This window comes from Grampus griseus, assembly GCF_964374135.1.
Source record: "Grampus griseus genome assembly, chromosome: 4".
Lineage (NCBI taxonomy): Eukaryota > Metazoa > Chordata > Mammalia > Artiodactyla > Delphinidae > Grampus > Grampus griseus.
Window position 1 is genome coordinate 48,084,543 of NC_138997.1, and position 72,089 is coordinate 48,156,631.

General features: G+C 36.1%; 2 protein-coding genes across 2 annotated transcripts; both read right to left on the reverse strand.

Annotated features, from left to right (window-relative positions):
* Window positions 1-4,210: 4,210 nt before the first annotated feature.
* LOC309821914 (alpha-fetoprotein) lies at window positions 4,211-24,237 on the reverse strand (the record flags this gene model as incomplete). The annotated part of the gene is made up of 15 exons (XM_082653479.1): window positions 4,211-4,316; window positions 4,693-4,747; window positions 6,277-6,409; window positions 7,537-7,760; window positions 9,372-9,510; window positions 10,092-10,189; window positions 10,726-10,858; window positions 12,445-12,662; window positions 14,480-14,609; window positions 17,899-17,996; window positions 19,140-19,272; window positions 20,365-20,576; window positions 22,540-22,672; window positions 23,617-23,668; window positions 24,153-24,237. 14 exons carry the CDS (start codon window positions 24,235-24,237, stop codon window positions 4,703-4,705), a joined length of 1,833 nt encoding a protein of 610 aa, XP_082509605.1. The 3' UTR covers window positions 4,211-4,316; window positions 4,693-4,702.
* Window positions 24,238-34,797: 10,560 nt separating this feature from the next.
* On the reverse strand, window positions 34,798-51,745 carry ALB (albumin). The gene is made up of 15 exons (XM_082653032.1): window positions 51,616-51,745; window positions 50,853-50,910; window positions 49,872-50,004; window positions 48,330-48,538; window positions 47,639-47,771; window positions 46,707-46,804; window positions 45,079-45,208; window positions 43,862-44,076; window positions 42,411-42,543; window positions 40,978-41,075; window positions 39,451-39,589; window positions 38,355-38,578; window positions 37,048-37,180; window positions 36,338-36,405; window positions 34,798-34,973 (listed from the first exon to the last, which is right to left on the reverse strand). Exons 1-14 carry the CDS (start codon window positions 51,692-51,694, stop codon window positions 36,364-36,366), a joined length of 1,824 nt encoding a protein of 607 aa, XP_082509158.1. The 5' UTR covers window positions 51,695-51,745; the 3' UTR covers window positions 34,798-34,973; window positions 36,338-36,363.
* Between the last annotated feature and the right edge of the window lie 20,344 nt (window positions 51,746-72,089).

A 72,089-nucleotide genomic window follows, 5' to 3' on the forward strand; every position in this document is an offset into this window, starting at 1 on the left:
CAGAGTGTTATAAATTATAAAACAGAGTGACTTTGGTGCTATAAATTTTCTTTAAGTACTGTTTTAATGGTACCCCACAAATTCTGATATGCTGTGTTTTCATTTTAATTCAATTTAAAATATTTTTTAAGTGTCCTTTTAATTTCTCCTTTGATTCATGAGTTCTTTAGAAGTGTGTTATTTAGTTCATGAACATTTGGGGATTTCCAGATATCTTACTATTATGTATTACCAATTTAATATTATACCATCAAGCAATTCTCTGGACTCTCCCTTAACTCTTCGAAAGTAGCATCATTGGGAGGAGACAAATTCTTTCTATGGTAATCTACCAGTCTGGGGGCAGTAGGGCATGGCAAGGGAGAGGTTGGAAGAGTAATTTTCAAGAGTGGCTGGACTATATTCACCTGCTTTCAACAGTTTGTTACCGCAGCAGGAGTTTAGTCCTGTCCTAATACTATCCTGTAGACACCAGGCTTTTTGGGTTTTGCAGATGTAATTAAGGATCTTGAGATGAGGATTATCCAGGCGGGCCCTTAATCCAATGATAAATGGATTTAAGAGAAGGGCAGGGGGAGATTTGAGACAGAGAAGAGGGAGGAGAAGATGCAGACACACAGAGAGAAGATGATGTGAATATGGAAGCAGAGACCAGAGTAAAGCAGCTCCAGGCCCAGGAATGCTGGGACAGCCACCAGAAACTGGAAGAGGCAGGGAATGGACTCTGCTAGAGCCCCAAGGGGAGCGATACCCTGGTAGATTTCAGACAGCTGGCCTCCAGAACTGTGAAAGAGAGAGAAAACTGTTGTTTTAAGCAACCAAGTTTGCAGTAGTTCGTTACAGTAGCCACAAGACCACAAGACACCAACACATACTCATTACACACACACATACACACACACACACACACACACACACCAAACCTGAAGTCTTGAACTTCCTCAGTGGTTTCTTACGTTTTTGATGTTAATTTCTCAGACCCATGCTTCTTCTCCCCAGTGTGGCTTTTAGAAGATGAAGCTAACAACCCCTCTAGATCACCAGCTTATAATAAAACACAGCCTGTGGCATGTGTATTCATTTACTTATCCGTCAAATATTCATATAATGCCTATTATGTTCCAGACACTGTTCTTATGTTGAGGATAACAGAAGTGAACAAAACAGAAAAAAAAATCCCTCTCCTCATGGGTTTTACAGTAGTGGAGGTAGACAGAAAATAAACAAAATCTACTATATAAGAGATGGTGATAACTGGTGGGGGGATAAGGATAGGTGTACGATTTAAAATAGGACAGTCGGGGCTTCCCTGGTGGCACTGTGGTTGAAAGTCTGCCTGCCAGTGCAGGAGACGCGAGTTCGAGCCGTGGTCTGGGAGGATCCCACATGCCGCGGAGCAACTGGGCCCATGAGCCACAACTACTGAGCCTGCGCGTCTGGAGCCTGTCCTCCGCAACAAGAGAGGCCGCGACAGTGAGAGGCCCGCGCACCGCGATGAAGAGTGGCCCCTGCTCGCCGCAACTAGAGAAAGCCCTCGCACAGAAACAAAGACCCAACACAGCCATAAATAAATTTAAAAAATAAAATAAAATAAGACAGTCAAGGAAGACTTTTCATTTAGCAAGTGATAACAAGTAGAAGCCTGAGGAGGTGATGGAGTGAGCCCCACACGTATCTGAGGGCACAATTTCCAAGCAAGAAGAATTGCAAAGGCAAAACTCTGAGCAGGAAATTAATTGGCAACTTGAAGAACAACAAGGAGGCCACTGTGCCTAAGCAAAGAGACCCAGTGGAAAAGAAGAAAGAGAAAAGGGCGGAAAGCTATCATCATGTAGAGTCAGTGTAGAGACTTTACTCTGAGTGAGATGTGGAAAAAGTAGTATAATGTACTTAGATGCAAAGGAGTGTCTCAATTACTGTGTTGAGCCTAGAGCAGGGGGTGAGGCAAGGGTACCTGTAAGGAGACCAGTTAAGCTATTGCAATAATCCCTATGTTGTATGATTGTGGCTTGTACTAGTGGTATTGGGAAAGAGTCAAATTCTGGATGTACACTGAAGGTAGAGCCAACAGGTTTTGCTCATAGATTGAATGTAGGGGTGATATGGAAGAGAAGAACCATAGATGACTCTAAGGTTTCTGGCTTGAGTAAGCAGAAGGAAGAACAAGACAGAGGGAGACACAAATTTGGGATGGGGTGGAGTTCAGTTTAAAATTTGCTAAGTTTGGATTGTCTCTGCATTATCAACATGGAGACGTCAGGGAGGAAGCTGACCCGAGAGCCTGGAAATTAAAGGGAAAAACATCCAGGCTGGAGATATAAATACGTGTTTTCAACATCTAGATGGTATTACTGCATCAAGTCTATATGAGATCACCTAGAGGTAAGTTTAGATTCAGGAAGAGCAGCTCTGGGACACTGCAACATTTAGTGGTCAAAGAATTGCAGAAAATGCAGTGAAGAAGATTGAGGAGATTCAGCCAATAAGGTTGGAGGAAAATCCAGAAGCCAAGTAGAAAAATACTTCAAGGAAAAGGGAGTGATCAATTGTGTCAAGTTCTCCCGAGAGAAATCAGGTAAACTAAACATTGAGAATTGACTACTGGATTTTGCAGCATAGAAGCCACTGGTAACTTTGAATAGAGAAGTTTCTACCTTGAGTTTTTGTTTATTGTTTGCTTAACTTATTTTTTCTGAGAAGTAGAAATGTTCTAAAATCTCCAATTTACTATTGTATTTGTGTCAATTTGTCCTAGTGTTTCCAATCATTTTTTCTTTATATATGTCAATGAAATATCATTTGGCTCATAAATTTTCCAAACAGTTTTATCTTACTTGAACTCTCCTCTTAACAGTAAAAGATTATTTTTCCTGTTAAATACTTTATGTTGAATTCTACTTTATCTTACTGTGATCTCTAAGTTAATACTTCTTAGCATTACACCACAATCAGGCAAAGTCCACAGATGTTCCATCAAAATTGAAAGAAAAATATAAAGGACAAAGTAACTGAGTTAGAACTGAAAGCCCATTTTATTGCTCTGAGCAAATGTTTTCTCCTGCAGCAGACGCCAAAGCATGAATGTGATTTTTAGATTTCTGTTCAAAGCTAATACAATAAACAGCCTCCCTACTGGTGGACTGATCTTTTTGTCACCACTTACTGACCTTGTCCCTCTCTATTCTTTCCCCTGCCCCTACTTCCCATCCTCCATATCTCATGAGTTATCTCCTTAAAAGCTAATCACTCTGCTTAGATATTACTCTGGTCCCCTGTTACCTATAAGACATCATCCAAACCCTTTGGAATAAAACCCATGAGAATCCACTCAATCCTATATAGCTTGAACGTCTTGCTTGATCTTCCATGTCTATAGCCTTCTTCCCCACTCTATACTCCCCTAAAATCATTCATCATCATTTGTCATAGGCCATGTTTTCCTCTTTCATGTGTTTGCCTTCTCCTTTACTTGAACGGATGAATGCCCACTCATCTTCTAAGATGCTTCTTAAATGTTTGTCTCTGCCAATGTGACTTTCCCCAGTCACAATTGGTCTCACCCACCCTTTGATTCTCTCAACATGTTGTTGCCTCTATAATGGCCATAATCTTGTTGCATTGCTCTTAGTTTCTTCCTTCTTTACTGGAGCAACTAGAGGACAGTGACTGCACCCAGAACAGGACCTGGGACACAGTGAATGCTCAATAAATACTTGCAGAACAAAAAATAATAATAATTGATGAAAATGTTAATTATATTCAATCAAAACAACTACAGTACAGTTAACATTTATGTTTTAAAAGGTTTATGAACAAGACTAAGAAAAAAGTAGATGTTAAATTTTGAGTAATATCATTCTTGATGGATCCTATAAAAACAATAATTTCTTTTCTCATCTCCAACTTATGTGTTAGAATACTTAAATGATCATTTAATGAACAGTGTGCCCTAGAAGCACCAAAAAGTGCTTCACTTGGGAACATGTTTTTAGTTCACCACGTCATATAGCCTTCAAGGTCGTAAATCCATCCTTGAGGGGCTTTAATCTCCTACAATGACCAATATTCAGTACTTTGTGACCAGAATCTGCTTCAGACAATGGTATACAGAACTCTTTGAAGAAATTATTTATAAGTGTTCATAAATAAGCAGGCTAGGAAAAAAGAAACATTTGGAGATACTTTATTTTTATGATAAGGAAATTTCACATAAAAGTCTTCATCGTTTCTTTAATTCACAAAAAGCACAAATCACTTAGAATTAAAGGGAAAAGTTCACACCAAACAATAAAGACTTTTGGTCTTTTCTCTTCCCCCTGTAACAAGAACAAAAATATAAGTACTAATTAAATTAATAGATGCAGGATGTAACTGGTTTTATTATTTTATATTATATATATACATATATTGGATCTATATCAGATAAACTGATAGGACGCCCTTCTAATGACATTCTCTGAAGCCTCTGAAATAACCTTAAAGAATTTTGAGTTAGTTGAATCACTAATTTAACATTGTGGGCATTATTTTGTTCCAGGGTTTTTAAAGAAGTTTTTTTTTTTTTTTTTTTTACTGAATTGCATTTATTTTTAAGAAAAGTATTTAATGTTAGCTCTTAGGATGTATTTAACTATGGATCAATATTTGGGGAGAATCAACATTATAGTTAGCCTTATCTGAATTTTTTGTTACCTGAAGTAATTTAAACTCCCAAAGCAGCACGAGTTTTTGAAATCAGTGCTGGACCCTGCAAATTAAAAAGAATCATCAACAAACTAGTGAATATATAAAAGAAAAAAGAAGCAGACTCACAGATATAGAGAACAAACTAGTGGCTACCAGTGGGGAGAGGGAAGGGGGGAGGGGTAATATAGAGGTAAGGGAGCAAGAGGTACAAACTATTAGGTATAAAATAAGCTACAAGGATATATTGTACAACAGAGAATGCAGGCCATATTTTATAACAACTATAAATGGAGTATAATCTTTAAAAATTTGTGAATCACTATATTATAGAGCTGTAACATATAATATTGTACACCCACTCTACTTCAATTAAAAAAAGAAATAAATAAAAATAAAATAAATCAGTCAATAAGAATCATCAGATAAAAAAGTAGACCACTGTGCCAGTTGTACAGTTAACTCTCCACTACCTATGGGTGAATTCATTGGTTTATAGATTAACCAAGTTAAAAATAAAGATATACAACTCTGATGTCAACAAGCTAGGAAAATAGAAGGCAGAAGGAAAACAACTCCACTCTTATCAACAGGAGGTATTGTTTTTCCTATACCAATCTCCCAACTTTTACAAAGCCTCATCCCATCTCTCCCCTTTCTCTACAAATGAGTCACAGAAATTAAAAGGTTTGCAGAGAAAATACTGCTATGCTACTATTTGTTAATGTTCTCTGCATGTAAATGAACGTGTTCTCAAAACAGAGGACATTAATCTTTTTGTATCATATTTATCAGAAATGGTTTACATAAAGTCTATTTTATCAGTTTTGTTTTATCTTATTTTATTATCTGTGTCCCACCCCCTCCTACCAAAAACAGACACATACTAATAAGTACACACACTCAAACCCATGTAATTACATTATCTATTGAAAAACTCAACATTTCTAAATATTATCAAATAACAAAATATCTAAACTTCTACATCATGAGCTAGTCAAATAAAATTGGCAAAAAGGCTGAATTATAGAATATCTTTTTAAAATATAGTGATGCTGTATTCAAATATATTTAGTAATACAAGCTAGAGGCTTACAAAATGTAGTCAATTTACAAATCCAGCTAAAATTGCTAAATAATTATATTAAGATAATACCTAATTACTACTCTGTTAATATTCAAAGGCTTGCTCCTGAGTTGAATATATTTCCTATAAATATTCCCCCAATATCCTATGTGCACAATTAATTTGCTATTAAATCCTTTTAATCCATTTAGCTCAATTGATAAATTTTAAGCCAGAAGCTGTCTAAATTATCAGCAGTTAATTATATATTCACTTTACAGTTTTCTCCACTAGAAAATAAATCAAAATTAATAATTCTCATAATACACTCTAAAATTACACTTCTCCTAATATTTAGTGAGAAAACTGTGATTATTTTTAAATATTATAAAGTCCTTCAATCTATTTCTAAATTAAATATCTCTGGCATTATTTTAAAATTATAAATTAGTGGGATACTCTTTTCATTATTCGTTACAAAAAATTCCATACCAAGTATTCTGAGTGTAAACATGAGCTGCACATACCTCTTCCTCAAAGCAGACTTCCTGCCCTTGGCCTTGGCAGCACTTTTCCAGGAGGCCAGAGAAATCTGCAATGACGGCCTCAAGTTGTTCCTCTGTGATTTGTGGCTTTTGCTTCACAAGGTTAATGAGAAACCTATGATTTAAAACAAAACAATATAAAAGAGAAGTCTGCTATGCAATGGTCTTTTTCTAAAGCCTTCCTAGGAGAGAACTTTCAGAGCTCTGGCAACCCTTACCCTAAACCCTCATTCCATTAACCCATCACCAGACTCACCACATATATCTTGGCTAATACTTTATTAGAAAGACTGAGGCGAGAAACATGCTAAATGTTCCATTGGTCTGGACCTGTGCAGGTTATAGATGAAACACTATTTCACAGTTCCACCTTACTTATATGTAGTGAAGTAGTCTTTTTCTTATTTGCCTAAAAAATTCTTTCCAGTTCTCTCTTCTAAAATATGTCTTATCCATACTCAAAGGCTCCAACTTCCAAACCCTTGTCATTCACATTATCACACCCCTAACCTGAGCACTGTCTGTCCTAATTGCCTGTAATACTCATTTGGTAATACATTCAGGCTGGAATTAATGTTGACCCAGGGAATAGGGGAGGCTTGCCAGGCGGCATTCTTACTGTACCTAGAAACATGCCTCAGATTGTGACAGAGAAAAAAGGGATGAACAAGTTTTCCAAAATGAAGGAAGACCTTTTACAAAGTATGGGAGTATGAAAATGCATGGGAATTTGGAGAACATGAGTTACATTGACTTGCATTACTATCATCCTTACAGAATGCCTCCCACAATGAACCGAAATGTGTATTCCACTTCATAACACCCATATTGCATGGCTGAATCAAATGTTATGATTATTCTCTTCAAAGAGTAAATAGTATGGAAAAAAATTCAGAAGTGTTTATTCAGTGCTTGGAATGGAAGTACCCAAGACTTACTGCAAAGATATATCCTAATTACCTGAAATAGATTGCCCCTTTTCCCTCGATCCCAAGATGCATCACAACAATAGTTTAAAAGGAGACTATTGTTACAAACAGGAAATTATCTGCCCCAGTGAATTTTTCCAGACTAGAGGCTATGAAGACTCTGAGACAAGACTATTCTGAAAGTCACTTTAAGTGCTTTGGCGTAATAATTTTCTCCTGGTGAGCCCAAGGGTGTTGGGTGTGTGAAGTAGAAGTCTCCACCACTATTTAGTGTTGTCAGTCTTCTCCATGCTAGCAAATACCCATTTCTTACTGTTGCTTCATTGTTTGCAGTGCTACACCCTGAGCTTGGCACAGATCCTTATGGAAGATGAACTTGTCATCAGAGAATGGCGGAGAAACGTATGTCTCATCCACCACCAAGCTGCTGAAACATGGCCTCCTGTTGGCGTATGAAGAGGTGCAGCACTGGCCAACCCCAGGGTTTACAGGAGTCTCTTCATGTCTGATACATAAAAGTCCAATGATAAGGTCAGCCTAATTAGGAGAATGAGAAAGAAAAAAGCAAGGAGAGGGAGCATCAGCCATAGAATTGATTCAGGAAAATTGTTGCAACAGTGTTTAATGTCCAGTAACTTATAATTAATTTACAGGAAAATTTGCTGTCTGTGTAGGGATCACGTGCTGCCATATTGTAGATTCTTATTTACCCATTTGTGTGGGATAAACTTCAGCATTTAGTGACCAATGTTCCACAAGTGATGTTGAAGAGAGCCACTTCAGCTATTTGTGTCAGCGATTTAAAACACATTTTCAGTTACATACAGACTTCTGAAGGGGAAAAGTCTCTGAAATCAATACATGGCCTACATTGTCCATGTATATTTAGTTGAGCTTTCCATTTTATTTTTGGGATTCAGAGAATCACTTTCTGAAGTAAGAATAGCACAAACCTAACCCTTTCACATATGTACATACATACAGCTAATATGTAGTTCTAATTGTAAAGAAATAAGATGTGTGTGTGTGTGTGAGTCTGTGTGTCCTTACGGCTTTCCTAATGTAGAATTGGCCTACCTTCCACACTTCAGAGATATTTCTTAAACACCTAACAATAACTTGTAACAAAGGCCAACATATTTTGTGGGCATACTATCTATCAGGCTAGTACTGAGTGAGTCACACGGATTACCTCGTTTAAGACAGCCATCCTAACTCTATTCTCAAATGTCAGATGAAAATTCTCAAGCTTAGTGAGATAACTAGCTTTCCCAGAGTGACAAGACTCACAAGTGGTGACAGTGGGATGGGAATGTAGGCAGGAGGCCGCCAGAACCTATACTCCTGAACCATTACACTGTCCCGTGCCCCTGCATCCTCCCAACATGTGGGATTCAATAAATGACAAAGATGATGCTTAATCACAGGAAAGTTTCTTTTCACTTCTAACTTTTGACAAAAAATTCCAGGACATGAAGACTGACTAGCAAGTGACTCCTCATCATCAAAAAGAGGAAAAGTGAAAAAAAAAAAAAAGATACACAATTTTATTCACAATTGTGACTTCAAGGGAAAAAAATAATAAAAAAAAATTCAACCTGGAATCATATGTATGACATTAAGAAGTAAAGATTATTGGCATTACCAACTGGAAAGTCATTTTACTATTCAGAATGTGGGACCTACCTCTTCTGTACGCTGCACCCTGTCAAGGGGAATAAATTGTCCCTAATATCATCATAAAAAATTAAACTATAAAAGACAAAAACATAGGTATGGCTAAAAACAAAATAGCATATTTTAATCTGTCAAAGTTGAAGCTTTTTCTGTTTTAACATTAAAGTAGGTATTTGGTGAAATTATGAACTGAGTGATGTGTCAGTCTTTCTGTCTCCCCTGTACATAAAGCTTGCTTGTTTGTTGAATAGACTCACTGCACTTCTACCAGCCATTCTAGAAGGACAGGAAGCTTGCCCACATGCCAACCATTCAGAGCCGGGTTCTTACACCCCTTCAACTGCAACTAATCCAACAAGTCCAGGAAAGCCATCTCCACATTGGTTTTTCCCATTTCCCCTAAATGGGAATTATAAGGCTATTTCAAGCCCAACAGGGCAGAAACAGGATGGGACTAAACAAAACACTCACCGCTCCCTCACCACAGGCCAATTGTTTGTCCTCACTGAGATGGCAACAAGTGGCTCCCGTGGTCGCCATTTTCCTGGTCAAGGTCATCAGCTCAGCTGAGGTCAGCTGAGGGGCCTTCTTGGTGTAAGCAACAAGAAACCTGAAAGAAGTATTTTTCACCAAATCTTGCTGAGTCCTTCAGGAGTCTCTGGACTCTCATTCCTTCTCAAAGACCCTCTTTTGGCATCAGGGGACATGAAATTAGCTCATTTGTTTCACCCACATGGTACCTGGACCGACGCTGGAGGTGCATTTACTCTGACAAGCATTCCCTACCCTCTTCTTACACCAACAGAGCACAACGGGAAAATAAACGCTGGGCAGCAGGCTGACTCCTATTCCCAACCTCAGAAGTTTCCTCCATATGCACTTTGATCTTTTGGTGCTTTAACTACGACAGGCTATGATACAATGGGTATCTTTACTGCAAAAATCTGCACGGTTTGGGGAACCCAAAGCCAGTACCACAGATCAGGCTTCACAGGCCATCTGTTGCTCCTAAAGAGAGAGAACTGGGGAAGGCCACCTTCTGGAACTGGAAACTGGGTGATCAGATTACAAGACCTCCAGTCCAACATAGGGGCTGGAATTAGGGTAGCCATGGGTGATTAATTTAGATGGGTCTTTCCCTCACTAGTTAATGATCTTAAATCACTCAAAATACTGTTTAAAAAAGCATACGCATTTTGTAAGTAATATTCTCCTAATTTCTGGAAGAGGCCGCAGCTTCGCTTTGCCAGCGCTTGGCTCTCCTGGATATATTTCTCTAACTCTTCTTCCTGAAAATACAAGCGTTATTACACACATTTTTTTCTCTTTCTTCACACATAACTTTGTATGTAAAAATTGGCCAGTAATAGTTTATTCTATTTTGATACCAATCTTAGAGAAACCACTTTTAGAGGGTTTTTTAATATTAAAGATGAATTGTGAGAATTAAGGCAAATGAACTTTAGGGAGAATAAGTTTAAAACTTTGTGAATCACCAAGTTATTTGATGGCAGAACTCAAACTTTGGGTAAAAAGTTACAATTCTTTCTGTACAAGATTCTTGCCTTTCTGGAGTGGAGCTATTCAAAAATGAATATTATTTTTATTCTGTGCATCAAAGAACTTTTGGTTAAAACATTCTTATTTCTAAAATAAGCCAATAGCTGTTGACTACTAGTTAATCACTACTTAACAGCTAGATAGCTAGTTAGTAGATATAACTAACTGCTCATTAGTAATTAGATGCTTTCAAACAAACAGCACTTTTAATGCATGATATCCATCTAGTTTTCCAGATTTTCCTTAAAAAGCTAGAGCATTTTACCCCTTTATCCTGGCATTCAGGAGGGTTTCCAGACTGTGAACATTTCTCCAATAACTCCTGATATCCTCTAGCAACTCTTAGAATTATTGGGACAGCAAGCTTAGTATGTCTTCTTGAATATTCATAAGTAAATCTGAAATATGGGTGAAAAAAATCATGTTATGGGAATTAAGAGACAAATTATTCCTGTGTTATATGGCATGCAGAAGTTAAAATGCAAATAAATAAACCTAGAAATCAAATATTATTTCAACTATACGCATGGCAAAGCTATTAATAAAAATTATAATCCCTCAAATTGTTCTAAAACGGTATTTTGTTTTCTTTTGCACTATTCACTTTCAATAATGGACGTGAAATCTATCCATACAACAAATATTTTTCCACTGCCAAGTCTGTGCAAACAATTTCTTTAAGCAGTATGGATTCAATAATGTATAAGATAAAATGTCTGACCTCTCAAAAGCAGGCATTATAGGGAGACAGAAACCAATAAGAAATAAGTCATCCAATCTTAGGTAGTGATAAATCAATGAAGAGAAATAAACCAAGGTAGACAAGAAGGAAAGGGGTGACAATTTAGAGTGTGTGGTCAAGAAAAGTCTCTTTGAGTAGCTCTTTCAGGAGAAAAACCTGGGTGAAGGAAGCCACACAAAGTGTCTGGGGGAAGATCATTTTCAGCTGAGAAAATTTCTACTGCAAAGAACCTTTCCAATTGAAGAACTGCTTCTATTAAATAAACAATTAGCTTCAGAATGTATGAATGGGTAAATTTAAAGAGAATTCTTGACTTTATTAATTGTATTCCCAGGTTGTAGAAATAGGTCATATTAGTTCTTCCTCCAATAATGTCAGTACGGGTTTCTGAAATCTGGACTTTGTTCTTGTTTGCATAATTTAATTTAGCGGTGCAAACAATGTGTGCATGTCTAATTTTAATCAACAATAGAGTAATATCCTCCAGGAATATTAAAAAGAAAATTGCACCATTCTTTTCATTACTACATTAAAAGCAGACTCAGATTTAGAAGGACCTTTGGAAATCATTAAGTATAGTGTCCTAAGAGCTGCACAAATCCCTCCTCTAATAGTGTCCACTGATACACACTGTACAATAAAGGAAAATGTGTGAACTGCTTGCTCCCCTTAAAGGCAAATAGAATGAGAACATGTCTTGTCAGTTATAACTACCATACTGCAAATGTCTCTAAATGTGTTTTCACTTCCTTAAAAAAATAAAACATGTATTCAATAAATAGCAAATAAACTGCTACAATGAAAGCCCTTCTATCTACCATTATCTATTAAGTTATATTTGGGGGAAAAAGTTTTTAAAATATGTACAGTGAAAAAGCACATTCTTAAGTATGAGCCCTTCTTATTACAAAAATATCCATATCCTATTCGGAAGTCCAATGGTGGTCTTTACATGAGTAATCCATACAGGGATGACAATGCTTCTGATGCCAGAGAAACTGATACAAAACAAAATGCATCCTCATAAGCAAGCCAGTTAATAACAGCAGTGGTGAAAGTCTCATCAGTATAAGATACACCCTATTCCTTATTTCCTAGTTATTTCCTCCTAACTATATTTTGGCTTAGAACATTCTAACATTATCCTCATATACTGAGTTCAGAAACCATTTCAACAACACAAAGCTGTCAGTCACATCATAATTTTTACTTGTGTGAACAGACATGTACAGAGTGTGTTACCTTGCCATGTAGAGATCTTTTTCCCTTGAAGAAAGTTGGTTGAAATCTGTCTCTCCTAAAAACCTATTCAGAGTTGGAGATAAGCCTTCAGGTTTGTCATCATTTTCTGCATGAATTATGCAATGACCAAGTTCAAGTGCGGTGGGTAATTTGCAGCATTCTGCTATTTTGCTTGACAGAATATCTTGCTGAGAACATATGTAGGACATAATTTTTTCCTGTAATAGAAAAATAAAGTCTAAGTTTTAAACATTTGTTCTTTAATTCAGGACCTCGTGGCCAGTCCTAGGAAGGAAAGAAGGAAGGAAGAAGACATTTACCTTGTCTCCCATTTTAGTGCTTTCTCCCTTCTCTACCTTTCCTCACTCCTTTCCACCTAGGCTTGTTTGTTCAACTCTTCTTTTCATAGTTGTCAGCTAAAATCTACTATTTTATTCTAATAGCAAGCTTTTAAAAACAAAAGACAAAGGTACTCCTCAAACGAAATGACATGCACGTTGATGCATATCTTTCTATTAGTACTGAAATTTGGTAGTAAACATTTGCTGTTTATACAACCCTGCAGTAACCGATTATGACCTCCAGAGGGCAGTCTATAGATAATGAAACGCATGTAAGTGGCCAGAAAGAAGCCGAGCTTACACGTAACTGTCAAAGGACTGAAAATTCTGTGCATTCTCACCAGGAACAATTAGAACCCATTATTCAGCCATTAAAAATCCAACTTATATACCATACTTTTAAATTATTTTTTTCACTTTAATGGAAAAGGGTGGTTTGAAGTCCAAAAATTGAAAAAACTAAACTTTAAAAAATGAGTATACAAATTAGTAAAATAGTCAACTGAAACTGATACAACTCACATCAAAGAAAAATAAAATCATTCTTATTACCATTTCTAATATGACGGTAAATGCTTCTAAAAGGAAAAATAAATGATATAGGAAAATTTGTCTTAGAGGCAGCCCCAACTACTGACAACAGGATTCTCTGCCTGGGCCCAAAGACTCACCCTCAGGTCTCCCCTACAGCCTTGGCTTCTTGCTGGTTTTCAAGTGTATCTCAGCCAAATTGCCGTGGACTGGCTGAAAGCAGCATTCTATCCTCACTTTCAACCTTCTGGAAACCATATTCCAGCCCTGGTTTCAAGCCACCGAAATATCTAGGAGCAATGATTCTAAGCCTCCTTGAAGAAGAAGGTGTATCACAGGGGACCAGAGAGGGAATAATTTGGGGATAGACAGGCCTCCAACATCTAGGAAGCCTAGGGTGGCCCGAAATAGACCAATGCCACACTGCTTAAATCGCAACTGACTATGGCATGCTTGAGGATTCTGTTTTGGGGGTATTTGTTTTTGGTTTTTAATTCCCCTAGAGCCCTTATTCACACCTCTCCACGATGGCTAGCTTTTTACCGTATAGAACAATATCTTGTGTTATTCTTTATGTTTCTTTTATTATTTTGTTGTATTCATGTAATAGCTCTATGTATATGATATAGAGTGCCTTCCACGTGCCGGGCATGGCGCTGATGGCCTATGGAAATAACGGTAAACCAAAGACAGTCTCTAACCCCATTGAGGTCACATGTCTTATCTCTCTTATCAAACTATACATTTCTTAAAACCAGCTTGTGCCTTCCTAACAGGTATGCCCCACAGTGGCTAGCACATAGAAAGTATTCAATATATATTTATCAAATGAAAGCACAAATGGGTGAAAAAACAAATATATTAAAAATAGAGTTTTCCCCAAAAAATTCTGTGTGGAGACCTCCAGAGAGGTTACCATCTCCTTTAGAAGTAAGAATGAATGGGCACTGGTCTAGGAAGAGGGGCGCATCCCTTAAGTGAAAAGCAGAGTCAACAAAAGAGATTCAAGTTTTACTGTTAAGAAGTCTGTAACTTCACTCAGTCAGCTAGTTTCCACATTCTATGACCAACTCATGGCAGACACCCTTCTCCCATTTAGAATGAGAGCAAAAGAAAGAAAAGGGAGTGGGAATATCTCTTTTATAGGAGGCAAGACTCTTCACCCCATCCTGCAGACACTCCAGCACATTTCCTCTGCAGCATTCCTCGTGTACGTGGGCCACATCCACGACCAGTCTCTGAATTTCAGTAAAATTAGCTTTGGGAAACTTTTGACTCAGTTTAGTAACAGTTCTAAGGGGAAAAAAAGAATTAGAATCAATCTTGGTTATCTATCAAAATTAAATAACGACAGGAATAAAGACGCAGACACAGGGAATGGACTTGTGGACGTGGGAGGGGGAAGGGTAAGCTGGGACGAAGTGAGAGAGTGGCATGGACATATATACACTACCAAATGTAAAATAGATAGCTAGTGGGAAGCAGCCGCATAGCACAGGGAGATCAGTTCTGTGCTTTGTGACCACCTAGAGGGGTGGGATAGGGAGAGTGGGAGGGAAACGCAAGAGGGAGGAAATATGGGGATATATGTATATGTATAGCTGATTCATTTTGTTATACAGCAGAAGCTAACACAACATTGTAAAGCAATTATACTCCACAATAAAGATGTTAAAAAAACTTAAATAACATTTATAGAGTATTAGTATAGTTACAGCTCCAAGGATAAAAGACCAATATGTTCTCGTTTAAAAAGAAAAGGAAAAGTGTTATGTCTTGTTAATTCTAGCCCAGTCTTTCAAGGCAGTGGCTCTATAAACTGTGATCTGGCCCTACAAAAGGTTTAGAAGTGATTTATCTTTTCCTAAAACCTTTCCTGTGAATTTTAATGATATCTATCTTTTTGCTGTTCAACCATGATGCTGAGTATTGGGGATCATTGCTGTGAGAGGGTGGGAAAAAATTAAAAAGGATAAACAATTAAGAAATGGAAAATTCTATGAGAATGATAATCATTCTTTTATTTGGGAGAAAAAATTACTTCTTAGAATATAGGAAAGGATGCATATGTGCATATCAACGGGACAGGAAAGTGGAGCAGACTAAGCACTCAAATGTGTCATCATGCCAAGACATGTAGTGTGACCCAAAAAGGAGGTAAGAAACAAAAATTCTTATTTCTTCTCCATAGTTCATATAAATTTTAAGAGATGTCTTGGTGAGACCACTGTGGCCTAGAGCAACTGGTATTTTTGCTGCTACTGATAAAGATGGATTTTCTTTTTAAATTGAGAACATTTAAATTTAACTACTTATGGATAGCAAATGATAAATAATGTCATTATAATAAAATCTTAACTTACATTGTATTACTAAGGTAAATTTAACTAAAGCAAATCAAGAATCAATCTTTAAGTTTCTAATAGAGTTGGAGGGTGATTAAAGCATAATGTGACCTCTTCCAAGAAGAATCAGTCAGTCTTGGAACTAAACCCACGACTAAAAACTTTAATCTGTCTTCACTATGTACAATATTTTTAAACGTGTCATTTAACAAGCAAACAAATAAATAAACTTTAAATGCATGCACTTAATATTCTTCAATTAGCAGGTCAGATGTTTTTCTAGGCTAGAAATGTCTCAGCATAAAAGTTGAAGAGTACTTTAATTACAGTTATGTAATTTAAAATTTCCTAGTAACCATATTAAAATGTAAAAAGGAACAGGTTAAATTTACTTTAATAATATGTTTTTTAACCTAATATATCAAAAATAATATCATTTCAATATGTAATCAACATTAAAACTTTTTTTAACCATTTTTTATTGAAGTATAGTTAATTTACAGTGTTGTGTTAGTTTCAGGTGTGCAGCAAAGTGATTCAGTTATATATATATATATATATATATATCTGAATATATATATTCTTTTTCAGATTCTTTTCCATTATAGGTTATTACAAGGTACTGAATATAGTTTCCTGTGTTATACAGCAGGTCCTTGTTTATAACATTCAAACCTATTAATGAGATATTGTACATTTTCTTTTTCATACTAAGTCTTTGAAATCAGGTTTTACACTTAGAACACAGTTCCTCATTTGCACTAGCCACATTTCAAATGCTCAGGAGCTTCGTGTGGCTAGTGGCTGCCATACTGGCTAGTGGGGCTCTAAACCACTGGTAATTCTGATTCCTATACTTGACCTCAAATTCTCAGTTGTCAGGACACAGACAATTAGAGATCACTGACATAGCAGACAAGTAGGTGTAATGGAAATAAATGATGACAAGGATCACCAGCTGTATAAAAATAAATAAATAAAATAAAATGAAAAAAAAAAAAGAAAGAAAAATCATGAAAAGGATCTAGAAAAACTTTGTTCTGATGACCAGTAGTGTGGTCTTGGGTAAACTGTTTTAATCTGTCTGGACCTCGGGTTACTCATGTGTAAAAATGAAGAGGTTGAACTACCTGATTCAATTGTTTGGGCTTTTTTTTTAATATTCCTCTCATCCTAACAACAAAGATAGATAGATGAGATAGGGATAAATTAGATAGATGAAAGATAGAAAGATGATAGATTAGATAGATAGATAGATAGATAGATAGAATCAAGGGAAAAGAGAAAAGGCAAATATGCTAAGTGTAAGAGTTAATGCAGTCAGCTGAAAAACTCCAAATTTGCCTCTGAGCGTTTTAGCAGCTGGGACAAGAAAACAGACTTCAGTGAGTTACATGCTTTCATCAGTTAGGAAAATACATGCCAGTTCTTCAGAAATGACTATTTTGTTTTACTCTGGACAATGGATTCTAATATTATTGCCTCAAGTGAATATTTTCATAAAAAGCAACAATTGACACAATGGACTTTTATAGGAAGATTAGGAAGCAGAGTTAATGTAAAGAATTTCTTGTTAAGCCAGAAATTTTAAATGATACTTAGAGAAGGCTAATCTACCTTGTAGAGAATCTAGGAAAATGTGGTATATCTGCTTAAGATCATTCCATCAACTTAAAAAAAAAACAGTTTAATAACATCTGGAGATCATAGATCAAAACCATTGTGTCGGGTACTGGGAAGAAAGCAAACCTGTTACCACAAGAACCTTAAAATCTCTTACAGATATAAAGCATACAAACAAGCACAAATGAAAAGAGAAACAACTGGAATTTTTGAGCACTTCTTTTAGACTATAACACACATCAAAAAGCATATATCTCAATGAACTAATGCATAAAAAATAATAAACGGTAATACTTCTCTAAAAAAAAAAAAGTGTAGTATAATTATGAGGTGTAAATTGATTGCAGTCCAGAACTTGAGTATCTAGAAGAATAGGTAAAAAGCATAAATCTCCAAAGTCTTCTCAAGTGTTATCTCATGTAGACTTTAATAAGTGTTAAACAGCAGACTGATCTGTTCCTCCCAATCCTAGGATTTCATGATTCTAATCACATTAGCTGTCATCAAAGGAGACTTCATTCTCTACAACAGTAACAATGTGAAAAATGGACTCAAACTGCAAAATGGGAGTTTTGCAGATCTCACCTTCTTCCCTAGATAGAGCTTAAACTTACATGGCTCGGAAGGTTCGGGGTCCAAACTTTCTCATTACTGCACAGATATGTTGATTTAACAAGCTGCTTTCTCTTAATTCTTTTGTAATTGATGCTGCCTAGATAGAAAAATGAGGTGTCAAGAAAGGATGTATTTTCCCTTATAGGCTCTAATAATTAGAAAAACAACAGATACAACTAAAACATGAAACTCTAAAAATTTTTGCTAAAACTTATAAATGCAATATATCTTTGCAGAACTTTATTCATTCTTTCTTTTAGATGGGTTTATATACATCTATGCCAGGTAGAATTATTAAAAATATCTTGAGGGCTTCCCTGGTGGTGCAGTGGTTGAGAGTCCACCTGCCGATGCAGGGGACATGGGTTCGTGCCCCGGTCTGGAAAGATCCCACATGCCGCGGAGCGGCTGGGCCCGTGAGCCATGGCCGCTGAGCTTGCGCGTCCGGAGCCTGTGCTCCGCAACGGGAGAGGCCACAACAGTGAGAGGCCCGCGTACCGCAAAAAAAAAACAAAAACAAAAAAAAATCTTGAAACAGAAACACTTGTAACTTTCATACTTGAGATAATGAATAAACAACTGTAATTTTGAACAAATCGAAGCCTGATAATTTCTTAAATGTCTTCTCAGTAACAAAACGTAAGATTGCATCACAGCCTGACATTCTGGGAATAGTCACAGTTCTTAGGAATTTTGTTATAGGACTTCAGGCAGCAAGTAATTCATCGTGGATGTTGTCCTAGCTCTCCAAAACCTAAGAAAACTATTTGCATCTCTAAACCTAAGTTTCCTTGTTTGTTAAATGACAATAACACTTACACCTCAAATTTGTTCTAAGGTTTAAAAGAAATAATAAATATAAAGCACTTATCATACTTCTCGTTCACCTTTTTTCTCTTCTGCTCTTTTTCCTTCTGCCCCATCTTCTTTCACTTGCTTCCTTCACCTCTTACTCTGTTCTCTTTCATTTATGTTATCACCTCTACCTCTGTCTTTATCGCACCAAATTCATTTCCTTAATAATAAAATGATTGTTGGCTGAATGAACGGATAAAGGAATGAATAAAAAAAGAGCAAACCCAGGGTTTTTACCCAAAGAATAACAGAGTGCTGAAATATGCTCTATTCTGAAAATGATACTCTGCCCACAAAGCATATTTCCATTTTTAACTTTGTTTGGTTTTAGTAAGTCATAGCCAGATTGAAGTTATTAGTTCAGATAGCCACACAAATACAACACCTTTGTTTGGAAGCATTCAACTGCATTTTCGGCTTTGCAGCAAGGTGGAATTACTTTGTCATATTGAGCAGCCAAAGAAAGAATTGTAGGTGCATATAGGAAGGGGTGCCTTCTTGCTATCTCATAGACGTATCTGTGAAATGAAAAGGATCAGTAAGATTTACAAACACATTAAAATAGGACTGCTACTGCTTGGAACTGGACTCTGGAATTGTTTAAAGATTCAGAAAATAGTCATATTTTTTTCCACTTGCTGTCAAAATTTTCCTCACTAAAGATCCTCCAAGAAAAGGAAAAATCTATTATGAGATTATAAGAGCAAACTAGGCAAAAACACTGACTATGATTCTTATGAAAGTATCCTTTTCAATAAGCCTACACAGATATGTTTCGGGGGTCAACAAGGCCAGACCTCCACTAAGTAAAAGAGAAAGGTGGAGTCTTTTTTCTCATCAGTGCAGAACGAGATTATCCACCCTGGCAGTCAACATAGCAGAGATGTTCTAAGGGCAGCTTCCATATTTCTCTGGATTAGGCAGCAACGTGGAAGGTAGAAGTGATTAAGAGTTAAACACAGGCTTCCCCAACAGAGAACCTGGGTTCAAATCCCAGCTTGGGAATGTACTAGTGGTCTGCCCTCATCCAATTGTCTTAACCATCTAAGCTTCAATTTCTTCATCTGCAAAGTAGGAAGAAGAAAGGGAATGAAGAGAAAGACGACAAGGAGATGATAGGCTGTTTGTGAGCATTAATATGCTCATACGTGCCAGGCACACATGTTCCTAAAACATCCTAAATGCTCAATAAATGTTAGACATGCTTATGTACCTTAAACATTCCTGGATCGCTAACATTTTCTATTTTCAGGCAATTTGGTGAACACAAAACACCAAATATTTGGCTCTAGAAGGAGTCATTTTGTGCCGCACTAATATATTCTTGGGCAAGCTAAAATTAGAGAGAAAAAACAAGGTGTATCTAAGAGACTAAAGGAAAAACTGGTGGGTCTCCTGTGTGGTCTATACCCATCTATCTACGTGCTGTGGAGACAAAGTTACACTTAATGTTTCTCACCTAATCTCGTAGGTCAGGAGCTCAGCAGATGCCACACCAAACATTACTTCTCCATGTTTTAGAATACAGCCACAAATTGCAGAATTTGTAGATTCTGCTCGGTACTGCACTCTTTCTGGGGTCTTATCTACCTTTAAAATCGGATCCTTACCGGTTCATAAATAGCTCCCTGTCTTCTTCATATGCTTTACAACTCGTGACAGGTTCTGGAACTTGGAAAGGTGGGATGGATGCTGGAACGGCCTTTTTGTGTGCTAGGAAACAGTCATGTCTTTCCTCTCCACTTTGGCTGCAGCAGTCTGAAAGCCCATACTTTCCAGGAATTTCCTTTTCATGGCAAATTTCTTCCAGAAAGGCAGATACCTATAAGATTTATTTTTAATGAAAGACAACTAACTTTACCTAAAAATGCTGTAAAACACATGAAAAGTTTTCTAATATTTGAAGTCAGAACGGTAGATTAGGAAAATAATTCCCCCTACAAATTCCAATATATTTAGTTTCAGCCTGATGGGATAGCTTTCTTTTATGTGTTTGGAAAACGGAATTTAGTTTTCAACCTTAAATAATACACATGCCTATTAGACAAAATTATTTTATCTTAAAAGGAGGACATAGATACTCCATCTGGCATTCTTATTATGAGACACTAATATAAAATTGGATATTATTTTCACATAAAAATCAAAATATTTTGAAACTGAATAAAAATAGCTTCCAATACTTTTAATGGGTCTAATTATGGATTTAGCTAAAATGTTTTAGGGAATTCCCTGGCAGTCCAGTGGTTAGGACTTGGAGCTTTCACTGCTGTGGCCTGGGTTCAATCCCTGGTTGGGGAACTAAGATCAAAAAAAAAAAAAAAGAGAGTTTTAAAATGTACATTGTAAATGCTTAAAATCTTTCTTGTTTGCCTTAGCTTTACCAAAATCAGGTGATGACACCACTAGTCTGATGAATGCCTCTGAGGAATACGTGTGTTTCATTCATCTCAGGAAACTTTTAATTTAGCTTTTATAACCGTTAATATTTAGAGAATCCTGGAAATCTTAACTAAGACTTCCAGTTCCCAATCCACCTAAAACATCATGCCTTTAAGTTTACAATGGTAAATCACTAATCTGTAACATCACCTTGGATGTCTCATTGGATGTAAAGTTGCAATATAAAATATATTTTGCTTATTTCACATGTCAAGCTAAAAATAGAGATGCCTATAAGGGATTTTTATTTAAGTCATCAATTTCAGAGTTGTAAAGTACTTTATATCGTTAAAAGGGCGTCTCCTTTGCAATATTGCAGATAGATCATTTTTTGGCTACTTCACGAGCTCCATCATGACAGAGGATTCTCTGGGCATTTTGTCCCAGAACTGGTAGCTCTAATCATTTTAAAGTTCTTAATTCTTTTCTATATTGAGATAATAATAAACACTAATAACTGTTATTTATTAATCTGTTACATTAGGATATCCTATAATAAAAAAAGTAGTCACTGTTTATCTGAAATTCAAATTTAAGAGGGCTTCATATTTTGTTGTCGTTTGTTTGTTAAATCCGTCAACCCTAATCTATGCTATGCACCTCACATTCACTATAGTGTATAGTATAATGAAGTCACTAAGGGTGTTAGTTCTGGAGCCAGATGACATAATTTAAATCCTGGTTCTGGACTCCCTTAAGAAAGTTGTTTAACCTCTCTGTGTCTCATCTTCTCCAACTGGAATATTAGCATCTATCTCCTAGGATTATGATAAAGATTTAATAAATTAATATTTGCAAGCAAAGCTGATATTCTACCAATGAGCCCCAGCCAGGGTCTCTTGGCTCACTGGACATTGATTCTGATTCATCAATGCTATGCTCCATGTCACAAAGTATTTTGATTATCAATGGATATGTAACACTCCTGAGAATAATGCCTGTCACATTGTGTGCTTAATAAAAATTAACCCCTGCTACCATTATCATATCAATCTCCATGACAACCCAGAAATGGAAGCTATTATTATTCCTCACTTTATATATAAGGAAACTAAATCTCAATGAAGTTAAGTAATACGCCCATGGCCACCCAGATACTCTGATTTCAGAACCTTAGCTCTTAGTCACCATGCTTATATTGTCTCTTTACAATAGACACCCACTGTTTTCTCCTCTGCTCTCTCCAGCAAATCAGAATTAACCTAAACCTCCTTTCATAAAACAGGTCTTGAGATATTTAAATGTATTTATTTCTTATGCAGTCCCTGCATCTTCTCTTCTGCATGCTGAGTTTTGGTCAAATATCACAGTGCTTTATAAAAAAATTATTATTATTCACTCACCTGGTTTTCTAAACACCCTGCAGGCTGCTCACTGCCAGTGGATTTCTCTATTACAGTCAATACATCTTTCACCATTTGACTTACTTCCTTGTAAGTGGCCTCTTGAACAAACTGGGCAAAAAACATGGTAGCTCTGAAACAAAAATACATATGAATGCTTAAGGAACAGACATATCAATCTTTTTCTCAAGGTTAGTTTTTGTTTGTTTTTATTGTCTGTTATGTTGTGACCTGTTTAGGGGATGACTTTTGCTAAAAAAGTATGTGAAATTTTAGTCGTCCAGGAAGAAATGTCTGTCTTCTTTTCCCCTTCCCCCATAAATATACATATATCTGTTAACAATGAAAATAAGTGGATTTCCCCTAAGAGTGGTTCCTCCTTTTGTGGTCATCCACCCACTGCAATGTCTCCATAATTGAAGGTATTTATATCCTTTGTAGTTTTTTGTTTTTTGTTTTTTTTAAGCAAAGAATTGGTCATTAGACCTCTACCTGTGTCTACTACCAGCATGATCAAGGTCTGATCATGGATTGACCCAAAGCAATGCTTCTGCAGGTTTCTGTGTGCAACCAGTATCTGTAACACACGACTTTAAATTCCTTATTAGAAACTTCAGAAGTGTGGGACAGAAAGATATCATTCAAGAGAACAACATACCTTCTACAAATAACCAAAAATAGAACATTTTACCTCCAACTATTTGCTACTAGAATTAAATAGTATTCAGAATAGAGAATATGGTAATGTCATCCTATTGGTATTGATGAGAAAAATTCCTGAATTCATACATAGTTGCCATCAATCAGACATTATTCTTCAGTTTCTAAAATCTGATTTTGTTTGTCCCATCTCTTTACAAGGAATCTAGAGTTTGGGGTTAACATCTAAGGCATGGAGTAACAGTCCAACTTCTTCAATATCAATTTGATATTCAACATAAATAACTTTTCTTAGCATTGTCTAGTTTGCTTTCACACTTTTAAAAACTCATAGGGCTATGCAACTTTATTCAATTACCTAACTAAAATTTTCATTGCTTTGCATATTTAAAGTGCATTTATACAAGCAAAACTTACAGGTCAACTAAATTCATCTCTGCAGAGCATGGGGAAGAATCCAATATGGAAGCTGGAAAGCAAGATAAACTTCATGAGAAATGATATTTTCAACTGCAATCAGGAAAGTAATCATTGTTAGATGTAAATGTTTGTGTCTAAGTTAAAACTATACAATTTTAGAACTGAGAGGACATTAGGAATCATGTATCCAAGCATCTTAATTTTGTACTTGAGAAAACTAAGAAACTAAGGAATAAAGTTAATGAGAATAATTTATAGTAGACTTAACACTAAAATTCAGATTTTATATCTTCCAATTTCTTGGAACCATTGAACCATTCACAGGTAACGTTAAGCACTGCCATGATTTTGTAAAACTCTTGTACTCTTATAAATATACAAGTTTATCATTCATTTAATGATATTCACCAATTAAATACTTTTCCTCTGTGTCGAACAGTAAGTATGATAAATAAATCAAGGCAAATGAATAAAAGCAAATTTAAGAATTTCCATATAGGAAAAAGACAAGAGAAAAGCACAAAATATCTTACCTATTCCATATGCATTTTTTTGCATTGTTCTGGATTCAGTAAAATTTAGTAGAAAAATTAAAAAAATTGATACCTCCCACTTCATGGTTGCTAGCTATTTCGTTGTTGGTGATGATGATGGGGGCAGAATATTGAAAATCATGCTGAAATTCTTTTATAGTCTTCTCTAGCAATGCCTGTTAACTAGTAATCTTCTGTTGGTATATCTGTTACTTTATTTCCTTATGTTCCAAATGGGATGACTTGCTAATAATTAACAGCACAGGGATTATTTGTGTTTTATGTTCAAGGACACAGACCTCTTTTGGGTGGAAAAAGGGGGAAAAACTTGCAAATTCATTCCATTTTGCAAATATAACAAATATTCTTCTCAAACTACAGAGTATTCAAGGAGGTGACTTTTCCCTAAATTGCACAACAGAAGTTAACAGGGCCATAGACAAAAGACGTCAGACTTTGTATGAAATTCAACTAAATGCACTAACTCATTACTGCCATATTATCAGTAGGGCAGTACAGTGTCATGGTGCAACATGAGGGCTTGGGGACCAGGGTTGAATTTTTGCCCTACCACTTATTAGCTACATAACTTTGGATGAGTTGTTTAATTTTTCTGAACTTTATTTTCATCATCTATAAAATAATGAGAGTGAAAGAATTCTTTCATGATTAAATAAATTAATGAGTTGAAATGGCTAAGAATAGGGCCTTTTGCAGAATGGCACTTAATAGATGGGAGTTTTATTTATTCACTCAACAAAAAGAGGAAGTCTGCATACCAGGCACTGTTCTTTGATGGAAATAATCAGCAACAAGAAACAGGCACCACCCCTGTTCTCACTGAGTTTACGATATAACAGGAGAGACAGACAGTTATTATCAGCAATCACAACACGGTGTGATAGATGCAGTGATAAGTAGAGTAAGAAGAGGAACACCTGACATTTTTGGAGGGAGTCAGGGTAGGCTTCCTGGAGGAAGCAACCTCTTAGTGGGGACCAGTAGAAAAGCTGAAGGTGGGCCAAACAAAGAGGGAGGGAAGTGTCCAAAGCAAATTTAGAAAGCCGTGGAAAGGCCCACTAGTGAGGGCCAGCACAGTGTATTTAAGGAACTGGAAGAAATGCAACTGCAATCAGATACAAAGTTTAAAGATGAGGAAACTTACTCTATAAAGGGAATTTCTGGCAAAGTGAGCGGGGCCACATCTCAAAGACCTTTTAAATCAAGTTTACACTTCATCCTAAAATAACAGAGACTACAAAAGGGTGCTAATAAAAATCACATTTGTGCTTTGAAACCATCTCTTTGTTATAAAAGGAGACAAGATTGTGATAAGGAGAACTGTTAGGAAGTTTTTAGAATAATATGGTCCAGTAAGTGCCCTGGATGAGGGTAGTGCTAACAGGAATGAGAGTTGTGGATGAATGTGAGTGATATGAATGAGTTAAAACCAAAAGGACGTACTTACTGAATGTGTGTTTAGTTTTGCATATATCGAAGCTTAAGGCAGAGTGACCAGTCCACTCTGGTTTATGCCTGTTAACTTAGTGTAATTATTAAGCAGAACACCCTGGTTTGCAAGTTTGAAGTAAGACCTCCACTAGAGAAGCTGATGGGCCGTTGAATAGTACTTCTTAACCTCTGCAACAAGATCAAAGCTGGAGATGGAGATTCAGGAATCATCAGCTTTTAGATAGTTATTATAGCCATGTGATGGGATGAGAAAGAGAGATGGTAGTGAAAAGAGGTACCCTGAGGAACACCCAGTTTTAAAAGACAAGCAATAAAGAGGAGCTGTGAACCAGAGTTTGTCTACTAACTGCAAACAACCCATGATGTATATGTGTCATTGCTCAAAGTGTTGTCCAAAGTGCACAGTTTACATCAAATGTGTTTCCATTGCTCTAATTCTGATGGTTTACTTTTTAATAAATCTATGAAACTGCTCAGAAACAGCTTAGCATGGTAAACTGGACTTTTGTATCAGGCAGATGCTAATCCTGGCTGTAACAATTATTAGCCATATGACTTTGGGCAAATAATTTAATCTCTTTGATTCTTAATTTTCTCATGTATATAATGAAAATGATAATATTCACCTGAAGTTTTTTGTGTATAGATGGAGTAATGTATTTAAAACGTTTGATACCTAACATTTTTAAAAGATAATAATTTTTATTATCATGTTAGCATTGCTATTAGTGTTAAATATTAGAGGTACTTTTCTTCAAAGCAATTAAGCTATACATGTGGTTGCTAGAAAATGCCTTCTCTTCAGACGATACTGGACTACTTATTCCTTCTGGGCTCTATTTTGTTCTCTGTTGGATTGAGTGGTTGGTTGTTTGAAAGCTTGGCAGGGAGGGGGACTGTGGTTAATCCCTCTTCTCCTTTCTCAACAATGCTTGTAAAAATTTTATCCATCCTTTAAGGTCTATATCAAATAATTTTCCATGGCTGTATCTCTGATTACTCCCTAATTAGAGAAGAATGCTCTCACTTTTGGCGACCTATAACACCTTTTAGATTTTTTTCTCTTGGTACTTTTCATTTGACCTTACATCACAGTCATTTGCAAGCTTAGGCAGTTCTTCCTGAATAGTTGACTTCTTGTATTCAAGGACTCACCTTCACGACTCCTGCAGTGCCTGGCACAATGTCTGGCACAAGGCAGAACCTTTATAAGTAGAAATTGAGGGGCACTGAATCAGATTTTTGCAGTCAGGATTTATGCACTCACCGTCCTCACTCACTCATTTGACGTATATGAATGACACATCTCTCATACCCTTCTATCCAGAGATCACTGCTGAGATGTTTACATTCATATTTTCTCTGATAGTCAGGGTCTAGAGGCCCTGAGATAGATATGAGAAGAGGACAGTACCTAGGATCATGGTTAGGTGAAGATCCTCATGGAAGATGACGAGTCTGTTTGCAAGCCATAACGCTTAAAAACACACTCCATAGAGCGAGCACATATAAGCCAAATTCTAGCAGGAAGAATGTTTTCAAAGTCCTCCAGTCCAACAGAGTCTTCTTGTCACCTAAGATTTAATTACATGTAGCCCAATACTGATGCCGCCTACAGAAAGCCACTAGAATTACCACCACCACCCTCTCCAGATTTCTAAGAATTAAGGAGTAGGGAAGGACTACTTGCATTTATCCTGGGCACCTCTAGCTCTTATTTTCTTGTCCTGCTGGGTTCTCTTTACCTGTGCTTTATCTTCTCTCCTACATATGCTATCTCTTGTCCTGAACCTTATGTTGGATACCACTCTGTCGCTTTTGTAAAGAACCCCCCAACACAAGTGTGTATCAAGATATTTGAAATCAAACATGAAAAGTCCTTTTCAGGTTGTCGCAATACCACCTGACATCTCATGTAGAGTGCTGACCAACCCCTTCCTTTCCTGGTTTCTCTTCCCTCTTCCTTTCTTATCTTTTCTCAGCTGGCCTCAGCCCCTCCCCTCCTCTTCCTATTACTGTTTTCAGGCAGAGAAAACCATCTCTCCCTTTGTTTAACGTGAGCCTATCTAAATCATACTCCAGGGCAGAAGTCACTTTTCACATTTGCTGGCCTCCAAAAGTTATCGACGTATTTTGCAAAGGAAGGAAGGAAGTAAAGAAGAAAGGAAGGGAGGGAGGGAGGGAGGAAGGAAGAGGGAACAGTTTTCCTTCATCAAAGGGATTTTGCCTCTTTGGGCAGGGGGAGGCATTTTTTCCTCTCATCCACACCAGGAACAGAATGAGAGGGATCAGAGTCAGAGAAGACAACAACCTGCCTGCCAAACTTGAAAAGACAGAGTGCCTCAAAGTCAACAAGGTGAAGTAAAACATCAATATAAGTCAAGCAGAGATACAGCAAAGTAAGTCAGGGGCCAATCGTAAATTAATGTCACAAAAATCTATGTTCTGTTTACATCATCTCTCCTTATATGGGTGGACTGCTCCTGCTAGCTTAAGCAAGGGTCCTTAAAACAGCAGAACTGGTCCACATACCCAAATAGATTATAAACTATTTCAGGGAAACATACTTTGAGAGCATCTCCCAAAAGTCCTAGAACAATAAATTACACAGAAAAAAAAGCACTTTCTAAATACTTTGTTGTAATGACATATACTTTCTCTGATGAGGAAATACTTACACGACTCCCCTCTTCCCAGGTGCTATAGTCAAGGCAGAATATGAGAAATAACAAAGGGGTTCTCTGGCCTTATGCCATCATCAGCATAACTGCTGGACACTCCCTTTCCTTAGCAAGGTCGAGAGATGGCTGATCCTCATAGGAGATTCAGAAAAATCCCCTACATGGTCCAGAGGTTTCACACACTCTTATGGACTGAATGTTTGTGTCCATATGTTGAAGGCCTAACCCCCAGTGTGATGGTATTTGGAGACTGGGCCTTTGGCAAGTAATTAGGCATAGATGAGGTCATGAGCAAGGGGCCCCAGGATGGAATTAGTGTCCTTATAAGAAGAGACACCAGAGAGCACTCTTGCGTTTGTGTTCTCTCTCTCTCTCTCTCTCTCTCATCTGTGAGGACACAGTGAGAAGGTGGCCATCTGCAAGCCACCTAGTGAACACTCGCCTGAAACTGAACCCTACTAGATACTTATCTTGGACTTTCCAGCATCCAGAACTAAGAGAAAAATAAATTTCTGTTGTTTAAGCCACCGAGTCTACAGTATTTTGTTATGGCAGCCCAAGCTCACTAAAGCACACACACACACTCGCACACCTGTAAACATGCATTATTTTCATGAGAAATATATAGAATAAAAAATAGAATTATTATCTATTGTTCTTAATAGATAATTATGTTCTGCACCCCAGAACATAAACTACCTCATTCTAAACAGGTTCTGTTTATTTAGAGAAATGTGGCTTGCTTTTGATGTTCCTGAAAAAGAATGAGAACATATGTGCTCTCCAGTATTCTGTGGGAGGAAAGAAATTTGTGAGTGGATTGTGCTGTGGCCTCACAATTTCTGTCATGAGAAAGGTAATAAAATGGGTCAGAGCACATCTCCATTCCCATCCTCAATACCTCATAATCGTTCTTGCACTGAATCAGTTTTACCTCAAGCAATGCGTCTGTCGTTCACCCCATCACAAAGTTAGGGAGGCCAGCTCTCTTGTCCAAGACGGTTCTGAACATCGTTCTGAACGTAGAAGAGCCGATCCTTCAGCACTGGGAAGAAGCAGTGGAGTGAATATCTGAATATGGCTGCGGAGTTCTACATTTTTTTCCTTGTTGCAATTTACAATAAAAAAGAAATCAAGGGAGCGTCTTTCCCACAGTGCAGAGGCATTCTTAGTTTGGGCACACATTCTTCTTACCAGCTGCTGGAGCTAACTCTGCACTCTGCTCCCTTACAACTTCTGCTTCAGTGCCCTAGAGCTGAGCCCAATGACATGGGCTAAACTTATCTGAAATTTTAGGGTGTTCATCTGCCTTGTTGATGCCCCTTCCATCACTGGAAGATGTTTGTGACTCCTGATACTCAACTGTGTGGCTTCTCAAATCATCAACCGAATTATTCCATCTGAGGTGGGTGAGGATCCAGCCCACCCAAAGAGGATGGACTTCCTCTGTCTGTCACTTACAACACCCTCAGTGGTCCTACTCTTTATTCTCCATTCATAGTGCTCCTTAATTCAATTCTTCTCTTGAGATTCTTTTTTTTTTTTTGCGGTACGCGGGCCTCTCACTCTTGTGGCCTCTCCCGTTGTGGAGCACAGGCTCCGGATGCTCAGGCTCAGTGGCCATGGCTCACGGGCCCAGCCGTTCCGTGGCATGTGGGATCCTCCCAGACCAGGGCACGAACCCGTGTCCCCTGCATTGGCAGGCGGACTCTCAACCATTGCGCCACCAGGGAAGCCCTTCTCTTGAGATTCTTAAGTTCAGCTTTTTTAAGAAACCAGTTCCTAGAGTCCAGGTATCAACTGAATGAATGAAGAAATTTGCAACAAACTGAACTGAGTGAGACCTGGGAGGAGATAAAGAATAAATATTCTAAAAGTGATCTGTTCATTTGATGCAGCATTTTTCAGAAATTGTCCAAGTAATTGCTTATAGTCTAGTGCTGAAGAAATTACACAAGTTTCACACGAATTAAATAAAATGGAAAAAAATGGTTATTAATCCACATATATATCAACCATCATATGTAACATTTTATGGATATAAAAATTTTCATTAGTCAGAAAAAGATCTTACCCTTCCCAAAAGATAGATCTCAAAGTGCTAAAGCACTTTGTTTGGTGTCATGCAAATATTCATGTATTTATTCAACAGTTACTCACATAAGAGAGATAATTAGGATACTTTTGGATTAGTTGGACTGATGCAAAAGTGACACCATCATATGGAACATTACCAGGTCTATCAGTTTTAAATATGCAGTTCTTGATTATTTTAATTTGAGGGAATTTTCATTATTTAACATTTTACAAATAAAATGTATCACTATTATTATATTAAAACATAAACTTTCATGATTCAAATTAACATAAAGTTCAATTTACTATATCTACTATTTTGGAAGCCCAGGAAATTGCTGTAAGTCAGGATTCTGTGATTTGTAGCTTAGAATATTTACACCCCATAGCATGTCAATTTATTCATGTAATTTTTATTGAATATCCATTATATATCAGGTTATGCTTAGTGCATGGACTTCTAATTCATGGTCCCCTCTGGTGAGAAACAATATCTAGTTGAAGAGAGAGACATATAAATGAATTGATACTATTAAATGGGCCTGCTCCCCGGAGTCAGAACCATGTGTGTTTAAATTCCAGCTCTAGGACTCAGATTTCACATATTTAAAATGGATATAAAATCTACTGTGATTATAATAAAATATAAATCCTGTAGTAAGTCAAGTTCAAAGAATGAATGGGGCATCAGAGAAGGAAATAACTAACTCTATGCAGGGAAATTTCCTCAAAGAAGGTGACCTTTGAGTTGAATTAAGTGGATAAACAAGAGAGGGAAAGACATACCAGGTAAAAGGGAAAAGCATGCATGAAAAAGCATGGTGTGTTCATGAATACTATGAAGTGGAAACTGATTAGAGTATCAAAGGAAAGGTGAAAAAAATATTGAAACGATAGTGAGTCACTTAATAAAGTGACTAAGAGGAACAAGAAGAGTTGTTAGATGAGACGATAAGGTAGAAATGATGTGATTCATGTGTAATTCCCATATATCCAACACATCAGTTATAAAACAGCAGTCTTATCACACTCTCAGCTGCCCCTTCATAAACCAAATCTCTAAAATGTTAACAATAGTAATAAAAATAACTGAGCTCATGTTGTTCAACTCTGGAAGGCTCCCTTCACATTTTATTCTATGGTAATGATGTCCTCTGGACTTATGCAGTACCAGCATGTGTCTATGTGAAGTATACTAATTTATTAATTAAGATTTAGAATAATGAGTAGAGAAGTGATACTTACATACTTCCTCATTGTCTGCTCAGTGAACATGAAGATTCTTCCTAATGTCCTGGCACCATATCTTCCTGTTCAGGTCCAGGTACCACCTCTGTTTTGGTACTATCTTCTGTATCGTCAAAGGCATCTTCTTTCTGGCTAATTTTACATCTACCATCTCAACAAAAAAGGTAAAAATGTTGTTATTTCTCATGATGTGATGGCTCCTTGGAGCTTATTTGCATTGAAACAAATAAATCCTCTTGCCACTATAGTTCTCGATTCATTTCTTTAATTTAATCTGGTTACATCGTTATTCATGATGATTTAGCATCCAGCATATCACCATGAATTCTGGCTTCCAATGACTCTCTTAAATGTTATTATTGTGCTTCACTGCCGATAACCACAAAGGCAAGTCTCTGGTTATCTTAAACTCACCATTACAACTTTCTTAGCGTACATATAGATCAACACATCTTCCAACCATGTTTTTTCCTGAACTCTTAGATCATAATCACTGCATTTTTAGAATGTGATCTCTTTCAATGTTAACTGCACTCCTGGCTTCCACACACAACTGTCAACTGGGAGGATGGGTGAGAGACCTGGCGTGAAGCAAGGAGAGTGATCCTATCCTTGCAAGGGGTGTTTGGCAGGGCTCAAGACCAACCCAGGGGAGCACAATGTAACCACGGTGATGAAGGCAAGAGAGGATGTTGACTGGCAGGGTCCAGGGGCATTATGGAGGAATGATCTCCAAAGCCCTTGGAAGAGATAAATATATCCAGCCCTAAAGACTATAGGAGGCTTTATGTGGAGATTGTGGAGGAATTGGAGTGACCACCCTGGGTGCCAGCATCAGGGAGCACATTGAATAAAGGACACCTGCCAGACCCCTGCCACCTTTGTGTACTGTAAACAGAGGCTGCCCTATGGGGACACAAACAACAAAGAGCTGCTGGATGGGACCACACATGCAGCTCAAGCCTAAGGGTCAGTTAACAGCCCAGACCCCAAACTCCTCTTGTGGCCAATGTGAGTCACACAAAACTCATCAGTCATAACCTTACTTAAGTGGGTAGAGGGGGAATGGAGTTGACCTAAGTAACGCTGGCAAATGATATTTTGACTGGAAATTGCGCTTGCCCGGCCAACCTCTCAGAACCAGAGAGGGCCTTGGGCTCCTGGATCACTCTTAGACTCAAGTGTCTGAATTCCCCTCAGGAATCTGATTGACCCTGTGTGCAGCGGGGAAGCAAGGCTCTTGGAGTTCTGCATTCTGGAGAGTCTTTCTCCAAAATTTTCAAGTCCGCTTTCAGTGCCTGGGCTGCAATGCCATCCAGACAGGGCATGTAGATCCTGGTCCCATGTGGATCCAGTTCTGTGTAAATGTCTTAATCAAAATTTTCAAGGTCTGACTCCAGGATTTTCCAGGAGCCCACCATCTCCATTTCTCCCCTTAAAGGCTCTCTTTGAGCTTTCTGATGATAGCAACAGATGTGGAAAAACATTTGATACAATCAACATCAGGTCAAAACAGGGGTTGAGGGCCAATAGGGAGGGAGTGTGGAGCCTTTTTTAACTTGGTACAAAAATCTTTGTAAGCATCATACTTAAAACTGTAAAGCATTATTATTAGGGACAAAATAAGCAAGTTGTGAATAATGTACAGTATGAAACCAACTTTATAAAAATTTTAAAAATACACAAACCAATAAGGTTATAAATGATTTTTAAGTATGTAATTGATAGACAATGATCTAATATCAGTGGCAACCTCTAGGAACAGGGAAAACAGGCTCAGTGTTGAGTATAACATCTTAATTTTTTATATGAAAATTTCACCTTCTAACTGTTGCACTTCCTCAGTTCAAGATATCTTAATTATCCATTAGTGTACCTTTGTCCAGACTTCTTAATCCTCTCTTCCAATAATGCTTCTCCAAACTTCTTAAACTTCTTATATTCTTCTTGTATTGTCATCCTAAACTGTCTTAAATTTCTTCTAGGATCATTTTTTTTCCTAATTCAGTTAACTACCCTAGTCCTCCTTATCCATGGCTTCACTTTCTGCCATTTCAGTTTCTCAGGTCAACACGGTCCAAAAACATTTAATAGAAAATTCCAGAAATAAATTATTCATAAGTTTTAAATTGCACACTGTTCCAAATAGCATGATGGGATCTCATGCTGTCTGCCCTGGACATGAATTATCTCTGTGTCCAGCATATCCCACCTGTTAGTCACTTAGTAACCCTCTCAGTTATCAGGTCAACTGTCATGGGATCACAGTGCTTGTGTTCAAGTCGCCCTTATTTTACTTAATAATCGCCCCAAAGTACAAGGGTAATGATGCTGGCAATTCACGTCTGCCAAAGAGAAGCCATAAAGTGCTCCTTTTAAGTGAAAAGGTGAAAATTCTCAACTTAATATGGAAAGAAAAAGAATTGTATACCGAGCGTGTTAAGATCTATGTTAAGGACATATCTTTTATCTGTGAAATTGTGAAGAAGGAAAAAGATATTCATACTAGTCTTGCTCTCACACTGCAAACTGCAAAAGTTATGGCCACAGTGCGTGATAAGTGCTTAGTTAAGATGGAAAAGGCATTAAAATTGTACGATAAGGTATTTTGAGAGAGTGACGACACCACATTCACATAACTTTTATTACAGTATATTGTAATCATTGTTCTATCTTATTATTAGTTGTTGTTAATCTCTTATTGTGCCTAATTTATAAATTAAGCTTTATCATAGGTAGGTATGTACAGGAAAAAAACATAGTATATATAAGATTTGGTACTCTCTGCAGTTTCAGGCATCCACTGGGAGTCTTGGGACTTATACCCTGCAGATAAGGGAGGACTACTATATCCTTACAATCCTCTCTATCTTTTTGGTCCCCCACCTTTATAGTTGAGTCTTAGTAGTAAGAAGAAGCCATGTTTTGTATGCCTTACCTATACCACAGTTTCTATTCTTTTATCCAGAATTATCATAATGTTAAAATATTACATTGAATGCTTATAATCCATAACTCAGAACAGTATTAATGTTTCTTTTACATAATTAACCCATAAGGAACTAGAAGTCCTCCACTGAAATGGGGAGAGAACAGTGGAACTTTCATAGCACCTACAAAATTTTCAGGATGGCAACACATCTTTGAAAAATAACAGTCATGGACAATTATGTTAGATTCTTTTCATTTTTTTATTAATTGTAGCACAGAGAAAAGAGGCAAAATATTTAAAGAAATTTGTGTTCTTAAGACAGGGTGTTGGTTAACACCAACAGAAAAGAAAAACAGATGAATAAGCTCTGAGTTTTCATTTCTCTTTTTTTCCTCTTACTCTCAGGGTAGGCTGAAAAACAAAAAGATAAATATAATTACTGTTTATAAAATGGCATGTGTTTTTTCAAATCTCTTCAAATGAATGCCAAATTGCTTAGATTGCCTTTCCACAATTTCCACCAATGAAAACAATTCAAGCCTGTCCTAGACTCATGGCAGTTGAATTCTTCTGTTGGACTAGGGGAGAGGACACAGCAATAAGGATTGTAAAGTCCTCTCTTCGTCACACAGGCTTTTCATCATTAACTCTCAGGGTCATTTACTTAACTCCTACATTTTTTTTTTTTTTTTTTTTTGCCACAACACACAGTGCGGCTTGTGGGATCTTCGTTCCCAGACCAGGAATCAAACTCGTGTCCCCTGCAGTGGAAGCATGGAGTCCTAACCCTGGACTGCCAGGGAATTCCCGACACCTACTTCTTACTTAAGTTAATTACAAACAAAAAAGTTGTCTTCTCAAAGTTAGACCTCTAGGAAGAAAATCTTGCCATTTAGGACTAAAACAAATCACATTTTGAAATGCCCAAATTTGCAAAGATATGAAGCTGGTTCCTTTCCTGAATGCACAATATGAAGGTTTTACCATATAGGCAAAGAGTAAGTTAAAATCTAATAGTGGAATAAACATCACAGTTTAAAAAATATGAAAATAATTCATGCTAAAAAAAGTTGGACAAATTGTTTCAAAAAGGAAGTTCATTCTATTTTTTATTATAATTTCCCGCAAAATACTACACCAAAATGGGTAAAACATGTTTATGTTCAAACACCTAAATTTTAAAGTGGGCCTTTTTGTCATAAGAAGAGAAATTCTCTTAAAGCTCAGCATGTTGACACATTGGAAACTTAGTAGCAAATTATTTACTTGTAATAAAAGTTCACATAAGGTAGACCTATCATATTCTCCAATGAAATGAATTTGTTCTTGAGCTATATGGTTGAACCATATGAAATCATTGATATTGAACTGTTTTTGTACATACAAAAATGCACTTTCATATGGTCCAGCCTATTGCCTAAAGTTTCCCAGTCCTGAGCCAGTATGTAGTAGAATGACTCTGTCTTCTGTGTCACATTGGGTCAGAAGAGGCCAGTGGTTAACTCTCAAGCCCTGGTTTGAATCTTTAATTTTGGCTCCGTGGTTGGGTAGTACTTGGGTAAATTATTTAACCTATTTCTTGATCTATGCCTTCATTTTCTCATCTGCAAAATGGGAATAATAATGGTACTCAAATCAGGCAACTATTTTGAGAAGTAAAGAAGTTAATATATATAATCAGTTTAGAACAGTGGTTAGCACTGGTCAGTTGATCTTTGCTATTTTAATAATAACTATTAAAATTAGTTTTTTAAAAAAATCTAAAGTGTAGTTACCTGAGATGCTTGTGGTTGTGTTCTTTTTAGGCTATGGCTTCTCGAGTTGTAACAACAAGTTTTGGACCCTAAATACAAAGAAACGACAGATGTGGGGAAAATATTAGCACCACTATTAGGGTAAAAAAGTAACATTTATACAGCCATTGGTGATTACAAAGTAATTTTATGTACATCACATCCCTTAATGACAGTTTAGTACTAGAATCTCTAGAAGGAAGCTCACCAGCATCATTGCCCCCCAAAGGAATAAAAAAATTACTGTCAAGTCATAGGGGGAATAGTAAATGATTCAGACATCTAAATATAAATTTCCACACTAACCTGTAAAATAAACATTCAGATTCAACCAAATCACAAACAAGCATTTTCAAGAAAATGTTTAAATAAATTAATGCTTTGGTTTGATGATGTCTCTACCAAAACATCTCAGGCTTTATAAATATTTCTATCTATATTCATAAACATCACAACTTTGGAAACAGAACAAACATTACAAACACTTAGTAATAAACTACAGTGCAGCAGGAGATTTAAAAGAAAAAAGAGCTATTTCAGTCATTTGGTAAGACAATTGTATGAAGAATAAGATTCCTGTTCTACATGCACATAATGTCTTTCAGATACTTCAACCACTAACCCCTAGCTTGATCAAATGCAACAGCAAAGGAAATTTGACATGTGAAAATGAAGGCAAACAACTCCAGTACCTCCAGAGCAAAGCAAGCCTCTTTGTCAACGGCTGCACAGCACTTGTCTACAAAAGCTGCAAAATCCCCCATAACAGTTTTCAGTTGTTCCTCTGTTACCTTGGGTTTGTGTTTTACCAGCTCAACGAGTGCACTGCATTTGAATGAAAACAAAAAACAAACAAACAAAAAAAGCCAGAAAAAAAGTTTACTCTCTACAGAAAAATGGAGATGGTAAAAATGGTATCGCTGCTACTTAAGATGCTAAGTCTTAGAGCCAGACAACTCTGGACCTGAGGCCCAGGCTTACCATTATAAGCTTCAATATTCTTATTTGCATAATGAGGATAATAAAATCCACCTTCGCAGGGTCAGTGGAAGGATCAAATTAAGTAATCAATGTAAATTGCTCAACATTTGTAGTGTCAGTAAATCTCAACAAATCATTCTTCAGTAAATCACTGGAAAGGATGATGTCATTGCATTTATATGGTTATTCAGATTTTGGAAGTAATGCCATATGGAAGTTTTAAAATTTGAGAGTTAAAAATGATCCTGAAAAACTTACTTATCTTGGGCTCCATTTAAAAAGTTTCTAATCTGAGAATCTTTATATTTGGTTATTGTAATCTGCCCGTTCAAAGTTAATAATGGAGCGGCCATAGGAAATAAAACTATCCAATTCATGGGAGTGGGTGGTTCTCTTTCACTGACATCTACAGAGACAATAGTGCTAGAGAAAGAGTCATATGGGCATGACAGGTTTTGCAATATGACTTTTAAGTCTATGTCCATGATCAGAATCCACCAGAGATAGTAGCAAATTTATGTTGCTAAATTTCATGCAATTATAACCCCTTGTGACAGCAATAGGGAGTCATGCCTCAGAACTTTAAATCCCAGATATTTTTAATCCAAGTTCCATTCTCAAAAGTCAGGTCTTGAGGGGTTGCCTTGTCTGTGCGTTGCCATAGAACAAACTGAAAATAACCATTCATGCCTAGAATTAAATTTTCATATGATTTCTACTAACTAATTTGCTATCTGCAAAAATGCATCAGTTCAGTTTTTTCTGCTGGACCTAGCCTAAGCTGTTATTCTACTGCAGCTTTTATCCACAAGATTATTCTGAATAGTACTGTTTTTTTTTCTTTTGCTAAGAAAACAAAATGCTATCCATTTTATTCTTGACACTTTTATCTGCTTAATAAGGTCAATATTTAAGTATTTAAGGTATATAATCACTACTTAAGGAAAAGTTGCTCATTTTAATTTACAATTCTCACTATCAAGACTACAAACACATGCAGTAATGAAGTACTCCTCACATTTGTTTCTTGATTTGTTTCTCATTCTCGGGAAGTGTGCATAAATCTGCATGGAAGGTGAATGTTTTCTCATCAAAGGCTTTGGGTTCATATGTTTCATCAACTGTCAGAGCAGAAAAGCATGGCCGTCTGTTCACCAAGGACTCCGTGCAGCATTTGGTAACTCTTTCGCTAACTGGTGTCTTCTCGTGCAACACGCACAACCGGTTCAGGACCAAGGACAGCTAAAATCAGGCAGCAGAGCAGAAGTTCAAAGGAAGCATAATGAAAAGTTTTCCATGAAATTCCTACCTTCCAAAGGACCAAAACAAATGTTATATTTTAACTAGCAACATTGAATCCTAGGTTGATTTGAGAAAACGATTTGCTTATTTTTAGAACTACAAATAATAAGGGACTTTGAAGTCTTCTCTTTTAATTAAATTGTCTACATTTTAAGAATAATTTATTGAGAAAATAATTGATTAAATAATTTGAGGTGAATCCTGATATATGTCTTGGAGTAGGGAAGAAATAGTGTTATACTGATACATTAAAGATCCAATGATGCAAAGCAAAAATAGAGGGTAGGGCTTCCCTGGTGGCGCAGTGGTTAAGAGTCCGCCTGCCGATGCAGGGGACATGGGTTCGTGCCCCAGTCCGAGAAGATCCCACATGCCGCGGAGCGCCTGGGCCCGTGAGCCATGGCCGCTGAGCCTGCACGTCCGGAGCCTGTGCTCCGCAACGGGAGAGGCCACAACAGTGAGAGGCCCGCGTACCGCAAAAAAAAAAAATTTAAAAAAAGATCCAAAGAAAGTAAAAATTTAGAAAATTCCAGGATGGAACATTAAAAGTTCACAGAATTTTTTCAAAACAGTTTATCATTTTTGGAATCTTATCTAAAACCTCTTTCTGATGGTCAGGATAATACAGGTGACCAAATCCTGGCTGCCATTACCATATACACAAAACACACACACACACACACACACACACACACACACACACACACAAACACACACACATTAGCCCACCCTTGCTTCTGAAAGTTAGCTTTGTCAATATCTAAAAGCAAAAGTTCATCATTATTAACTTTATTATGTTCTAAAAGACTCACATAGTCTTCAGCACAGGACATTCTTTCTGATTCAGGATTCTTACAACACTTAGAGCCCACTCTTCCTAGGTTTCTTGAGACCTCCACGAGAGTTGGAGTTGACACTTGGGGTACTTTCTTGGTGTAACGAACTATGAGCCTATAACAACATAATCCATGTGTTTTCAGCCAGGCAAGAAACTGTCTTTTTCTAACACATCAGGTCAAGCAGAGATCACTTAGCCAAAATCCACTAAGATGGTTTTCCATTCATAAAATTATCATCTCCAGGTTGGCGGGGTAATGTGGGAGAAGACCTTGTCCTGAGCAACTAATTAAGCCTAGCTTTGAATCCACCTGTGCTGTATAATCTTAGGAAAGTGGCTTACCTTATTGTAATTCAGTGACATTAAGATATTTATTAATTGCTTCTTTCTTTCAATAAAACCTACTGAGAGCTTAACATACATCAGCACTGTACTAAATTTGAAAGACATGGATGAAATTTCTCACCCATGAAATGGAAGGAAATATACCTGACTCAAAAGGGATAGTGCAAGAATTAAATTAAAAGGAACAAAGCATGCAATCAACCTGATGTGGTATCTAGCATGTAATAATCATTTACTAAGAATGCTAATCACCATTGAAAGCCAATGTATGACCATAATCTACTCAAGGGAAGAGACTATGTCTTGTTCATTGTTGTTATTCCTAGCACCTATAGGTAGAAGAGTGTTAACATGTGTAAGCTGAACAATAAATAACTAAATGATGTGTCCCTTCCTGTCTTAACTTCCACAGATAAGGCTCTATTTAATTGGGACATTAATCCATCATCTTATTAAGCTACTGCTACTGAAGATCTACTATTTTCTGCTCTGTGAAGCATTGCTATATTTTGTTTGCTCATAAACTATTTCTTAACTTTCAAATGGCATCCTCAGTTCCTATATCCCAAGATTTGATATTTTTCCTCCCAGACTTAAGAGCCCAATTTTTTAAAGTGCACTCAAATATAGGCCTCTTCATCCCATCAACTATTTTATTTCATTTTCTCTGGTCTTTCTTGATGGAGAGTGATTAGAAATGATACTTTATTTTCAAGATTAAAAGTTCTATGATAGGGCTTCCCTGGTGGTGCAGTGGTTAAGAGTCCACCTGCCAGTGCAGGGGACATGGGTTCGAGCCCTGGTCTGGGAGATCCCACACGCCGCGGAACAACTAAGCCCATGCACCACAACTACTGAGCCTGCGCTCTAGAGCCTGCAAGCCATAACTACTGAAGCCTGCATGCCTAGAGTTCGTGCTCTGCAACAAGAGAAGCCACCACAATGAGAAGCCCGCACACTGCAACGAAGAGTAGCCCCTGCTCTCCGCAACTAGAGAAAGCCCATGTGCAGCAAGGAAGACCCAAAGCAGCCAAAAATAAATAAATAAAATAAATAAATTTATTTTAAAAAAAAGTTCTGATAGGTGGTCTATAAATTGGCTTAAATATTTATTAAATGAACATGAAAAATTTAGTCAATAAGCAAAAATACTTACGCATTTTGGAATTGATACTCTCCAAGTTTTTCAAAAAGTTCACAGTTTTGTTTAATTAAATTCTTAGGCTCCTCCACAAGAGGCTGAAGTTTCTCAAACTGAAAAATAAAAGAATAGTGTTTACAACATTCTCCCTGAGGACCAGATGCAGGTTGTGTTTCATCCTTCTAGGCATAATGAGATCCTTCCTCCTTTCTGCCCAAAGCCATGAAAATAGATTTTTGATGTCAAATCTATTATAATATGTCCAAACTGTTTATTTGATGAGACCGTATGAGATAAGTGATTAAGAACATTCAGACTCTGGAGTGCAACTGCGGATGTTTGAGCCAGGTCAACCTGACTCATGTTCTAGTTGTGCAACTTTACTTCCCATCTCAAAGCTTTAGAACCCTCATTTCTAAGATGGAGATGAACATGGTACTCACCTCAGAGAATTGCTCTTGTAGACTACCTGAGCTAATGAAATTAAAACATAGCCTGGAATATAGTAAAAACTCAGTAAATGATGGCTATGATTGTAAGTATCATCATTATTAAGCCATCTCTCCAGTTGGACCCTGAGCTTTCTGAGATAAGAGATTTTACCTTGGTCATCAGTTCCTGTGTGGCACTTGGCATATAACCAGTTTCTTGGTAGAGGAAAAAAATGACTTTCCTCTGATTCTTAAGTTTGCACACCACTATATGTGCTAGGAGTACTAAATATCTCAAACATGATAAAATTCTATTTTAGCATAGCTAAATATGCTAAATATTCTCAAAACAGATTTCCTCTCCGCACTTAATTTCTTGTAAAACCATTCTTAAACTGTCTCAAAAAAGGATTTGAAAATATTCTAAAGTACTAGATTTCACAATCTTTCTTATGATACTAATTCTTGATACTTAATAAAATTGGAATCAGGTTAACTTTCTATATATCTAAGTTAAATCTCTTAACATTTAAATTTACTTTATTTTGTTCTCAGGAGTGTAAAAAGGAGAAAAAGCATGGTCAAGATTTTGTGAAATTAGGGCTTCCCTGATGGCGTAGTGGTTGAGAGTCCGCCTGCCGATGCAGGGCACACGGGTTCGTGCCCCGAAGAAAGATCCCACATGCCGCGGAGCGGCTGGGCCCGTGAGCCATGGCCGCTGAGCCTGCGCGTCCGGAGCCTGTGCTCCGCAATGGGAGAGGCCACAACAGTTAGAGGCCAGCGTACCGCAAAAAAAAAAAAAAAAAAAAAAAAAAAAGATTTTGTGGAATTAGAGATTGCTCTCTTTGATCTTTCTATTTAAGGCTATTATTCCTATAATGTTTAAAAGCACAGAGTTGAAACCATCTTAAGAAAAAATCTAAATTGCACTATGTAACATTCTTGCGTTATTTTTCTTTCCTGTTATTAGAATCATCAGTTAAAGAGCTATATATTTTTTTCCTTCCAGAAACCTACCACTGTGGCATAGCATGCAGGAGGATCATCTTTGGCGCAGCAATCCTCTAGTGTGGCTTCATATCCCTTGGCAATTCTCAGCAGCAATGAGACAGAGTACTCAGGATGCCTTCTCGCATACTCATACAAAAACCTAATTAAGATGACAATAAAATAGATTTAGTTGGACAAATGAGCAAGACAAACTACATAATTGGGACTTCCCTGGTGGCCCAGTGGCTAAGTCTCCGCACTCCCAATGCAGGGGGCCTGGGTTCGATCCCTGGTCAGGGAACTAGATCCCATATGCATGCTGCAACTAAGAGCCAGTGCAGACAAATAAATAAGTAAATAAAACATCAAAAAAAAACACCCCATAATTAACCACAAAATTAACTCATATCATAAAGGTCTGAATTTGACTAAACGCCATGCAGTAAAGTTTAGTGGCTAAGGACTTGGGAGTTCAGAGTTAAAGCTATCAAATCCTGGCTCTGCCACTTATTTTATTATATCACCTTAGGCAACTTATTAAAACTATCAAGACTTTGTTTCCTCCTCTGTGGAATGGGGATAATAATAGTGCCTATCTCATAAGGTAAACTGTAGGAAATAGATGACGTAATCTATGTGAAACACATGTGGTCTGGCACATATTAAATGTCTGAGGAATGACACCTGTTACTATTAGGTATAATTTGTTTGATTCGGACTATACCTCAAAAAGGTTCTGATAGATTAATAGAGATATTTTCTTAATTTTTTTCCTCTCTGTATGAGTAAATTCTTAATGGTTACATAATTTTATGAAATATTATTTAATGCACAGAATACTATTATAATTGAGCAATAAAAATGCAAAGTTTATCACTACACTTACTGACTTTATATAATCATCGATTTTGTCATTTAATTGCTGTCATTTAACGCTGCCTTGCCATGCTACCAGACTTCTGGTCTTTTTAACCAAATATAAAGCACCTGGTAACATTCTACTTCTCTTTATAGTTCTTTGCTGACATCAGATATATCAATAGATAGGTAGATAGATAGATATAGAGACATAAAGATGTATTACATATATTCACAGATATATAAGTTTAAGAAATATTCTTTGAATGAATGCATGAATGGATAATATGTATATAATTTATGTATACACAAAATATTTCTACAGGTATTTCCAGAAATATTCCTAAGGACTAAGGAATGAAATGGGGGTGTAAAAATGAACTTTTATTATTACTTTGTACTCTTCTCTATTAATTGAGCATCTGCTATATGCATGTATAATTTTACAACAATTTTTAAAATTAATTTTTTCCAAAAATGTTTAAAGACTGGGAGAAGAAAGAATAAAGAAACATTGTAGGCAACATGAAGATTGTAGCAATTCCAAAGGAAAGCCTAGAATAATTTCCTAAATCCTGAGACCATATAAAACTATGAAAGATCATTCCTTATCCACTTACGTGCCCAGGAAGACATCTTTTGCTTCATTATAGTTTTTGCAAACTTCCTTATCTTCAGCAAAATCAGCAGCTAATGGGGACAGGTTTTCAGGCAACTCATCTTTTTCCACCTCTGAAATGCAGTGGGATTTTTCCAACAGAGGCTTATCACAGCACTTCTGCAGTTTACTGGAGATTGTAGCTTGATTTTCACATATATACTTGGCAAGATGCGCCTACAAGCAAGTTGATGGAAACTGTTCACCGTAAATTGACCTTGCTGTGCTTCCTCCCTAGACTTTTACTATGTTGGCAGAACAAGTTCATTTTATTCTAAGACCATACATATACCAACCTGCGTTCTGTGAATATTTTCAGTCTGTGCTGCTAAGTCTAGAGACAGAGATAGAACTACTAAAACATTTCCACTTGATTTGAAAAAAACTAGTCAGTAATAAGGTCTCATATCTGTTATTTATTAATTTTATATTTCTACTGTTAAAGCATTTAAATTTTAAACTAAAACTCAGTACTGTTTTGCCAAATACTCCCCACAAATTAAGTGCAGGCATCTTGAAACCAAAAAACTAAAGTGTTACAGATTTTTGAAAAATTAGTCAAGATCACAGTCACAGACCCTACTTACACATGTAAAATATCTGCCTTAAATTTTCCAGAAAGTGTACTAAGAGATTAGTATTCTGGTATTTGGTCATATTTTTCAGTTTGAGAAAAAGATATGCTAAATATTTGTATTTTTAACACGGACAGTTGAGAGAATATAGAGCAAAAAGTTACATAATTTCCAAAGGTCTCTTCAGATTCTAGCCTTTCTCCAACTCCTCCCACCTCCTTAAAAAATCTTCTTACAAATCTACCTTTGTAACTGTCTTACTTCAGTTTTAAGCTTTTGTTCTCAGAATATGAATGAAAGGGATTACAAATTACTGAGTGAGTTTATCAGATCACTTACTGAGTAGGAGAAAGAAAGAGAGAGAGAGAGGGGAAAGAAAGAAAGAGGAGAGAGAGAGAGAAGGAAAGGAAGGAAGGAAGGAAGGAAGGAAGGAAGGAAGGAGAGAGAAACAAAGAAGGAAAGAACCGCAAGGCAAGGCAAGTATTGAGCAGATTAGAGCATAGAAAACTATCTCAAACCACTCTCAGTTGTTCTGATGCTAAACAAATTGATTCTACCAACTTAAGCAAGTAAGTTACCAAAAGGTATACTGAGGATTCTTTACCCTGTCATCTGCACATTCAAGCAGGTCACCATGGCAGCATTCCTTGTGGACTTTCGTAAGATCTGTCACTATCTTGGAAACCTCTGCAAAATCAGCCTTGGGAAATTTTTGGCTCAGGCGAGCTACTGACCTAAAGAAGAAAATTCTCCCATCAGAATATTAACAGGCAACATTTTATATCAAAGTACTAGGAAAATACTATGTATAACAAGAAAATTTAGGATAAAATAACATAGAGAAATAATTTGTAAGATTCATTAGTTCTTATTTTAATGCTAATTCTGAACCAAATTGTTCTCTTAGGGCAAAATGTTTCCTTAGGGCCTACTTATCCATTGTAGGAGTGTGTATGGTTGTTAGAAGTCCAGCAATTCATGAAAGCAGAAATCAAAGAGGGATTCTAAAAATGGCAACATGCTGAGAGGCATCAGGTTTGGAGCCCAGAGCTGACTTCCAGATCTGGCTTTATAGCTTATTGACAGTGTGACCCTAGGCAAGTTACTTAGCCTTTCTGAGCTTCAGTCTCTACAGAGTCACAACAACATGCTAAACCAAAGGATTGTTGTGAGGATTAAATTAGATAATACATATGAAAGCATTTTATGAACTGGGAAGTGCCATACAAATTCCAGTTATCCTTTTTTTTATCAACTAAAACACATTCTTCCTGACTTCCACAGGTCTCTGAGAAAAGAAATTTCATAACTTCTACAAAATTAGAGAGTTTTGATTCAGCATATTCTTACCAAGAAATTGATTCAGCATAATCTCTCAGCTCACTGACAAGATGTAAAAGGCTAACATCCACAAGCTTTCCCAAATCATTTCGGAGTTGCCTAAATCTGATAAAAGACACTTCTTCCCCCAAACTAATCATAGCCTGTTTAACTATGTATCATTTCATGTTGAGGTTGTTTCGTTTATTGATTTGGTTGCTTTTGGTGGTATAGATGGTAGGGATGACAGGCAAAGATAGTTCGTTCAAGTGCCAGTTTCTAGAGAGTTTGCAAAATATCTATTTTCATTTTATTTCCTGTTCGTGTTGACTAGAAGGGAGGGATTGGTGACGGGGGTGTGAGAGATGGAGAAGGGGAGTTCCTTGGCTCAGATACTGAAGGATGATGCTTCTAGAGCTAGCTAATAATATAAAAACAGAGGCCCAGGAAAAAACAAGACATTAAGCGCAGAACTGGTGCTACAAGAAAGTGAGAAGAAAACCTGATGGCTGAAATTAATTATCAGAACATAAAAAGACAAGCAGACACTTCAGATAATTGGGTGGAGGGGAGATAAAATTAAATAAAAGACCCTGACTACAGCTTTATAAAAACAGTGGACCATTATACTAAGATCACAGTCATTATAAATACATGGGAGTTTAAACACCTGTCCTAGAAGAACAAAAAAGTCCTCTAGATTCTTTGACTACTTAGAAAAGATATGATAAAAAAATAATGACAAATTGTTACTGATGCTCTGGTTTTCACCTCTGTCAAATTTCTACCTTTTAGACAACCAAAAAGATATATGCGAAAGCACTGCGTAAAATGACATGCAAGTGTACAGTTTTGTCAACTGAACCATCATTATTTGCATCATTATAAAAATGCAAACTAAGTTTAACATACCATGCTTTTAGAGCTCTTTCTCCGAATTTTTGGATACTGGTACACTTGAGTCTCTGTCTGGCAGACGAAGCCAGTACTTCTTCTCTCACAGTTTCAATCTGCAAAAAGAAACAATTTTGGAAAAATTAGAAAAGAAAAATTTTACGCAGACCACCCCTTCATAAGCTCAGATGAGACTATGCCAAATTGAATTTTAAAGAGAGAATTTACTCCTAAATTCCCAAGTATCGCTATTGGCAAATAACTATTTTGTTCTGTAGGAAGAGGAAAAGTCCGTCTGCTCATAGTGGAAACTTCCAGGTAGTTAAGAACCAGCATGGAGCCATTGTTAGGGAAAAGGGAACGGAAAGGAAAAGTGGAAGGACAGAGTACGCTAATATCCCAGGGAACAGAACTTTGCTGACTTCTTAATTTTGCATATAACCCCTTTCAATGCCTCCTCCACCAACTCTCATAACATCAATAAACTCCCTATAAAAGAGAATGCAGTGTAAATATTCATGGAATGAATGAATAAACCCAGGCTTCTAGATGCAGTTAAATTCTCCCCTACTTTAAGTTCCCTTCCGAATAAAAAAGTCTCATGAAAAGAGAAACAAAAACTGTGTTCCCTTGCTGTGTAATTTTAAACATGATTTTCCGTATTTCACTACAGCAACTTGCACTATTAAAAGAGGCAGGATATTTAGACACATACACAGCGATTCCCTCTACCAGATCCACTTAGGCAAATCTTAGAAGGAGGAAGGTGGAAGACATAGGCCTTCAAAAAAGGTGAAAGATCTTTGAGGGGGAAAAGACGGAGGAAGGCTTTTTTGACCACGTAAAGAAGTTTCTATTGGAGGATTAGGTTTCCGAAGTCTAACCATAAGATGTCCCCAAACTGAGATTTGATTATGAATTGATTCTTCTATTCTTCTTCTGGGGAATACCTTTGGTATCAGGCAGGCAGCTTTATCAGCAGCTTGGCAGCATTCTGTAAAAACTCCTTTATATTGATGAGCAAAGTAAAGGAGTTCTGGGGCATAAAAGTAGGGGTGTCTTCTGGCAATTTCATATAGGTATCTAAATTTTTAAACAAAAAACAGACAGCCATTTTTCTATAGCAGACAGTATTGCAGGAAGACTTGTAATCTACATTCTCCCCAGAACCTCCAAAATCTGAAGACATCTAATTTACCAGTTAAGCTCAATTTGCACATAATGAACTTGCTTTTGTCACTCTTTGAGTCAGTGAAAATGTTAAACTCATACATATATATACATATAAATATACACACATGCATAAATTAGTTAAATATCAGTGATATGTTATTGACTAAAATGAACTAAATTCTGAGAATACTAAATATATATATATCTTTATAATATTTTAATACATGTCATCTTCAAATATTTTCATACAGATCATATCCTGTTTTGATGAACTCCAAAAGATCTTTGATCGACTTTTTCAACGTGTAGAATTTTGTAGTATCATATATTATTTCTTTGAAAATTGTCATTAGAACAGAAGCTTCAAGTCTTAATGTTGATAATATTTTTCAAAATAGTAATTGTTATAATGAGTCTTGACCTATTCCATAATTTTTAATTTTGAAGCTTAAAAATCTGATTACTTACTTTCCCCCAAACTTATGTTCGTTTTCCTTAAACTCGGTACACAAAGTCTCAGGGTCTGGTTTCAACTTAGGGAGGTCTGGATTATCATCTTTGTGTTTCAGGAGGCATTCATTTCTCTCAGGCTCTTGTTTCCCACAGCAGTCGGCCATTTCACCATAGGTTTCACGAAGGGATGCAACTGCACACAGTTTATCTCCAAAGAGAGTGTGCTAAGTGAAAGAGAGCAGGTGTCAAATTGCTGGGCAGACTTTTGTTTTCCTTATACCCAAAGAATAGTATAAGGAATTAATATCTTGGTAAGCCTTGGTTAGTAAATCATATAAAAAATCCACATTTTTCTCAGATTTAGAGACCTTCCCTTGATTTGACCATCTAGGGTCAAATCTAGGGAAATCATGTGTGATTTCCATAAGAATTAACTGTCACACTATCACTTATAGTGGATAAAACAGAAGGGCAAAAAGGCAATGACCTTAATGAATGAGCATAACTCCTATTTCCATCTGAGGCTAAAGGCTAGGAGAACAATCATTATAATAAAAACTCAAGGAAAAATATCCTCTAAGTAGCAAGTGAATTCACATTAGGGAGGGAAGTGTTCATATAGTTTCTCATTTGATCTGCTCCTTTTTGAGAGGTTCAACTTTTTAGTAGATACCATTCAAAACTGAGGAGTAACATAATCTACCATGCATTAGTTGTTATTGTATTAAAATATAGATTTTTTTTGTTCTAGAAATATTTGCCTCAATGCATATTCCATTAAATGAATCCTTTCTGTCCCCATTAATTTTTATTATGAAAGTAACTATAACTTTAGGGAAAATATGCTGCTCAAGACAGAATTTATTAATTTTTTTAAAAAGACACACTTTTTAAAATTCATATTTAGAGCAATATTATTGTGTGTAGCTAAAGAACTGATTCTGCCTTGAGGCAGAAGTACATATAGAGCAAAATAAGAGGAAGAAAGGCTTTAGTGATAAATAAAAAACTGCCTTGTCCCCAGAAAGGTATATATAGATTAAGTGGTGAGAGAAACATAAAGCTATCCTTATATTAAAGACCTATCTGAAAATATCACAAGTTCAAAGTTCTCATTTTTTATTGTATGTAAAAATATGAATATCCCTAAAATGAGGAATACATAGCTGTACTATTATTTCACCCGGGTAACAAAGTTAGCACAGAGATCAGGTGAGTACTTTCTGAAGATAAAAACTATACTATCATTATTAGCCTCTATGAAAAGAAATCTAACTTCAAATTTTAAAAAGAAACTTCTACAAATAAAAAATTTCCATTTAAAAACACTATGACTCTTGTGTGTGGTTTCAACAAAGAAATGTTTTTAAAATTGTGGGTATACTAGAATATATCTATCATTGAAGAAACAGTGGCTATACCCACTTTTGAGCGTTGCTTACAAATACGGTCGTTTAGTAATAATTGAGAAAACTAAAGTGGTATTTGTTTTCTTTGTAAACATTCAAGATTACGTAAAGGAAGAAGAAATACTATTCAAAATCAGAATATACTTACAAGTGACTTGTCACAATTTGCAGCTGACTCATCAGCAACGCATGTTTTTGCAAAGTCAGTTATTTCATTCACTAATTTTACATGCTCATCAAACGGGCTCTGCTGAAGATACTGAGAAAAGGCAATCAGCACCCTGAAACGAAGGACATAGAAAAATGTAGCATAATAAAATTTTAATATACAGTAGGTTGCTATGCTAGAAAACAAAGTGTGTCTGTATATGTTCTATATTTTACACATCTTTCTTACTATTATCCAGAAAGCCTGTTCACATCAGCTATTATCTGAGGCCTAACCAGGTATGTGTGGCTTTCTAAGCAAAGATGATTATATTTCCACCACGTATAAAAATATGTGTGTGCATGTCAGTAGATGCATACACATAGAGCAAGCAAGCAAAATGTATTCTAAATAGACCTAATTGTTAAGACTGGGGCATTACATAGGCCTTTTGACTATTTAAAACAAAAAACAAAAACCACACACATTATCTTATTTAATCAGGCTGTAGAATAAGGTAGACCTTGAAAAATAAACTATTTTCTCAACTTTTACTAGATTAAAAAATATTAAAATCATCTCAAGAAACCACAGAACTATTTGCTAGGTAAAAGAATTTAGTAAGCAAGTTGTGAAAGGAACTTTCCACCATGCAGGTTATATAAGAGTTCCAGGGCTACACTGTCCAAATAGTTGCCATTAGCCATAAGTGACAATATATATTTAAATAAATTAAAATTAAATACTGTTTAAATTTTTGATCCACAGATGCACTTGTCATATTTAAAGTACTCAATAGCCACACATGGCCAACGGCAGCTATATTGGACTACACTGATATAGAATATTTGCATTAATGCAGAAATCCTATTGGACAGTACTGTTCTAGAATCTTTGATGACAGTGGAATATAAGGACTTCAAAATTATAACCAATACTATTAGAAACGTTAAATGTTCATTCTTAAATATTTTAACTTACAGGGCTTTGAAATTTTCTTCTCCCAAATCATTAAACCGATGAGCAATCTCACTCTTGTCTGGAGGAAAAAAAGGGAAAAAAAAATTTGCTTTAAATTCTAAAGAAACAACTGGTTAAGATATTATTTTTTATGTTTCTCTCCATTTGACTTAGGTATTCATTTGTTCCAAGATATTGAGCTCTGACTCCCAACAGAAAACCTTAGGATGATGGTAAACTATTTCTTCTGCATTTAAGCAGAAGAGTTATTTAATCTCAAATGATACTATTTGAAAAATCATTAAATATTTATAGCTTTATATTCAAACCTGGATAAGATCTAATGCCTTTGCAGTGTCTATTAACAGCCACTGAGAGGACAGTCTGAAATGAAAAATATAAATACAAGTTCTATTTATAAGATTAAAAACACAGGTTTTATATTTTTCTGTATAAATTAAGGTACAGTGGATAGACCTTTGGGAATCTGGAGTTTTGAATTCTATCTTCAACTATATTCTGTGAAGTTTAATTCACTCTGCCTAAGTTCCCTCATGTGCAATAGCAAATAACAGTTACTAAACAATTCTCACTATTCGTTTCACCTAGGATGTTAGAAATGTAAGATAACTTCTTAAGGGTTCACAAATACAAAATATCATAACAGTCTAGAAAATAAATGCTAAAGGAAAACTTACTTCATTAAAGATTCAAGGTTTACTGAAACCTTCTTTTACTAGGAAAATAAAATAAAAGTTGAACAGTAGAAAAATAGAATTCTTACGTGTATCTCGACGAAACACACCCCTGGAATAAGCAGAGCTGAAGAGAAAGATAAGGGAAATAAAAGTCACCCACTTCATTGTGCCAAAGCCTTGTGGGGTTGATAGAAGAGAAAAGGTAGGATGAATAGAGGGAGATCAGCGCTAATATACTTCTTTAGCCAATAATTGTAGATTATTAACTAGACTCATCTTTGTATTTCATTGGCTCACAACTGATTACAAAAGTAATAGTATTCTTGCCAAAAAAATTGTTTGACTAAATTCGTTGCGTATGTTTGCGATCTGGAACTGTTTTCTCCACAAGACCTTGTCAATTCATTAGTTATGTAAAACACCTTATCAAATTTTACATAAGAGTTTAAACAATTTGTACGATTACCGTGTTCTCTGTGATTTACCATTTGAACATTTGAGTTTTCAGTATTTGCAAAAATTTAACCAAACCAATAACTTAGCTTGGAAATAACATATACTAAAAGAGCTAAGCTCTGCATTGATTCTATTACTAATTCAAACTGTACTTTTATTGATAAATAATGAAAAATGTACACATACACACACACATTTGAGAACTAAGGAAAAGCCATAGCAACAATAATAACTGAAATGGATACTCAAAAGTCCTACATTTTCATCTCAGCTCTGGCCCACATGTGGTTCAGGCCCTAGAGCAAAGTATTAGAGGCAATGTGGGTGTCTCTCATGAAATAGACATGGGGAAGAAAATGGACACAATGGCAGTAATGATGATCTTTGCCATCATAATATACACAGGACAGGCTGAGCCTGATTACACCTTTAGTGGTTATAAGAATACTAGATCTTCTTTACTAGGCATCATATTTTTTCCATCCCTATTTCACGCTTTTTTCCTTTCTCTCTTTTAATAAAAAGAGAAGTCACATGCTTTTTTTAATGTTATTTTAAATTTCAAAATAAATTTAACTTCATGTCTAAAAACAAAGCAAAACAAAGATAATTTTTTTTAAATGTTTTTTCAAACTTCCTTTCTTATTCTCCCCACCCAAGATTCTGATCTCTACCTCTGAATGACTATTCTCTCTCTGCCCTTTTGCTCTAAAAGATGAACCATGCATTTCAATCAGTGGGAAAATTGACCCTCTCTGATACTACAGAACAATAATTAGTACCAAGCCAGTCATTTCATTTAATTAAATAACCGAGTCAATTAAAACTGTCAGTCATTTTGCCCTATGGCACATATAGACTCAGAGACTAGTAAATACTCGAGAAGAATTATTTTTCCTATTCAGTTATATGGTGAAAGAAACACACTTTCTATGATCTTATTTTATTTTATTTCATTTTCAGGGTACTAATTAAATAATCAAGCACAGAAGAGGAGATAATAGAAAAACAGGTGACAGATTTTTAGATAGGTGACCGAGATAGGTAATATACATACAGATGATAGCTAGCTAGCTAGAGCTGATAAGAGTTTTTTTAATGGCTCGAGGGAGTCCGAATAAGGGAGCCAGACTTGTCTTTCCAGCCATAGATGAACAGAAGTAAACGAATATCTGCCTATGGAATTATTTCCATTGGAGAAAACCATTTCTTTGAAGCCTGATATTGTATACTGTAAAAGAATGAAGGAAACTGTGCTGATTTTCTGAATAAAAAAATAATTCCTTTTTGGGTAAATGAAGTCAACTTTTCTTTTAGCCTCCAAGAAAAAGTAGGCACTTTTATTTGAAGTCAGTATTCAACCCTGGCCTTTTCCTTAAAATGAGTCTTCTGGGAAAGCTTGATCAAACACACAATCCTTATCATTGGACTTAATTGTATGACTAATTCACAAAATCAGGCCTTTAGCATTCACACATATACTTTGTGCATATTTTTTTATTTAAAAAATGAAGAGAATAATATTAGTTTTTCCACCTATTTTGCACTGTAATATTATACAGTACTATAATAGTAATATAGAAAACCAAAGGAAATCAAATTCATTATGATTCTAGAAACCTAAAATTGATATTCCTATATTTAATGAAGATTGCATAATTTTCAAATATAAAACTGAAACACCTGAAAGAATCTTACTAAGAGTATCAATAATGCATTTTCCATATGTGTATCCTTTTTAAAGTCTAGCAGATGGTTGAGAAATTAAAATATTTAATTCTTAACACTATCTGTTCAAAATTTATCTTAATTAATAAGTATCCCTTGAATATTTGCATTTTGTGGGTTCCCAAAGTAAGGATACCTACAGTTTTCTTCGATTAATTCTGCATGCACATTATAAACTGAAAGAAAAATGAAACTACATAATTGTTGGTTATTTCTAAATATTCTCTTCTTCAAGCTTTTAAAGTCATATTTAGTTAATCATCAAAGGAGTCTGGCATGGGAGTAAATGCAAATATTTAAACCAAGAGTTAAAAATACATCTTACAGATTCTAGTTTCTTTTTATGGAAAAAGTTTAAAGAGAGAGTGGTTAAGATGATTACTTCATATGCAAAGGTTAATAACGTACTGATCATTTAGAAGAGAAAAAAAATACCTCAGTTGAAATATAACTGGGAATTAAACCTGAGCCTTTATCCCTTTCGTCCTTTATTTGTGCATTCATTTTGACAGGATAGAAAAGGCACAGTTTTGAAGCAAATGAAATCTTTCTTGAGACCAGTCCCCTACTTCTTTGCCCTGCTAATCATAACCTTAAACCTACAGCCTCCTACCACACTCTGAATTCCTGAAGTTTCTCACCAAGTCATCCAAACCAGCTTTCCTTCCAACTGTCCATCTTCTTGGTCCAGCCCTTATGCCATCTCCTTCTGTGATAGATTATTACTTCTGGGTTGTCTTCTCTTAGAAAAAAAGTGAAACATATGCATTAAAATGTGACAACAATGTCGGATAATAGCCTCAGTATTTTAATAGAGACTTTCTAGAAACACTTAACCCAAAGTCATTCCAAAATAAGGGAAATTTGGATCTTTTTGGAGAGAAATTCAAGAACAAAAAAATCTCTTCTTAGCATTTTTCCTATGATACTATGGACATATGTGTGGATAGGTAGGGTAGATCCTACCTATCATGAAGGCTCTGGACTGCTTTCTAAAAAATATGAAGGGTAGAAAAGTAAAAGACCATTAAGCATCAAACTAACTAATTGAAACATGGTAAGCAATTTAATTTCTTGTTCACTTGTGAAGATATATTTCCCATTAATAAATAAGAAAATAAATTGTCCAAATTGTATGAACTTATATAGGCATCTAATGCAAACAAAAAATTATAATGTAATCCAAACATCAATTGTCCCCTCATGTCCCTCCATAAACAGTTGCATTAGTGAGAAAATTCTTTGCTGAAAATTTCATAGGAAACAAAGAAAAGAAAGTTCACATTATGAAAACCACACTAGATCACCATTGTTGGCTTGTCCCATCCCTTAAGTCCTCTCTCCAAAGCTCCCATGGCAGGAGGGTCCCTTTTCCACCTTTCTTCATGTTACTCTGGGCCTCTAGAAATTACATGTACCTTCTCTCAGATTTCCTAACCATTTACTTCAAACTTCTCAACTCTTTACTATGCAGTTTAATTCAGCTCAGTGTCAATTTCTAGCTCCAAACTTGAACATGCAGATCTAGTTATATCTTTATGCTATATGGGTCAAGTTGAATTAAATCATCTTTAAGGACCCTTCTACCTTGAACATTCTCTGATTTCATATTCCCAATGAAACAGTCATAGCATGAGAAAAGGGTCTGACTGTTAGAATGAATATAACAAATTAGGAAATTGGGATACAAATCTGAGAATTGGTCCATTGCTAAGCTGCCCAGTGGCTCATCAGGCATTACTCTCTATCCAATTCAGGTTAACATTTTTAAGAAATGAAAAGATATTTAACTTGTCTAAATTATGGAAATAAAATGACACTTTCTCATATCTTTCTAGCATTTTTCCAATCCAAGAAAAATATAGCTAATGCTTGAAATCCATGTTTATCCATTCGTTGTATAAGTTAACAACAAATAGTCTATAAACATAGAAATTGAAATTAATACTAGTGACTCCTATCTCATAATAGTAGCTACAGATGGACATCAAACAGAAATTAATACATTGCTGAGAGTTTAATAGTGCTTAGTCTCTTCATATTCTATATATTTTTTCAAATATAATTCAAGAGACTTACTACCTAAAAAGGAGATTAGTTTAAAGGTACAAAATGGAACTATTTTTAACCTCTTGTAAAACAATAAAGGTTGTGTAGCTAAAATATTCTTATGTTAAAATGTCAGTGGATCAAGTTCAGGAAGTTTTCATTAAAGGATAAAAATTGTTTTTCCTTCATGTCTTCTAAAGCTTAAAATTAATCAAATGTTTTGTAATCTTACAGTGCTGGACTTTAGCTGAAACTTCTCTGGCTGGCCACCCAACTGAGCCATGAAATTTAAGTCTTGAAATTCTCGTTACCTTTTTAAGCATCCATATATTGGTTAACATCAAGAAATGAATTATTTGATCCAAAAAAACTTGTAACTTTTAAGAAATATATCAAATAAATAATTGGCCTAATCTTTTTTAAAGAGAAATTCATCTCTAGCCTAATTATAATAAACTATACAATGTAAATATTTTGAAAATGATTTTAAATATAATTATTGCACATATAAGCAATGAATTGTTCAAAATTAGTTTTTCGTGATATAGACATTGAAAAGAACAAAATTCTTTTATTAGAATAGTATTTATAGGTTTGAAGTTTCTGTTTGCAAAAATAGCTATTTGATAATAATATGTTGCTACAAAAATATGCATTCAAATAGCATAAAGAAGTAATTTCAGTAACGTATGATGTTGACAATGGCAATTTCTTTCCAAAATACTTTTGATTCACAGTTGTGAGATATGCAGTATATTTAATACGTGTAGCTTAATTATTAGATTAAATATATACAATTACTATTTTAATTTTTATATTTATATTAGATATTCATTCATTCATTAAAATTATATAAATTGGCCTCTCAGCATTTAATGTCTTGAAGGCAAATGTTGTTATTGATGAGTTCAAATTTCTCTTTGTTATTACATGGAAAATTGGCAAAAATTGCACATCGAGAAGCATGGTATCTAAAAGCAAACATTGTCCTAGCATCAACAAACCCATTATTTATTTAGGAACACCAGTGTTCTTGCTGACAGGGCACAATTCTGAAAATAATGTTTCAGACTTATTTTATTACTTATTATTTTAAGCAATACCACCTAGTCTTTCATTCATGTGAAAGAAATGTATCAAATGCTCACTAAATGCTCAAAATGTATTGAATGCTCACTAAATGCCACGCATTTCCTAGGCTATGAGGATACAAAAGATTAATAAGATACAGTCCCTGACTTTGAAGTTCTTGAAGACCTCCCTAGGTCTTGAAGCCCACAGTTTAATAGGGAAGATAGAACCAAAGAAAGATAATTACACTGCAACATTGTAAAGTGCTGTGCATGTAGAACACAAAGTACTCCTGAGGTACTAAAGAAGTATCAGAGGAGAAGCTCTAAATTTAAGGGCAATCCTGTCCATAAATAAGAGGTGTGGGCTCTAACCTCTTCAGGTAACTATGCAACTCAACAGATTGCAAAGCTTCAAATTTGCATTCTCTGGGTTCAATTTTGTCTATGAAGGAACTTTGCCTGAAGAAATGGAATGAGTAGGTAGAGGGCTGAGGGAAGTAAGGAGGGTAAGAATATGTGTAATTTCTAAATGTTTGATAAAATACCAAAATGCAGAAAGCAAAGAGTTAGACCTGAATTTAAAAGACAATGAAATTTCCCGTAGGAGTAAGAAAGAAAAGAAAGGCAGGCTGGCAATCAGAAAAATAAAGCAGAATTTTCAATTATTTGGATTTGCAGGCAAAGCTAAGGATGAGATTGGTCATTTTAATATTATAAACCCCAAAGAAATGTATTGTTCTGGTAGAAAGCTACAAAACTTCTATGGGGAAATAATTCATCTAAGATGACTGACAAAGTCAGTAGACCACCCAAATATTTAGTGATAAAACAGTGTTCTTGATTCAAGCCATATTTATTTAATAATACCATGTGCCTGGAAGTCTGAGAGGGCTTTCCCAGGGATGTGAGTTTTAAACTGAGAGTTTTTTAAATGGGCATAAAGAAAGATGAAAGAAAATAGCCTTCCAGCACAGGGGACAAAATATGCTTGAGAAAGGAAAGAGCATGAAAGAAACTGAGAAAGGCTAGAGTTGAGGGGAAGCACAAAGTGAGATGAGATATGAGAGTAGATGGTTTGTATGTCATCTTAGCTACAGTAGTATATTTGGTTTTCATCCTAAAAGCATTGAGAAGTTGAGTGATTTTATTAGCCCAATGATATAATCTGATTTATGCTTCAGAAAATTACCCTGGTTGCAGTGTAGGGAAGAGACTAGAGAAGGCAAGAGTATATCTATGAAGACTAGTCAGGGGATTAATGCAATAGTCCCAGCAACAGATGGTGAGATCTTGGCCTATAGCAGTGGTATAGAAATGGAGAGAAACGGACAGATTGAAGAGATATTTAGGAGCAGTACTTGTCTTGGACCCAAAAAAGAGACCGCCTTCTATAAAATCCATGCTTTAGAAGGCTTCCTCCAGCTTCTTCCAGCTATGTTCTGCCCCAGCTATGTTCTGCTTCCAGCTATGCTCTGCTCACAAAACCGAGGGTATGTCTTCCTCCTATTCTAGACCATGATTCAGGCACCCTAACCCTGGAACTCCCAGTCCAAACAGCTCTGAACCTCTTCTAGGGCCAGAGAGTTCCCTTACATGAGTATATCTTTCCATGGGCAGACCATATTACTGATGTATTTACTCCTAGGTCTGAGAAATGGCCAAGAGGCAGCTTTTGAAGGTGGTATATAATAAGTTGGGATATAATAAGTGGAATTTCCACATGTACATAAATAACGTCCCTTCATAGTATAGGATAAAGCCAGGGATAGGCAGAAAAGAGAGGTGGGCGAGGGGTGGGGGGTGGTTCTCTCCAGCACAAAACTCCAAGGAGAAAAAATCAGCAGGACTGGATGGATTGAAAATGGTTGGTAAGAAAAGTAGAGGTGTCATGATGATTTCTAGCTTTCTGCCTTGTACAATTCAATGGTTGTGGCATGACTCACAGGTCTAAGGAGCACTGGACAAAGACCAGAACTATGTAGGAGTATCATTAGTATGATTTGGACATGTTTGATTTCAGGCATGTTTGAGACATCTAAGAAGAGATGTCAAAGACAAGAAAAAGAAATATAAGGAATCCAAATTGGAAAGTAAGAAGTAAAGCTGTCATGGTTTGCAGACAACAGGATACTATACATAGAAAATCCTTAAAATGCTACCAAAAAAACTACTAGAGCTCAACAATCAATTTGGTAAAGTTGCAGAATACAAGATTAATATACAGATATCTGTTGCATTTCTATAAACTAACAATGAACTACCAGAAAGAGAAATTAAGGAAACAATCACATTTACAATTGCATCAAAAAGAATAAAATACTTAGGAATAAAGTTACCTAAGGAGGTGAAAGACCTGTGCTTGGAAAACTGTAAGACACTGATGAAAGAAACTGAAGATGACACAAACAGATGGAAAGATATACCATGTTCACAGATTGGAAGACTTAATATTGTTAAAATGATCATACTACTCAATGCAATCTACAGACAATGCAATCCTTACCAAAATACCAATGGCATTTTTCACAAAACTGGAACAAATAATTTTAAAATTCGTATGGAACCACAAAAGACCCCGAATAGCCAAAACAATCTTGAGAAAGATGAACAGAGCTGGAAGAATCACACTCCTAGACTTCAGACTATACTACAAAGCTACAGTAATCAAAACAGCATGGTACTGGCACAAAAACAGACACACAGATCAATGAAACAGAATAGAGAGCGCAGGAATAAACCTATGCACTCATGGTCAATTAATCTATGACAAAGGAGGCAAGAATATACAGTGGAGAAAAGACAGTCTCTTCAATAAGTGGTATTGGGAAAACTGAACAGCTGCATGTAAAAGAATGAAATAAGAACATCATCTAACATCATATACAAAAATAAACTCAAAATTGATTAAAACCTAAATGTAAGACCAGATACTATAAAACTCTTAGAGGAAAACATAGGCAGAACACCCTTTGACATAAATTTTAGCAATATTTTTTGAATCTGTCTCCTAAGGCAAAGAAAACAGAATCAAAAATAAAGAAGTGGGGCCTAATTAAGCTTAAAAGCTTTTGCACAGCAAAGGAAATTATCAATAAAACAAAAAGACAACCTACTGAGCGGGAGAAAATACTTGCAAGTGATATGACCAATGAGGGATTAATATCCAAAGTATATAAATAGCTCATACAACTCAATATCAAAAAAAAAAACCCAATTAAAAATGGGCAAAATATCTGAATAGACATTTTTCCAAAGAATACATACAGATGGGCAATAGGCACATGAAAAGATGCTCAACATCACCAATCATCAGGGAAATGCAAATCAAAACCACAGTGAGATATTACGTCACACCTGTCAGAACAGATGTCATCAAAAAGACCACAAAAAACAAATGTTGGCAAGAATGTGTAGAAAAGGGAATACTTGTACATTGTTGGCTACACATTGTTGGGTGCAGCTACTGAAAAACATTATGGAAGTTTTTCAAAAAACTAAAAATAGAACTACGATGATCCAGCAATTCCACTCCTGTGTGTCTATCTAATAAAAAAAAAAAAGTTAAAGAAAACCACTAATGTGAAAAGGTACATGCACCTCAATGTTCAGAGCAGCATTATTTACAATTGCCAAGATATGGAAGCAACCTAAGAGTCCATCAACAGATGAATTAATAAAGAAGATATGGTATACATATACAATGTAATATTACTCAGCCATAAAAAAAATTTTGCCATTTGCAGCAACATGGATAGACCTGGAGGGTATTATGCTTAGTGAAATAAGTCAGACAGAGAAAGACAAATACTGTATGCTATCACTTATATGTGTAATCTAAAAAATAAAACAAACTAGTGAATATAACAAAAAAAGAAACTGACAAATATAGAGAACAAACTAATGGTTACCAGTGGCAGGAGGGAAGAGAGGAGGGACAAGATAGGGATAGGGAATTAAGAGGTACAAACTACTATGTAATAAAATAAATAAGCTATAAGGACATATTGTACAGCACAGGGAATATAGTCAATATTTTATAGTAACTATAAATGGAGTACAACTTTTTAACATTGTGAATCACTATGTTGTACACCTGAAACTTGTATAATATTGTAAATCAACTATACCTCAATAAATAAAAATATATTAAAAATTAAAAGAACACTGAAAAAAAAAAAAGAGATGTCAAGCAATAGTTATAGAGTTTAGAGGGCAGAGGCAAGGCCTAAGCTTGGAATATTATTTGTGAGTCACAAAGCAGTACAAGATTGAGATAGGCTAGGAAGAGAGTAACATGAGACAAGGAGAGGCCCATTATGGAGTGGAAAGATCAAAGATCAAATAACAGGTGGCCAGAGAAGAGGAAACAAGTCAAGGCATTGCTATACCAGGGAATGTAAGGGAAGAGAATGTTTACTAAAGAGTTACAAATGTTACTGACAGGGATAGTAAACAAGAATTGAAATAATATCTATTGCAAGAGCATTACCAATGTCCTTAATAGAGCTGTTTGATGGAATGATGAGCCCCAAAACCACACTGGAGTGGCTGGAAAGGTAGATGGGAGGAGAGGAATAAATAACTACAGTATAGATAACTCTTCCAAGAAATCTGGATGTTAAGGGGGGCAATTGGAGAAGGTTGAGGGTGAAAGAAAATTTTCACTGATGAGCATTTGGAAGCCAATGACAAGGGTTTTACTGATTGTGGCTTTTATTTATTCTGTAAGGAAGGGATTGCTAAGAATGAATGGCTTGGAATTGAATATCTGAGGGAAATTGAGAAGTTGAAGTAGTCATTAAAAAAAGAGGGCATGCACTAAACAGAGAGACGTATTACATGGGGCTAAATTGAAAAGTAGAAAGTGTATTTGTGGCACTCATCTCCCTCTGCAACCCCTCACTAGGGCTCATGATAAACCCTCTCTCCCATTCCACAGCCCTCTGCACATCTCAAATGCATGTCTTAGATGCACCCCAGCATTACTGTTCTCTTAGGTTCACCAAGCCCCCCACTGGCACCCCACCTCTACTCTGTGTGCCTTCTCTCTAATGGACACCCCGTGCCAAAACTATCATTTCTGATTTTGTAGGCAAATTCAGGTGGGTGTTAAAGATCAACAATCTTAGTAAACTATAACTCCACAAAATCTAGAAGTCTCTCCTTTATCTCAACCCCATGCTCCCAATTTCCTCAGCACTCTATTTCCTCCACAAAACCACCCCTAAACTTCTTTGAAACAAAGGCATTTTAGAAGTACTGCTGTTCTGTTGGTTAATTCCTGAGTGGAATCTCAGATAGGCAACCAAGTGAAGAGCAGAACCTGAGGCAGAGGTTCCATGGTTCTTCAACTCTCACCATGTAAGTCCTATCCCACTAGGACAGAGGTTAATTGACCCTTGTAAATAGCCTGTAAGGCCTGAACTTTGGTGCTTGAACTTTGGAATATCTATTTGGTTGTTCAGAAACTTATTTTTCCCTTTTTTTTTTTTGGATCATTAAGGTTGTTAGATCAGTGTTTCCTTACAATTGAAACGCTGCAATTTATATCCTACATGCCCAGTATAATATATAATAAGGTCTTTGAAGGGACACCCCATGTATTATTATGTTCACTATATCTAACACCTGATCCAGTGCATACTTTGGATATGGAAGCCATTCAAAACTTTCACTGACTGTCAGTTTAACTTGACTGAGCAAGAGTCAATTGCACTCCTGTGGTAAGAGGCCATGAACAACTTGATATTGATACCGTATGTGCTCCCACATTTTGTGTTTCTCATTGGAATGCAATCCGGGAATTAGTTTGGTTACAGGGATAAAATGGAGGCAAACATGTTAGCAAACGCTGACTTACTTCAATCCTGGCCAACTAGAAAAGCTAACACATTCTTGCCATTAGGCATATGGAGATGTATTTACATAGCCTGATGATATATCCCATTGGTCCAGCAGCCACATTCACTGTCCAGAGTGTTGCTCAATTCTTAACCTGTTGCCGTATGGCTGACACTTCTTTGTACTCCCCACCCAAATCCAAGTCCCAAGCCAATACTAATTCCCATTTATAATCTTTTGTGTGCAGTTTAGGTGAGTAAACAAAAGGGGTGCTAGAAAAGTTCAAATATGAAACTCTTTCCAATTATTCAACCACCTTGTTACGCAAGACCACCTGTAGAGAACTTGCTCAAGGCTACTTACTACACTGGTGCTATTGCTTCTTCATTAGCCATATTAAACTGATAGCTACAATAACCTAAATCAGTCCATTCAGAGGTTGTTCTTTGGTTCATTTTGACTATACCTTAAAATTGTGAGCACATTTCTGGGAAATATCAAATATGGAATGTGTCTGCAAGGATGAGGAGAAGAAGGTATGAGTAATATTCCTTTACTCAGTAGGAAAAATCTGGTGTAGTCAGACATTAATACAGATATCCTTTTTTTAAATTAAAAAATATTTTTATAGCAAAAAAAAGATTAGATTGCATGGTATTTCTAATATTCTTTGCTATCCACACACTGGGGTACATCTAACCAACTTGTGCATATGTTGGAGTCTCTCCATCTGTAGCCATGATCATCTAAGAAGGATTTCTATACCCTGTGAACTTGAAATTATTTCCTAATGCCTGACGGCACAATCCAAAATCTATATTAGCTTCCTCCTTATTGCCAAAAGGCTCTACAACCCATCAACTAAAATAAGATTCTTATTTTCAACTATCTTTAGAACAGTTTTTCAAACAGGGTCACAAAATAAATTTCGTGCCATGACCAATATTTTTTAGTAAAATAAAATGAACAGAAATGATCAGGGTGAATTACATAGAGTAGGATAAATATCATTTTGTGAAATGTTTGCTATATATGTCATTAGTTCATTATGTAAAATGCATTTCTTACTACAGTCACTGTAAAAACACTTGAAGATCTATTCCTCCCCTTAAAATCCACTTGACATAAGCTCAGTGTGTATGTTCAAAATCAATTTGTCATCTTCCCACCACAACCCTCATTTAATTTTCTTCCAAATTTACCCACTTGACTTATTATTACCTAATTCTCCATGTCACTCATTTTTATAACTTTATAGTAATTTTAATGCCTCCTTCTCCTTAACCTCAAATATCCAATCTGTCCCTAAATAGTTCTGATCCATTCTTTAAAATCTCACATTTATCCTTATCCCCCAAACACTGACACAACTCTGGTTCAGGCTTTCACCAAACATGCCAGAGTTATTATAATAAACTCTTAATTAATGTTCATACCTGGAGTCTTATATGCTCTGATTAATCCTAAAACTTTTCTCTCCTTAAAGTCTTTTTACATTACATTGCATTTTAAATAAATTCCAGGCTCCTTACCCTGGTAGTTAAAATGTTCAGGAATCTGATTCCACTAGTTTATAACATCCGTGAAAGCAGAGGCTTTATCTTTCTCCATCACTGCAGTATCCCTAGTGGATAGCACATGATTGGCATATAACATGTGTTCAATAATATTTGTTAAATGGATGAGTAAATGAGTGAACAAATAAAAGAAGGATCTCTGTAGCATAATCTTTTATTTCTCTTGCACATATAAGTTCCCCTATTAAGACAGTGATATTCAGTGTAATATTTTTGGCAACCCTATAAAATATATAACACCATAATGGGTGAGAAGATTGTGCAAGGTGCTGCAAGGTCATCTTCATCTTACCCAGCATACCAAGCTCATTTCCAGACCAGGTCTCTGTTTATTAGGCAGTCTTCCACCATGATGACTTTCCTCTGCTTTCTATTTATATAAATCCTCCTCTTCAGAGCACACCTCAGAACTTTCTCTCCCCCAGTCTTACAGTCTTCTCACTCTCTTCTGATAATTTCTATTACTTTTATTAGTTCTTAGTCATACCTCTTGAATTTTATGGTTTTACTAAATTGTAATTATTTTATAAGAGTAAAGATTTGCCCTATTTATTGTATTCTCCACAAAATCTCGGTCCAGTACTAGACGAGAGTTGTTAAACCCATTAATTAAATTTAATTAGTAAAAATGTGCAAAATGATTGTATTGTGGGAAAAAACTAAGGAATGTTATTAAATATCCATCTCTAGCAAATTTAAGAGACACACAAGAAATCATATACATTCCTGGCATGTAGTATTTATGAGTATTCATTCACAAATGTTTGTTGAGTGAATGAATGAGTAAAAAACCAAATAAACAGTTTCTAGTCTAGTGTCCATAAACTCTTTGATATCCATGAAAGCATAATGAAAGTCCATGGGCTTATTGTCAATATTGCAAATAATAATAATAGAAATTTTGTGTTTACTCACGATGAGACTGCAAATACTAACTAAAATCTCAAGTGCTTTTACATTAGATTAGAGGTATATCAACTGTACCGAAGCACTGATGAGTGTGTCAGGAGAAAAATGCAGCAGTTTATTTAACAAACATTTATAAAGTGCCTACAATGTGCCAATGTTGTAGCAGTGCTCAGATTAGCTCATTTCCCTCCTCAGAAGAACGCTGTAAGGGCAACACTGTTATTATCTCTATTTTTCAACTGAAGAAACTGAGATTGAGTTAAAGTAACTGAGGTTAAGTAACTTGCCCAAGGTCAACAGTTAGTGACCAACAGAGCAAGAATTATGAACTCATGCAGCATGGGGTCAGGAGGGTATAGATCTAATCTATGTATAGATCTAATCGATGATGCCTTTCAAAACATTAGAGCAGTTGTTCTCCACTGATAGTCCCTAAAAGCTTTCATTATATATGCAAAGCTACATCCATTGCCATTGGCAGTAGAAATACTTTTCCTTGAGTTTGAGCTGCAGAAGCTGGCATGAGGATCTACCCTTTGTGTTTTATGCTTTATTCTTTGTTCTCCTAAAATAAGGTCTCTGTCATGGAGGCCTTGCTTTTTACCTTTCCTGTAACAATCCCAGTGGCTGCAGCAGCAAGATAGGCGGTTGGTAGAGGTGGCAGTGCAAGATAAAGAGGAAAACAGACACTGGCCACCACATTGGAAATTAGACAGTAAAGTATCCATGAATATTTCAAATTTCAGATAATCTGGCAATAAATTAAAGCTAGAATCTACTCTTTCATATTATTTTACTTTACTATGTTAAAAACAGGCATATAAATCTTTATCTTAAAATATTTTAATTCACATTCTTTTCAATCATTGCTTTTCCACTTCTGGAAGACCTGTAGAAAGAATACTCTTTCATAACTCTGAAAGCAAAGTCCTGTAAGCCACAAAGTCTTGCTCATCCTAGGAAGATTAGATTTGAGGTTGTTTTCAGTTTAGTTGTACTAACGATTGCCTTTCAAGCCCAGTAGGTTAGATAAGACATCTGTGGAATTTGTTTGGAGACATATGGGTACTCAGATACAAAACTGCTGGATTAAGCAGAGGCAGTGTGGAATGGAATGATAAATACAAATGCAAGCCATGTAAAGGTGGCAACCAGAAAAAACAAGGTATTCATGGTAATGCGCATCCTTTCAGTAATAATTATTTGGGAGGTTTCTGGATGAGATAATACAGCCACTGCATAGAATTGTTATTGCACATTTCTTTCTCTTTGTTATTCATTCATTCAGTTCATTCGAATGGATATCTAGTGTCTGCTATATTTCCCACATATTTCTAGTGTCTATGCCAGGTACTGTATGAGGCATTATCATGTGTTGATTAAGAGCAGACTTGGGAACAGACTTCCCAAGTTTAAATGCCAGCCCCACTACGGGCTATGTAGAATTGGGCAAGTTACTCCAACTCTCTGTGCCTTGATTTTTTCTCTTCCAAATTGGGATAATGTTAATTCATGGGATCACTATGAGGATTAAATTAGTTAATGCATGTCAAGTGTAAACAGTGCCTGGCACATATAGGCACTCAGTGAATTTTAGGAAAAGCAGGTTGGAACCAGCACAGGCTCATACCTTGAGCGTGTTCAAATGAAATTGCACCTATAGATGTACATGCAAGAGCACTTTAGCTAAGAAGGCAAAACAGCATATGGCTAACTGTAGACTGGCCTTTAGAGACTCTGAAATTGTCCACATAGGGAAGGTCGAGAAAGTTCTGTAGGGCAGTGTGGTCAGAGGTGTGACTTAATCTAGGTCTTAGAGTATGGGTTCAACCTGGACATTTTGCTATCCTCATTATTCAGACCAATACAGTTTTAAGAGACTAAAGCAAAATCTTAGGACTAGAAAAGTCCTTATAGATAATTGGTTCCATGTCTTTTGTTTTACAGAAAAGAATATAAAGGCCAGTTAGCCAGCTCATCAACAAATTTGTTGATGACCTACTATGTGCCAGCCTCTACTCTAGGTGCTGGAGATTCACCATTGAGCAAAACATACATATTCCTTGACCTCAAGGAGCTTACATTGCAGTAGAAAAGACAGCAAGTAAACAAGTAAATAAATAAATAGCTAATTTTATGTACTGATAAGTTGAAGATAATAAAATCAGGTACTGAGAAAGAATGTGATTAGTGAAGGGCTATGGTTTTTCCAAAGGATGTCAGAGAAGACCTGTCTGAGGAGGTGACATTTCAGTTGAGATCTGAATGATGACAACGAGACGGGCATGGTGAGATTAGGGCTGGGGGCAAGGGGCATTCAAAGTAAAAGACACCGTAAGTGAAAAGGCTCTAAGAGGGGACAAAAAGTAAGCCAGGATAGCTATAGTGCAGTGAACAAGGAGAGAGTAGGAGATGAGATCCAGAAAGGGCAGAAGCTGATGCTCTAGACCTCAGTAAGGAGCCTGAACTTTATTCTGGAGGTTGTTCAAAGTCATAGGTCAATTCTTAAGCAGCAGCATGACAAGATCTAATCTAAGCTTTAGAAAGATCACTGTCTAGATGTAATAGACCACACCGGGCAAGAGTGGAGGTAGGGAAACCAGCAGGCTTGGTAGTAGCCCAGCAAGAGATGATGGTGGTTTAGGTTAGGATTATAGCAAAGGAAATGGTGACCAGTGGTCAGATTCTGAATACATTTGGGGAGTAGAGCTACCAGTTCTTACTGATAAATTGGATGTGCGGTGAAAAAAAGACCCAATGACTCGTAGGTTTTGACCTCAAGAACTGAAGAATGCTGGAGCCATTTGTGGAGATGCGGAGGGTTTGGGGGACAGATAGGGGAGAAGAAGGTGGGAGAAGACATACAGGTTTAAGGAAGGTAATTGATAGTTCTGTTTGGCCTTGTTAAGTTTGAAATATCTGTTAGACATCCTGGTAGAAATGTCACCAACAGTACTTAATAGAGCTAAATATATGGTGAGAATTCATTAATTGTTGATAGATTATACATATATGTGACAATCAAAACCAGGCTTACCTTGATAGAAAAGATAAATTTCTACTTTTACTTATCTGCAGTCCCACTGAGTTGCAAATGGATATTTCTAAGCAATATCACTTGGTTATTCTCATGAACAATTATTGGTTAGTCACATACACTCTCTGATTTAATGATACAATATCTACCTTGGTGACCATACCGATATATCTTGACCCTACAATTTGAATATTCTTGTGCAAATAATGAGATAGATTTATAGTTGTATTTAATTTGGACAAATAATTAATTCAAAATCTTTCTTGAGAATATACATTGTATTAGAAACAATATTGGTACTTTATGATATGCACAAAAATATCAATATGCACAGTAATTTCTCCCAAGGATTTTACAAATTAAAAAGCCAAGGCAAGCCAAAAAAAAAAAAACTATAATATAAGGCATTCAGCCATGAATGCTAAATAAAGATACAAGCAAAAAGCACTTCTATTCAATCATAGTACTTTAAAATTTTAATATATAGAACTATCCGACCCCTTAAACTTTAGAATCATCTCTGACTGTAGTGAATTTCTTTTGCATACAAAAATCATCCTGTAGAAATCCTTCAATATATTAAAGAATGAATTCATTTAAAGATTTTTTAAATTATAACATCAGGCCATTCATCACGTTGAAGGCCAACGACCTGATGTTTATACTTTAATCCTTTGCCACAGATAATTTGCAAAACCTAGGCAGACAGCAAATACTTTACAACTCTGATCAACAAAGAGTGAACTATGTCCATTGAAAAGTATACTCTGGGCAAATGAATTACAGAAAGTCCACACAAAGAAATGACCTCCAGGGAGTAGCCTAGCTTTGGGGAGAGGGAGAAATGCTGAGTCCAGCATCTGTGTTATCAATCAGGGAAATCTTACCTGGTAGAGATTCAACAAACAAGTCCCATTATTCTATAATGTGGGTGACAGCTAACAGCTCTGAAAAGCTCCAATGGTAAATACAATAAAACAATCACTAACTTAGATATGACAGTGATCTAATTTGGGGAAATATTTTTTTTTTTACATCTTTATTGGAGTATAATTGCTTTACAATGATGTGTTAGTTTCCGCTTTATAACAAAGTGAATCAGTTATACATATACATATGTTCCCATATCTCCTCCCTCCTGCGTCTCCCTCCCTCCCACCCTCCCCATCCCACCCATCCAGGTGGTCACAAAGCACCGAGCTGATCTCCCTGTGCTATGCGGCTGCTTCCCACTAGCTATCTACCTTACGTTTGGTAGTGTATATATGTCCATGCCACTCTCTCACTTTGTCACAGCTTACCCTGCCCCCTCCCCCATCCTCAAGTCCATTCTCTAGTAGGTCTGCGTCTCCATTCCTGTCTTACCCCTAGGTTCTTCATGACATTTTTTTTTCTTATATTCCATATATATGTGTCAGCATACGGCATTTTAAAATATTTGTTATGTCTCACATGTTCTGTCAAGCCCCCTTAACACATAAGTGAAGAGGCATTTGTAAGGGACTACATGATGAAGTAAAACTAGGGATTATAATATCAGTTTTCTACAATACCTCACATCACTTTACCTCTTCCAATATGAAAAGTCTTAAAAATATGGCAGTGGGTGCCATACTACACACAAATTAGCAAAATGATCCCAGAGACATTAAACTTAGTTTGTAGAAGTTCTTTCTCCCTCTGACCTGCTGTCAAAACCTCATGATGTACAAGGAGAACACACAACTCTTATATGACACTCCTATGTTCAGAGAGAAGCGACTAAGCCCACAGACTGCCTGGGTGTGATCATCCCTCTGCCATTTACTAGTTTTTGCCATTGGACAAGTTACTTCTTTATGCCTCAATCTCCTCAACTATAAATTGGGGATGCGAATTTGTTTTAAAGGATTCAGTGATTTAATACGTGTAAAGTGCCTAGAAAGTACCAGGCACATAGCAAGTGCTCAATAAATGTTGGCTATTATTACTATAGCTTTTCTTATCACTATTATATGTTGTAAATACACAAGTACATGTATATGTGGAAATTATGGTGTCCAAAAAAAAAAACAAACAAGCAAACAAATGGGAGTGAACAGTCCAAGATATTTAGCAAACAGGATATGCTTTAGGTGGAGAGACAGAAAGAATACACACAGCTACTCACATATATCTTATTCATTACTGATGTCTGCCGAGGTGATTCTAGGAAATATTTGTAAGGCTAACCTACACAATCCTTGTAAAGAACCTTTACATTTTCCCTGTTTCAAAGTCTTAATACAGTTAAAAGCAGCCAAGGTTAATCTGGAATCCCTAAGGGGAAAAAAATTAAAAACCACTAGAAAATGTTTATTTTATTTCATTTTAGGTATGCATGTTACATGCCTAGAATAGTACCAGGCACCTAGCAGAATCCTGATATAAGATGAGTGTTAAAACAGGAGTCAGAGTCAGTTCTGAACTCTGCCACTAACAGGCTGTGACCTTGAAGTGAATTACTTTCCTGTCTCAATTTTACAGCTACAAATGCAAGAGATAATAGTTACTATGTATATTCATAAGTTTCCTCTGGTCTTCAGCACTTAAAAACTTCCCATTTAAAAAATTTTTAAATGAATTAAGTCTCACTATTAAATAGTCCTACTTTATCATTCTCCAAAACATCACAGGAGAGATTTCTCTAAAGATCCTTACCTTCTATCTTAATTTGACAAACAAACAAACAAAAAATGCCTCAGGATGCCCTTATTTTATATGAAAATTCCCAAAATTTGGGGTGTTGGCACTACTCTCACTGGATATTTACCAAATACTCACACACTGAAGATGACGTGTCCCCATAAAATAAAATATCAGTACCTATGTGGTGGGATAGCATTTGATCTAGTAAATTCTCCTCCTTTTTTCAGAAAATGTTGATTTTTGTCATAAGTAGTTAGGATATTCTGTGCTAAATGCTTTAGAGGAGGATGTAAAAGGATGAAAAGCATGGACAAAGAGTTCTCTTTAATGTTGGCTTCTAAAACTTAAGCTCTTAGAGGAGCTGAAAGTATTACTGAAGTAGACAAAATGTTGGGGGGAAGTACTTGGGGAAGAGCAAAGGACATGAGAAGAGACAAGAAATAATCTATCAGGCTGGGGAGAGGAGACAGACGTGGAGGGAAGTAATAAGAATATGGTCCCTGGTAAATATCATATGATATCACTTATATGTGGAACCTAAAATATGATACAAATGAAGTTATTTACAAAACAGAAACAGGCTCACAGACATAGACTTACGGTTATCAAAGGGGAAGGGGAGAGGGGATAAATTAAGAGTTTGGGATTAACAGATAAAAACTACTAGGTATAAAATAGATAAACAACAAGGTCCTACTGTATAGCACAGGAAACTATATTCAATATCCTGTAATAAACCGTAATGGAGAAGAATATGAAAAGGAATATATATACGCATATATATGTACATATATCACTGAATCACTTTGCTGTACACCAGAAAGTAACACAACATTGTAAATCAGCTATACTTCAATTAAAAAAGAAAAAAAAGAATATGGTCCCTCAAAGTCAGAGAGGAAGGCTTGTCTTAAAGGCTCTCTTTTTCTCCAAGAGTGTAGGAAAGCTTTAGAAAAATTAGTATCTTGAAAGAAAGACAGACCCTGTATTCTATTCAGGAAGGGTTTGGGAGGGAGTAAGACCCCAGAGAGGAAATAACTGTGAGACGTGTCTTAAGCAACCCCAAAGTGATGGAGATGAAAAGTACTCTACTTGAGCAGGTTCAAAACTGAAATACATTTGACTTAGAAAAAATTAAGGAAAGTTACATTCTTACACAGCTGCTTTACTTACAAACACACACATGTATTTAAGTAAATTAAAACTAATTTTTCTTTGAAAAT

Bases quoted from the DNA above. Each gene is read 5' to 3' on its own strand.
- ALB (XM_082653032.1), bottom strand. From the start codon at position 51,694: ATGAAGTGGGTGACTTTTATTTCCCTTATCTTTCTCTTCAGCTCTGCT. The intron at 50,911-51,615 runs GTAAGAATTCTA...TTTTTCCTCCAG, and splicing joins TGTGTTTCGTCGAGATACAC to ACAAGAGTGAGATTGCTCAT. The intron at 45,209-46,706 runs GTATGTTAAACT...TTTCTTCTTTAG, and splicing joins GAAAGAGCTCTAAAAGCATG to GTCAGTAGCTCGCCTGAGCC.